At 31.9% G+C, this 60,948-nt stretch overlaps 3 protein-coding genes across 6 annotated transcripts in view; 2 read left to right on the forward strand and 1 right to left on the reverse strand.

Annotated features, from left to right (window-relative positions):
- LOC108910507 (inosine-5'-monophosphate dehydrogenase) overlaps nucleotides 1–4,345 on the forward strand; it is a 12,497-nt gene extending 8,152 nt beyond the window's left edge. For both annotated transcript variants that reach the window (XM_023455763.1, XM_018715126.2), the window contains 4 exons: nucleotides 736–975; nucleotides 1,031–1,187; nucleotides 1,244–1,387; nucleotides 3,635–4,345. In XM_023455763.1, coding sequence (XP_023311531.1) covers nucleotides 736–975; nucleotides 1,031–1,187; nucleotides 1,244–1,387; nucleotides 3,635–3,740 — 647 coding nt within the window. In that variant the 3' untranslated portion in view covers nucleotides 3,741–4,345. The remainder of the gene's footprint in view (nucleotides 1–735; nucleotides 976–1,030; nucleotides 1,188–1,243; nucleotides 1,388–3,634) is intronic.
- Nucleotides 4,346–22,568: 18,223 nt separating this feature from the next.
- On the forward strand, nucleotides 22,569–37,808 carry LOC108910508 (proclotting enzyme-like). Of its 2 annotated transcripts, none has more exons than XM_018715127.1 (7): nucleotides 22,569–22,701; nucleotides 24,727–25,013; nucleotides 25,313–25,833; nucleotides 32,163–32,298; nucleotides 32,361–32,499; nucleotides 33,461–33,606; nucleotides 37,508–37,808. In XM_018715127.1, the coding sequence occupies exons 1-7, from the start codon at nucleotides 22,599–22,601 to the stop codon at nucleotides 37,658–37,660; spliced, it is 1,485 nt and encodes a 494-aa protein (XP_018570643.1). In that variant the 5' UTR covers nucleotides 22,569–22,598; the 3' UTR covers nucleotides 37,661–37,808. The 2 variants fall into 2 exon arrangements, with proteins under 2 accessions (XP_018570643.1, XP_018570644.1); XM_018715128.1 differs by having other exon boundaries at nucleotides 24,730–25,013.
- A 1,759-nt stretch (nucleotides 37,809–39,567) lies between these two features.
- Nucleotides 39,568–59,648, reverse strand: LOC108910513 (heart- and neural crest derivatives-expressed protein 2-like). 2 transcript variants are annotated; one of them, XM_018715134.1, is made up of 6 exons: nucleotides 59,472–59,648; nucleotides 52,448–52,615; nucleotides 52,193–52,383; nucleotides 49,315–49,491; nucleotides 40,779–40,902; nucleotides 39,568–39,708 (listed from the first exon to the last, which is right to left on the reverse strand). In XM_018715134.1, the coding sequence occupies exons 1-5, from the start codon at nucleotides 59,554–59,556 to the stop codon at nucleotides 40,810–40,812; spliced, it is 714 nt and encodes a 237-aa protein (XP_018570650.1). In that variant the 5' UTR covers nucleotides 59,557–59,648; the 3' UTR covers nucleotides 39,568–39,708; nucleotides 40,779–40,809. The 2 variants fall into 2 exon arrangements, with proteins under 2 accessions (XP_018570650.1, XP_018570649.1); XM_018715133.1 differs by having other exon boundaries at nucleotides 39,568–40,902.
- Nucleotides 59,649–60,948: the final 1,300 nt, after the last annotated feature.

Below are 60,948 nucleotides of genomic sequence, written 5' to 3' on the forward strand. Positions count from 1 at the left end.
AGTACTGTAACAAAATCATTAGAATAACATGTCACTTATAATATTAATACATTTAAACATAATCTATAATCACTAGTATAGTCACCCCTATAACCGTTTTATATAGTTTAATGTTTAAAAAATCCTTATCAACCATATATTAAAAATTTTAAATTGCATTAAAATAAAATTGTTATAATAATGCACCACTTCCAAATGCATCACTTCCAATATTAATTAGAGCATTTAAAATAGTCAAGAAAGGGACACATTTCAAAAACAAATCCCTTTTTTTATGACGCACTTCAACAGGAAGTGGTCATACTTATTAGAATTTAGAGATATCCTATATCTTTTCTTTAATTTGATCCAAATTACAATTTAATCACTTGTATTTCATCAAAATTTAACCAAAATACAAATTTTTACTAATCACCATTTGTACTTGTGCATTTTTATATACATAACGGAATCACAAAAAACGTAATTAAATACACTAACTCCAAAATTGACTTTTTTAACGTAAACAGCAAGTATTTAGAATTAATTTCAAACCGAAGCAAAATAGATTGCTTATGAAATTTTATCTCCAATATAACGTTACTGACGTTAATTTGAAATACTTACTTTAACTTTAAAATAGTAACTATGGTTTGGGCTTGGGTTTGGGTTATCCGGTGTAATGTAGATTATGCAAATAAAATATATTTATTTTTAAATATGTCTAAATTGCAAATGTTTTCTATTTTGTTGCAGTTGTGACTAAGAAACAAGCGAAGAATCTCATTGACGCGGGTGCAGATGCCTTAAGGGTAGGGATGGGTAGTGGAAGCATTTGTATCACCCAAGAAGTAATGGCTGTAGGCCGTCCACAGGCTACAGCTGTATACAAAGTTAGTGAATATGCTAAGGATTATGGTATACCTGTTATCGCGGATGGCGGTATTCAGTCAATCGGACACATCATCAAAGCCCTCTCTCTAGGAGCTTCAACGGGTAAGTAAAATTTGTTGGTAAATTGGTGGTATTTTAATAGTTTTTTTTTTCTAAGTTATGATGGGATCCCTGTTAGCCGGTACTTCTGAAGCACCTGGAGAGTATTTCTTTTCAGACGGTGTGAGACTTAAGAAATACCGCGGAATGGGTAGCATAGAAGCCATGGACCGTAAAGATGCCATGGGTTCTGCTATGAATAGATATTTCCATAAGTATGTCAAATTAGCATTGGGTTTGTCTGATAATAATTTTTTTCTATTTCTTTCAGCGAGGTTGATAAATTAAAAGTAGCTCAAGGCGTCAGTGGCAGTATTGTTGATAAGGGTTCAGTATTGAGGTTCGTTCCATATTTACAGTGTGGTATTAGACATGGTTGCCAAGATATTGGCACCAAATCGTTGAATGAGTTGAGGTAAGCACTGAAATATACAAATAGTGTAACAAAAATTGAATCGGTTCCAAAAATTATCATAATTTAGGTTTATTTACATTTCAATTACATTTTCGGCAAATTACAAATTTCTTTACAACAAAAAGTAACATGAATTTCAAATAAACTCCATTTTTATAGAAAATCTGTGTTAGAATGGAGGAAAGTCTGTTATTTGTGCATTGATTCATATTGAGACAAACTGTGTAATAAAATCTATAAAAATGTATTGCTGGTTGCCTATTCCAAAAATTTTCCTAATTTCAATTCTCATCAAATGAGTTTATACTCTTTGACACCAAATGTTATAGTGTGATATGGCACGATAAAGAGAACTCCATAGACAAGCTAGTCATTAATAATTGTTTGAAATGTTTAAGGGGTTATATCACTTTGGAGCCTGAGAAAAGGCTTTTTTCAAGAATTTGTTTTGAGCATTATTTTATAATAATCATGAACAACCAATACACCAATCGATAAATTTATTGCAAAATGGTGGCTATAGAGCGCATGAACAACACTAAAATTTTTCAAAGGTCCTCTGCAGCGAACAGTAGCAGAAGTCCCTTGGTCCCTTGGATCACCGTCTGGAAGCATAAAAAATTGTTGTCATAAACTACATGAGTTTAGTTAGTGAAGTACACACGATCATAATTTTAGGGATTTTTTTCGCAACCTGGTGAGATCTTGAATAAAAAATTTGAATTTTTGACAAAAAAATCGACTGATTGTTTATAAAAAAAAACTGTTGACCAATTGTAAAAATCGTGTGTACTTCAGTAGATAATCATATGATGAAGTGTTACAGTTCAATTTTCAAGTCGATCGGATAAAAACTCTTCGAGTTCTGCTGCTGCCGATTTCAAAAACATGGTTTCAGGAAAAACGCGTTTGAAGTTTGAAAATGCTGTAACTTTTGCAAATCATAATAATATGGTGCATAATTTTTTTTTTATCACTGCTATCCGGGCATCATATAATTGCCCTTCCATGGCTATATTTTGCTCTTCCTGCTCTTTTCATGGTCATGAAATCAATGAAATGATACCCAAAAGACACATTTACTTTTCTTTCACACTTATCATCATCAAGTTTTAAGTTTCTTTGCCGACGCGCTCACAAACTCCGGATCGCACTCGAATGAATGATGGTTAGGCAGACGTCTACTTCCAATTTTACTTCGTTTACGGGGTGTACTTCGATTTATACTGCCTTTACGGCCTGCATACAACTTATCACCCATATTTCATAACTGCACACAAATCAACAAAGTCAAATAATAACACAAACACAATAATAGCACAACTCGAACTACAGCGTACAGCTGATTGACGACGCACGTGTTCTAACCATCGTAAAAATCTTATATTCAGTATACCCGGCTGGAAAATCCACATGGTCCATCTGTTTTTACATGAGAGCAACAAAGAAATTCCTGCGATAAACAAGGATGTCTATAGTGAAGACGTTTCATAATCTGAAGTCACCGCCCATTTTGGGTTAGAAGTGGGAGTGACTATTCAGATTATGAAACGTCTTCAATATAACCATCCTTGTCTATCGCACGGATTTCTTTACTTTACTTTGTCGCTCTCATATAAAGGCAGATGAACCATGTGGATTTTCCAGCCCTGGAGCCCTGTATAACAGCGATCGGCAACTGGCGGACCGTGGCGCGGTTCAGGTCCGGACTGGATTAATTTTACGGATATTTCTGAGTTTTCTTCATGCAAAAAAGTTTTTTATTATGAATCTAGGAATGTTTTAGTGTACTTTAAGCTGAAAAAAATTATTGGAAAAAAAATTATTTCAAAGCGATATAACCCCTTAAAGTATAGTATAATTAGTAAAGTTTAGTACTACTGAAAGAAAGTCACCTGCCTGACATATTTAAATCATTAGTATTACAAACCTTCAATGAACACTTTGAACAAAGACGGTGTGAAACTCAACCATGATATTAATTAATACATGTACCTACTTCTGCGTTTTATATATTAGAAACAAGGATAGTAGCTAATTTCTTTGAAGATTTATAATATGATTTCAAAATATTTAATGTTTTTTTTTTTAATTAGTATCGTTTGTACCGATCATTTTTTATATTGTTCAAAGTTATTTATTTATGGCATAGTTTTAGTTTTCTATATCATAAGACGATTTAAAGAAAATACTGAATTATTTTGATTCATACATTTGCATTTAGACATACTGTTTTTTTTTTTGCAGAGAAATGATGTATGATGGGGAACTCCGCTTTGAGTTGAGATCCCACTCGGCTCAATTGGAGGGTAACGTCCACAGCTTATTTTCATATGAGAAGAGATTGTTTTAATGTCCATTCCTTTTCGTTCGATGAATTCTCATCACGTAGAATTGTTGTGTGTTCCTGTTAACTTTTAAGATAAGTTAATGTTTTACTATTGCATTTTAAGTAACTTATGGCTTTCGTAGTAGTAAATAATTATTGAATGTGATCCTCTGAAGACTAAAAATTTTAATTGAAATTGGAATAGCCAAGATTTTCTTTTAGATCCGATATTTTATTAACCAGACCCCCGTTGCAATCTCTTGATTTATATAATTTTATTTCTAGACTAGGATTATAGTGTCATGGTTAGGATGTTGAATAAAATTAGTATATAATTAGGGCAGAATACCTGAGAGATTCCCAAAACTGACCAAGCCAATATAAATTTATGACAGATGTTACTATTTTATAAAATTTTAGATGTTTATATTGTGCTGTTATAAGTCCTACCCTATTGGTATTATTTGTATACATAACCCCTGATTTGTTGGTTTTGAACAAAATCTTACAAAGTGATACAAAGGTATAGGGATATTGATGTTGTGCCACATTTGTTAGTTTCCAAATATTTTTTATAATTGGTTTATTACCTGTATTTGCATATCATTAATATATGCATTTGAAACAAAGTTTTTTTTTTAAAGACCATTAAGATATACCATTATACAGAGCCTTCATGTTGACAATAAGATTTTAGTAAAATAAAAATTATTAAAACAGTAAGATCAAGAGTGCATTAAAAAACAACATTCTGTTTCACACGCTGGTGATTGGTGTAATTTTTGAGATACTATTCAACCAATCAAAGAGCATTATTTCGAGCGTAGACGTAACGGTTTGTCATTGTTCATTGTAAATGAATAAACATTAATATTGGTGATGCTAAAATTTAAGGATTTTCCGTTGACAGTAGCTTTGTTTGCACAGCAGTCGGAAACTGTCGGCAACTGTACCACACATGCGTGATAGGTCAAAAGCATTCGCACAGCGATAATCCGTGACTCCTGACTTTTTTTGTGTCTCTTGTGAAAATATGTTAGTTTATCATGTTTTAAGAGCCCCCTCAAAAAATCAGCTCAAAAAAAATTTTTTTAGAGATCGCTCTAGATTTTTAAAAATTTCCAAAATCGTCAAAACTTGAATTTTTTTTAAAATTTTTTTGCTTGTTATTTTATCATTTTCTAGGTTGGAAAAAATCTCGAACTGAAAATTTCAAATCGATATTTTAATTTCTAAAGGTCACTCATAATTATTTTAAATTTAAAAGTAGTGTACCTAAAATGTTTTCGAGCGACCCACAGTGGGAAATATTGGAAAAAATTCTCACCACTCGCCAATTTTCATTATCTCGTGATTTTTTTTTTTAATAATCTAATCTGAATTTTCATATTCCAGTGAGGTTTTTTCGAAAAACCCTTTTTTTATTTTTTAATGCTTAGGGAGCGCCCCAACCTCAATGTCGAAGAAAACATTTTTAAATACTCGATGTTCAGTTGTAGAAAAAAATTTTTAAAAAGTATCTGCTATTAATAAAAATTGATTATTATGACCCTTGATGATATATTTGGAGTTAGGTTTTTGAAGAAAAAACATCAGATATATCATCAAGGGTCATAATAAGGGGCGCTCCCTAAGCATTAAAAAAAGGGTTTTTCGAAAAACCTCACCGGAATATGAAAATTCAGATTACGAGATTATTAAAAAAAAAAATCATGAGACGATGAAAATTGGCGAGTTGCGAGAATTTTTTCCAATATTTCCCACTGTGCTAAAAAAAATATGAATGAACTAATAAATGTTTTTTATTGAATTTGATGAACAAAAAAATAGAAATAAATCACGAGACACTTAAAAACTTTTGAGGCAAAATTTACTACCGCACTGTGAGTATCAAATATTTATAATTTTTTAAAATTTAAGTGTCATGATTTATTTCTATTCTTTTGTTCATCAAATTCAATAAAAAAAAATTATTGGTTCATTGATATTTATTTTTAGAGGTCGCTCGAAAACATAGATACACTACTTTGACAAACAAACAGACCATGAATGTGTTAAAAGTAGGTCATAAACATAAATTTGAAATAAATAAATATTTATAGGTCATTCCGTCACGATTCACTCCAGCATTTTTAATCTGTTCACCGAGCACAAAATTTGAAATCGGTTGGAAATCAGTTTGATACCGCACATGCGCAGTGACAATCGGTTGCAAATTGCGTTCTGCGAAGAAAGCTAGTATTAGTTCTGCAATGCTGGTTGACTAAGTTCGGTGGTCATATGGCTTGTAAACATTTATGGAGACTCTGTATCAGACAGAAACAGTAATATAAATTTATTACTGGCCTCCATTTTACGCAGCACCGCAAGTTTTTTGAAGATCGTAGTAATTCGAAAGCTAAATACTGTCATTAACAAACAGAGTGTATTTATTAAAGTGAATTGGATTGCCAATGTCTAACAGTAATTTTGTTTACTCCTGGGAAGTTACTGTACTGTGCTAAAATTGGATATGTTATTTTTTGTCCAATCATATGAATGTGTTTATGACAGTGAATGGGGTGTTTGCAAATTTTCAACATCACGGAAAGAGAATAAGTTAAAAAATATGAGACCCATATTATTTCTGTTTTATGAAAATACAATATGCATTCTGAAGTCTTTTAAAATGTTTTAATCTACTGCAGTGAAAAATCGTCAAATTTGTGAGATATCGCACAATCCCACTATGACGGTTTCCTTGCATGTCCTTCAATTAACTAAGAGATCATCATGAGTAGTGTATACATACAAGTAAAATAAAATTTCTCGAGATAAAATAAGATAAAAATTACTGATATAAATTAACTAATTCCTGCACTAAAAATATGTAAGTACCTTCAAGAAATGGACATTTCCATTTTCTTTTTAGTTGAAGGAAACTACCTCCTTTATAACACTGTGTATTTTTTGATATTTTGTTTGCATAAAATTTCCTTTCACATGATATCTGTGCTATTCGTGCAAAAAAAAATTGTAATTTTTTTTGTATACCATAGATATATCGATGAAACAGCATAGCACAGCAGACTGAATTAGATTATAAAACAGTTGAATTCAGAACATTTACATTAAACCAGAAGTTATAGAAAAATATACCGTACATCACTGAATTCCACTCAATAATTGGACCAAAAAACGACTACTAAATTAATTTTTTTTATAATTAATGGATAATATCATTGCTTAAATTATTATTATCATTATTTTCAGAAATAAACTCATGGTAACGTTTAGATTATCTTTACTGGTCATGAAATTTTATCTTTTCTTGATAACGGTAAATTCTAGTGACCTGCTGCAAGAGCCTATTTTTGTAGTCTTTACACGCTAAATTCGAATAAAGTTCTTCATCCTTTCTTATAATTTAAACAAATATAAATTTTGTCTAGATTTCCTCCACCTCGTATTTAAAAAATGAAGCCTTTTCAGACACATATTCAGATGAATTTCTTTTTTTATTGATTTTTGACTTAGAACTTGCCATTAAAGTTTGGTAGTATTTTAGTACCCTATATAGTGTTTTGAAAAAAAGTGCTATAAATTCAAGAGCTAATACAAACAGACAAGAGACAAAGAGCCTATCATATTCAGTTTTTGAGATATAGTGCGTCATATAGGATTTGTTTAAATCAAATTTTAGCCATATCTGTTCCGGAAAACAATGTAATGCAATAAAATTTGATATATGTATATATATTTTTGAGGCTAAATACTTCAGTATTATAGTTGTTACGATCTAAGTTGGAACCGCATAAAAATAATTAACTCATAAATTCTACGGTATCCATAGATGTCCAGAAAAATTTAGCCCTGTCTCGTCTAGATATACTATATTCCGAGATTACCATATAATTACCATACGATTGTAAAGTTTTTTATGTTTAAAATTGCATTGTAATAAAGCATGTTGTAAAATATGTAAAGATTTATAATTATAATCAGAATAATCACTTAATTTATCTCGAATCATGTTTAAAGTAGGAACTTTATTTTCTTTATACATATCATAAATTGTGCGCCGCATTACATCCGGTAAAATCGTCAATTTTCTTAAATTTTGTATTTTTCCGTTTCCTCTTTGTACCGTGATCAATCCTTTAATTACGCGATAAATTGTCGTTTTTGATATCTTAGTTAATTCGTTAATACGTTTCCTAACTTTTTTATCACATTGTTCACTATTTTCAATTTTCAAACATTCATATACAGGGTGATTAATTAACAATGGGAAAGTCGAAGGCTGAAGATACTACACGTGAAATGGTGACCATTGGCGCAAACATGCCTTATCCGAAAGTTGATAGTTTCGGAAATACACGGTGTTGAAAGTTAAAATTTTAAATAGTTTTTTTGCGATTTTTCTTTAAATGTGGAGGTTAGGAACTTGAAAATTTGTGAAACTATATTTTTTTGGACAACGAATAAGATGCGCGTTTTAAATTCAGCGTTGCTCATAGAGGGCGCCAGTTACGACCAATTTTACCGAAAATTTAGTTAATAACTTTTTACCCTGTATGTCTAACATGAAACTTGATTCACAACCTGAAAGAGCAATCATTTTTCCATTAATTGTGTATTCTTGTTTCATTTCGGTATCTCGATCCGTTTTCGAGAAAAATCGATTTAACGAACACTATGTTTTGATAATACGAGAAATTAAAAACGAAACAAACCAAGTGTTTCTTCGCGTTATTACAACAATTAACAATAAAACAAATGAAATTCGTAATAATGATTTAAAGTCAGTGTTCGAAGAATCCACCGTTGACATTTACACACTTTACACAACGTTTTCTGAGAGATCTTCGAGTTTGAAACAACATATTGGGATTGCGTCTGACTTCGTTGGCAGCGATTTGTATTCTTTGCCACAACTCTTCACACGAGCCAATAGATTCTTTGTAAACTATATCTTTCATTCGAGACCAAATAGAAAAATCAAGAGGATTGAAGTCCGGACTTCTGGATGGCCAAGCAAAAATGCTTACATGGCCAATCCAGCGATTTGGAAAAACTGCATCTAAATATGCACGCACTGGCCAAGAAAAATGCGGTGGAGCTCCGTCGTGCATGAACCACATGTCTCTTCTTAAATAAAGTGGAACTTCTTCAAGCCGTGGAAGCATTTTTACTTGGCCACCCAGAAGTCCGGACTTCAATCCTCTTCATTTTTCTATTTGGAAGAATCTATTGGTTCGTGTGAAGAGTTGTGGCAAAGAATACAAATCGCTGCCAACGAAGTCAAACGCAATCCCAATATGTTGTTTCAAACTCGAAGATCTCTCAGAAAACGTTGTGTAAAGTGTGTAAATGTCAACGGTGGATTCTTCGAACACTGACTTTAAATCATTATTACGAATTTCATTTGTTTTATTGTTAATTGTTGTAATAACACGAAGAAACACTTGGTTTGTTTCGCTTTTAATTTCTCGTATTATCAAAACATAGTGTTCGTTAAATCGATTTTTCTCGAAAACGGATCGAGATACCGAAATGAAACGAGAGTACATAATTAATGGAAAAATGATAGCTCTTTCAGGTTTTGAATCAAGTTTCATGTTAAATATACAGGGTAAAAAGTTATTAACTAAATTTTCGGTAAAATTGGTCGTAAGTGGCGCCCTCTATTAGCAATGCTGAAATTACAACACGCATCTTATTCGTCACCTAAAAAAATATAGTTTCACAAATTTTCAAGTTCCTAACCTACATATTTTCAGAATAATCGCAAAAAAACGATTTAAAATTTTATCTTTCAACACCCTGCATTTCCGAAACTATCAACTTTCGGATAAAGCATGTTTGCGCCAATGGTCACCATTTCACCTGTAGTATCTTCAGCTTTCGACTTTCCCATTGTTAATTAATCACCCTGTATATTTAATATAATACGTTGACTTTTACGTGTAAATCTGTTTTTAAACTATGAGTTTGTTTCAATACTTTCGACCGCTTCCACTATTTGGGGATTTTCCCGAGTTATTTCGTTATCCTCCGCTTCAAAGAGTCTCCAGAGAGCCACGGTAAATTACTAGATAATTACATGTAACATTTATTTTAATAACTATTACCCTTTACTGGTTATGATATGAACCAATAATAATATCAACTAATAAATAATAATACGTATTATACCAACAACATACCCCGCCAAGCCATGCTCTGCACTGCAACTGGCAAAGCTAAGTGAACCCGTGTACCATATAACAAAATTATTTACTACTTAGTGGACCAATACAGATTTGCTTTGATGACCAACGCGCCGCCGTCATTTCTACATCAGGCGGACTAGTTTACCAATACCGGACTCGCCGAATTGCTGTTCGAGTATAAATTACGAGATACATCATGGTCAAAGCATAGGAAGAAATTTCAGAAGTGCATATGGTCCTGTGCTTTAAGATATACAGGTTCCAACCGACATCGTAACAACTTATACCTATTATGTTATTACCATCTGCTAGAGATCGCTATAGCTATGATCTTACCAAGTGACATGTATGATATAGCTTCTTTAAGGTTAAGTTTTTATTATGTATTAAAATTTCATTTTATATAAAAAAAAGGTGCTCTTGCTGAAATCGCACCGTTTTTGAGAAAAACTCTATAGGCCAATCATTATAGCTTTTTTTCGGGAAAAAAATACTATTAGAAGTTTTTCTGCGGAATATTGTTCAGAAACGTGTTATAAACAAAATATCAAAAAATCAACTCGAGACTAGTTGGGAAACTTTGTTAAAACAATGGTCAAAATTATGAAAAAGTAGTTTTTCGACTGGCGAAAAAAAACTGTTATTCATAGAGAAAAAAAGGTTTATACAAAAAAGGTAGGTATTAAATAAATCTGTAAAATAAGACAAGTCCGATTAAATTCCGATAATTTGTTTATGCGCAAGAGCTCAAAAATGGTCGAAATTGTCCGCTTTTTTCAATCGCTAATAATTAATGCAATTTTCATCGCAGACACTTGTAATTCAGGATTTTTTAGGCTTTTTACATCCTTAATAAGTGGTAAAAATTTCAGCTCGAAAGCTTCATTGGTTTGGCGTTGGCGGAATTTGTTATCTAAGAAGATGCTATTTTCAATTCATTTTTCCCAAGCTCACAGGCGTTGTAGGGTTTCGATCATTAGTTGTTTTTGTACCTAAATAGTTGTATTGATTTATGCATTTACTGATAATTTAATTTTTCAAATTTAATTTGTTTGAAAATGACTGAAAAAATGTTAATATTTATTACATCCATGCTAAGCCTCGCCTTCCCCACTCGTTCGCTAGACCAAGTAATAGAACGCATCGCCGCTATCTTCTTTTTCGAAATTAAATAGTTGAATTCACCTTAATGTTAATGTAGGACATGAAAATATAGCTCTTAATGTATATTCTCTCCAAATTTCGGCTCTTAATATTAATAATTAAGGTCACTGCGATTAAATAAATAAAAAAAATTATCTCAGCTTCTAATCAACTTACAACAACGAAAACTAAAGTAAAGAGGTCTGATATTTAGAAATAAGAAGGTATTTATAAATTACGGCCAAGAAAACTTTATTTTTTGATATGTAGTGTTATGATTATTGTACATAAAGTAGATTAATAATTTTGTTTGATTTCTAAGATCGTGCGTTGTCTTTTGATCATCAGTTAATGTACACTGGATAAATTTATAGAATTCTTAAAATCTTAATTTTATTTAAAATAAGTTTATAGACATATTAATCCAAGCCAAAACAGATACAAAGAAGGTATTTGCCATGTTATAGCCATTTTGCTCACCTCGTTTAAGAAATTTTTGCAGAGTACAAACATTTTAGCAAGTACAGCATTATATCTAATTGAAAACGCCGTAATTATGTTGGAAATTAGCAAACAATAAATAATGTTTATTTACTAATTTCTTTTCTTAGAAGGAAGTTAAGGTAGGTATCTTATATATCAGGGGTCGGCAAGTAACTTTATATGGGGTCCGGATACTTTTGAAAATTTTTAACGAGGTCTAGAAAAAAATTCATATTGCTAATTTTTTATTTTAATTTGCACTCAAATCAGTCAAACGTAACAAAATATATTTTTACAGTCCAGTATTTTACTTTCCGCGGTCCGGACCTGAACCGCGCCACGGTCCGCCAGTTGCCGATCGCTGTTATACAGGGCTCCAGGGCTGGAAAATCCACATGGTCCATCTGCCTTTATATGAGAGCGACAAAGTAAAGTAAAGAAATCCGTGCGATAGACGAGGATGACTATAGTGGAGACGTTTCATAATCTGAATAGTCACCGCCCGTTTCGGGTTAGAAGTGGTAGTGACTATTCAGATTATGAAACGTCTTCAATGTAACCATCCTTATCTATCGCACGGATTTCTATGACTTACTTTATCGCTCTCACATAACGGCCGATGTACCATGGGGACTTTCCGAACCTGTATATTGTTCACTTTGCGCTTTAATCCTTATGTTCTTCATTTACACCAACAGGCATTTCAAATATAAAGAGAAGTATATTTGCATTTTCTGTAAAATACAGCGTGTATCCGTTTTATGCGAAAAAAGTATATAACTAGAACACTGTAGGGACTATATACTAATTAATTTGAAAATTCTTTATGGATATAAAAAATATATACCTATCATCGGTGTTATTAAAAATTTCGGCGATTTTTTTAATAAAAAATGTACCCCGCTTATTTTCTTAAACTTCGTAATTTTGAATAACCCATTCAATTTCCCGCAAAAAGTCTCCATTACGAAAGTTTGTTAAACTGTTTTTACCAGGTAGGTACCTAATTCTGAGTTTGTAAGAAACCGTATAAGATTTTAAACAGTTAAGAATAAGTACTCGATTAACAGTATTTATCTTTAATTTAGGTGATTTTGGCAGTCTTATGATAACAATATATAAAATAATTTGTTGATTTTTACACCTTTCGTATATTTTGCATACATTGATCAACAAAGTTGCTCTAGAGACTTTAGTCCCGAGATATACGTTTGTTTGTTTTGCTCTATGCTAAAATAACTGAAATGTATACAGGGTGAGTCATTAATAATGGCACACAGTTTTGTGGCTGATTGTTAACGTCAAAATATAGTGATTGAGTCAAACATGCCTTCATCAATTGTTGCTTTTTTGTTCCACAAGGTGTTAAAATTGGAAAAAAAATCGATTTTTATCTATATTTTAAGTATGTATGGACTGATTGCTTTGAAAATTTGTAGTTTTACATTTTTCGATGAGGCAAATACAAATATGCAAACAGTGCTGGGGTCACGTCTAGAGGGCGCTAGTTATACTCTCCTGTCAGTGTAAAAATTTATCTAACTTTTTGTATTTTACAATTTTGAATTTTTTAACTACAAATTATTGAACTGCGTTCAATTCTAAATAAAAAAGGTATACTAGTTACAAATCGATATACTAAACTGTTTTCGAAATACAGACGTTTTAAGTTTTTGAGATTCGGCGGGAATTAAATTAGAAAATTAGCAGGTCTTAAGATACCAAGTCTGAATTAAGAATTAAGACAAACATTACAGCGACTGAAAATTTTATTATGCATATCTTAACAAATTATTAACCACCAGCGAGTTCAATGCACTTTCTTAGCCTTTTATTTAAATTTGTCTGACGTTAAATAAAGTTCTATGTTGTTTGAGAATATGAACTGATTATTGAATATTTGTCCACGGTTGTTCATGGCCATTAATAATGTTTTTGTAAACTAAAGATTTAAGAAATCCACAAAAGTAAAAATCCAGCGGATTTAAAACAGGGTTACGTGCAGGCCGAGGTACTTCGCTACCGCGTCCAATCCGGTGCGATCCAGGAAATTTCTATTAAGAATTCTCTTCTCTAAAAAATAACTACAAGGAAAAACTACTTCCTTATCAAATTGAGTAGAATTGGCAGAAACAATATGGTATTGTAGTGACAGATGTCAATGCCTACTATTTTGGAAAAAATAATTTTCTAATTTAATTCCCGTCGAATCTCAAAAACCTAAAACGTCTGTATCTCGAAAACAGTTGAGTTTATCGATTTGTAACGAGTATACCTTTTTTATTTAGAATTGAACATAGTTCAATAAATTTTAGTTAAAAAATTCAAAATTGTAAAATATAAAAGTTAGACATATTTTTCCATTAACAGGACAGTACAACTAGCGCCCCCTAGACGTGACCCCAACACTATTTGCATATTCGTATTTGACACCTCAAAAAACGTAAAACTACAAATTTTTAAAACAATCGATCCATAAATACTTAAAATATAACAAAAAATCGAAAATATTTTTTCAGTTTTAACACCCTGTAGAACGAAAAGGAGCAACAATTGATGATGCACGTTTAACTCAATTGCTATATTTTGACGTTCAATCTGTCATTGAGCTGTGTACCATTATTAATGACTCACCCTGTATATGTCAAAATCAACTATTTTCATTTTAATAATATCCCAAGATAAATTTTATTTTACATTACAAATTTGTTTGTTGCTCCCTCGCTTCTTTGTTTTTCTCGTTCCCTGCTCATCGCCTACGTCGCGTCGATGTAGGACAATGAAATTGACAATCCTACAAAAGTTGCCATAAATATGCTTTAAATTATTTTATCGGTTATATTTACGAAGGGCCCAAACTCAGCCTAACTGCTTTAAGTAGGTGTGAGAATGAGTATGTATATAACCGCAGATTCGGGTCCCATTCGATTATAAACTGATTCGTTTTTTACTTATTGGTATTTTGATTATAATCGAACAGGTTCAAGTTCAACAAACTTTCCATAGGCGCCACTTGATTTACCAATCACATACGAATTAAAATGTAATGAATGTAACTTTAAATTTTAATATTTTACTGACTTACGCAGCCACTTATTAAAATGTATAGGTACTTAAATATTATACTTATAAATAAATAGTAAATATATAATATTTTAAAATTGAAGTAAAGTTAAGTGATTATTCTTTGAGATCACATGCATATAGTCATAAAATTTAAGAAATATTATGACAAGATGCTCCTAATGGATACATTTTTAGTCTTCTTTGAGTCTGATCCTAATAAATGGGACACTGTAATATATATTTCACGGGAACTACGCCACTGGCATTTTTATAAGCATTTTGCATGTATGATAACTTATGGTGTTCCACAATGAAAGCTCTTGTGGCATATATAACTATGGATTTGCATTTTCAAATAGTTATATTTTAATTATGACAAATCGTAGTAATCTTCTTCACGTCTAGACATTCATAAATTTAGGAGATCGGTATTTTTTAACTTAAAACTCATTCACCACTCATTTATAACCACTTTTTTCTAACTTTAATTGTAGTTTTATATATAAACGCTTACCTTTGCTATCGAATATAAAATAACTTTCAGGTCTATGTGTAGACTTTTGATATAAACCATTAGGCTTATCTCATTGTAGTATGTTCGCATATTTATTTCATACGTATGTAGAAGACCTTGTAAGTATATCAGTGTGAAATACCAGGTAGAGGTATTAAATTAAAATGTACAGAAACACCCAAATGTCCATAGGCGTCGTTTATAAAGGTGCTTTATAGAAAACATCCAGATCATTGTAGTAAAGTCTAATGGTTAGTTGGAAAAATGGTTGGAAAAATAATTGCATGTTCTGTTTTAGAGATACGCGTGATGTTTTTTAAGTTAAAGCTTTCCTTTGATCACTACATAGATCTAAAAAGAATATGTATATATTTCAAATTTCGCAAATTCAAAAATAACAAGCAAGTAAACAAACCTTTCTAAAGAAACCATTCGAAGTCTTCATTTACACAAGCTATCGCTCGAAGAATCCAAGTCATGCTGTTACTATTTCATCGATCACTTTCCCTGAATTTATTTATTAAAATCGCATAGATTACAATCTGGCCGCATTGGATACCATGTTATTGACAAATTAAATCCACTGCTGAGAAATTTATTTTGCAAAAAATAGGTTTAATCCAGTAATCGGTTTGGTTGTACAAATTTCTGTTGGAAATTTATTTGGCGCATAACTTGGGGGATTTTCCATAGCTCGTACATGTCCGTTTCGGAAATTATTTATTTCATTGTGAGTAAAAGTTGCCAACCGTTACGAGAACGGATTTATTGAAATTTGCATAGCGCGCGTTTTGCTGTAAAAGCCATTCACAAAACTGTACTCTTTTAGGATGGTCTTGAGACGTGATTTTAATGCAAAGTAGTCCACACTTTAGTAGAGACGCTGTGCAATATACTATCTCGTACTAGTTCGATCTTCTTCACCGCTATCTAAATCATCTTCGACCTAGAGGATTCTAATTGGCGTAGGTCTTTCAGCATTGTTCACCACGATTTTCCTATAAATGCCTTGTTTCTCGAACCCTTTGATCAACATAAATAAACCTATGAGCTGCGGATGAAACCGCAAAGGAAAAAACCTTGGCATGCTATAGCGATGCTATGGCAGCATTTTGACGACACTCCCTGTACATTATCATATCAATTTACTCATTATTACTGTAAGTACGGGCTATTTTAAAATAATAAGAGAAATATAATCAGAAGACTATGTGTAATGTTTAACAAACTTGTTGATTATTATTAACTACTACTATATATCTCCTATTATTAGAGACAAACACATCAAATATGTCAACGTAAACTTAAAGAATTGTTCCAGTAATGCACAAATGTATAGGGCTTTTTATTTGAAAAAACACAAAATTTGGTATATACATTATGTCTACTATAAGAGGGCCACTGCTATGTACCTCGCTTAACACACGATGCACGTCAAAAATCTTTGTATGTTTTTTGTTGCATTTTTTGAGGTCTTGGTGCTTATAAAAACAAATTTGAGATCCATGGCCAACTTTATGGGAAATCATATAAAAAACCGGAAAAGTAACGAAAGTTTAGGGCCGCTTAACTTTTTTATTTTAAGAGATAGAGAAAACTTATTTTAATAAAATTTCATGGCAAAATTTGTATCTTTCATCTGGTGTAAACAAATTTTTGAAGTATCGTATGTAATTTGCTGTGCCCTGCACTACATGTTGCCTTTACCTTTTATATTTATTACATTTTTATAATTTTAGTATCAAAAATGTTGATTAATGTATAGAAATTGTTTTAAATAGGCCAACTACAAACAATTTTATGAATATAATGTACTTTTTTGAAGCTATGAATCCATCAGTTTACCATCATAGAAGTAAGGACCTATGATTTTGGTATCAAGAACTCTAACCCAAACGTTTACTGAACACCTCTGTTGAAATCAGCGTTGCCAGATTTTTTTTCGGGCAAAGCGGGGAATTGTAGTTCACTTCAATCTCTCACTGTTTTTCTCATTTTTCCTATTTACTATTTACATAATTTAAAATTCTGTTAATATTACCTATTTTATTAACAACAACTGATTTTATTAGCGAAGGTTTTCTACATCCTGCAAGTGCTTGAATAGAATTGAAATTGCATTGATAGTACAATACAAACATATTACACTTCTCAATATGTGAAAATATCATTATTATTCAAAATTTTAGTTTTTCAAATCACAGTTAACTGTAACAATTTCCAAACCAACAGTTATGTATAAACTATACAATAAACAATTTGTTAACTGATGACATTACTGGGATAACACATTTGTTTTCATAGCGTGCTACATGGTAAAAGCTCACTTTTTTCTAAAGCAAAAAATCAATATTATAATAATGTGTGTATTTTGTTTAAAATAAGTACCTTATATTTATTTAATTTTTTGTAGTTGACACGTGTCTGTAACAATTTCTACGTTAACATGAAAATATTTACATTTTTTATACCAAAATTATAAAAAATATAATAAATATAAAAGGCAGGCAGTATATTGCATGAAAGAGAAAAAAACAAGCAATTTTTTGTAGCCACAGCCTGCTTCGATGACAATTTTTTTTGCCCGCGTAGAGGGCGCAGCAAATTACATACGCTATTTTAAAAATCTGTTAGGTTAGGCCTGTCTAGGTGAAAGATATTAATTTTGTCATAAAATTTTATTAAAATAAGTTTTCTCTATCTCTTAAAATAAAAAAGTTAGACGACACTAAACTTTCGGTACTTTTCCGATTTTTTTGATACTCACAAAGTTGGCCATGGATCACAAAGAGTGACCGCAAAATTCGCTTGTTTTTGTGACTTTGACAGAGGCGGCAGGAAAAATCCTAAAAATATTCTAAAAATATCCAAAAACTCGTCATGAAAAATGAAAATGAGCATCACTTTCAGTTTTTCGAAAATTTTCGAAAATCCCCCTTATTTAGGGGTTAAAAAGACAAAAACAACAACAAATTAAGAACAAATTAAGAATCATCAACAGTTGTAAAACTCCAAATATTTCTATGTTGTTATAAAAATAATATTATAAACGTGAAAATATCTAATTTCGTATTTGATACGGTCTTGTCCAGATTGAAAATCAACCTTTAGTATCCCTAAAGGTGTGAAATCATCCCCTAAACGCCTAAAAATGCAAAAAATATATTAAGAGTTGCAATTTTTTTCTTTTTCATTTATACGTGATAATTGAACCGTTAATAACCCACAATCACTAGATCCGAAGGAAAATACTTCTAAATGAGGGTAAAACTACCCCTAAGTTCAACCATCGGCTGCAAAGTGCATAAAATAACACACACACAAGTGGTTTACCCTACTTTGGGGGTGTTTTCCATCTGATGTGACAATTAGAAGTTATTCTCGTATCAAACATCAAGTATAATAAAAAAATATATGTTTTATTTTTTTCACATTATTTAAAATTTTTGCATATTTGGGGGATGATTTTACCCCTTGAGAGGGATGATTATTTTTGAAAATGATTGATAATGTTGAGTATGGGAGTACTTGTGTATAAATTATTCTAATGAATGTATTTCGAAACATTATTTTTTTCATGCATTATAATTATTTTATGTACTTTGATAGTTGAACTTAGGGGTGGCTTTACCCTCATTTAGGGGTATTTTCCTTCGGATCTAGTGATTGTGGGTTATTAACGGTTCAATTATCACGTATAAAATAAAAAGAAAAAAAATTGTAACTTTTAATATATTTTTTGCATTTTTAGGCGTTTAGGGGATGATTTCACCCCTTTAGGGATATTATGGGTTGATTTTCAATCCGAACAAGACCGTATCAAATACGAAATTAGATATTTTCACGTTCATAATATTATTTTGATAACAACATAGAAATATTTGGGTTTTTACAACTGTTGATGAGTCTTAATTTGTTCACTTGTTTTGTCTTTTCAACCCCTAATAAGGGTGATTTTCGAAAATTTTCGAAAAACTGAAAGTGATGCTCATTTTCATTTTTCATGACGAGTATTTGGATGTTTTTAGAATAGAATTTTCCCTGTCGCCTCTGTCAAAGTCTCAAAAACAGGCGGAAAAATGCAATAAAAAACATATAAAATTTTTTTACGTACGTTGTATATTAAGCGAGATTCGTAGGAGTGGCCCTCTTATAGTAGACAATACAAAGGGATATCCTAGAAATCTTTACGAAATATTTTCTCTTCACTTTCGAAAAATGTTGCGAGCTTACACAACCAGATGTGTGAAGAATAGAGACTGTTTTATATAGAATGCGGGTTTTTATTTTTACCTTTGGTTGTTTAAAAGCGACTACGCCCATGTTAAATAGTAGGGAAAATTAAAAATAAACCCGCTCTTTTCGCGAAGTCCCAAACGGCTCATAACCAAAACATCGGGTAATAAATGTATTTTCGTCCGTCTTACCTTTATCGCCATCCATCAAAACAAGCAACATCAATTTACAGTCAAATCACCTCTTGTAAAAACCAAAACCGAATAAGATTTTTGCATTATCTAATTAGGGCCATTAATAATACTTGATTATTTTGTATAATTTATGCGGACTTCATTCTCTCATGTTGATAAATCATTAATTAAATTAGGACGAAAAACGTAGATGTTTTATCCCACGCAAAATCTGATGCTAATCTTATTATTTACATACAAATATCTGCACAGGGTCGCACTGGACATCATATACTTTATATTTATTATCAAACAAATTCCTCAAAACTATACCTGTATACCAGACAGAATATAATAATATACAATAGATTAAAGCACAGTTAGGATATCATGATCTTATATTTGTCTCTATAAATATTTTGGATAAGGTATTATTTTCATTTTACCAGTCTATTTAATATATTAAATTTAATTTTAGAGAAACGATACTTTGCTGTTAAGTCCGACCCTGTAATAATCCAATATAATTTAGCTATTTGGATCAAGTTTTTGAAGTAACAACTAAACCACGAGAAGTTCAATAATCTTAACAATATATTCCTTCACTTCTAGTTTTGGCAATGTCAAGGAGAGCGGAAACAGTTAAACCATATATTAAATTCACATGGGTTGTAATTGATTCTATTCAGTAAAAGGTATATATTGATGACTAAAATTAAAATAATCTGCTTAAAAACTGGATTTTTAATTGAGAGATTAAAATGAAACCGTAAATATTAAATTTGCAGCATTATAATGAATTATAAGCGTCTGTAAAAAATTCTTGGTTGGTTTGGGACATAAAAAATAGAATTTCCATGGAAATACCAATACACTACTCGGCCAATATCAGAAAATTGCTTTAAGTTGGTTCAACAAGTTTATGTCAAGAGAAACATAATTTTAAACTGTTTATTATCACGTTTTTGTTTGTTCTGTCTAGTGAAAAACATTTTAAACGCATATTGGAAATATTTACTGTACAATTTAGTTGGCAAAAATAAACTGAATCCACCTCGTTTTTAGGTACACACAGGGTGATAAAATATTATTAAGTATTATTTTTTAGTTTTATCATTCATTTTATGTGTTTTTCAAGATTATTCATTTATATTAAGTTACTTTTCTTTGGAACCATAAATTCTCTAGATCTTTTTCGATGTTGTAACAGAGGTTTTACATTTTGATCTTGTACCTACTATTTTTTGTATGTGAAAAGGAAATAGAATACATATTTCTTACAGTATTTTTGTTCTTTTATTGTTAAAATATAGGGAGATATAGATAGATAGCAATGTATAAAATTTTCTCGCTTCGTGTTTGTATCTACGCATATTTTAAAGTTAGTTGAAAAAAGTAGAGAGAAAATAGTAACAATTCGGTAGTGTTGAAATTGCAGAATATACATGGTGAAATACACAAAGCAAAAATGAGCAAAATTTCGTATTTTTCTCGCACATTCGATTTAATTGCATAATAAAACTGCACTTTCTTTATGTTTTGCAGTTTTTCAAAGGAATTTTATACACAAATAAAAGTCTAAGCAAGATTGATATGCATAGTAGAAAAATAATAACATTTTGAACATAAAAGTAAGTAAACGATGTTTAGCATTCTTACATTACAGTACAAATAAATAATCAAATAACAGGAAATTTTGAATGCATAAGTTGCGAGTAAAAATACAAAAGTTTTTCGATAAGAAAATATGTTGTTGGAAAGAAAAATTGACGGTTTTAATTACAATCTGATGGCGAGCGCTTCAAAAATTTTCTGTTACTATTATTCTTTTCATAAAATATATACTATAATGTTAAACTATATTTAAAAATTGTTCTATGTTATACAGAGTGTTTATTAAGTATGTACAATAAATTCAACAGACGATTATTTGAGTGATTTTAAGACAAAAAGTTCATATAAACATTGGTCCGCAGATGCTTCGTTTTTGAAGATACAGGGTGTTAAACTTTTGTAAAAAAATTGTTATTTCGTAAATAAAAATCTTAAATACCTTGATTAGATTTATTAATTCCAGTGGCGTCCCGAGCGGTACCTCAACGAATATTTTTAACAAAAAAAATGTACTGACTCTTTTGTAATTTTCATATATTTTTCGAATTAAGCAACTAAAAATACAATTTTTTTGTCTCTTGAATGTTTTTTCGTATCTTGATTAATTTTTGTAGAAAAAAATAAAATCCACTTAATTGCATATCCCTAGACCACACAAGAAACATGGGGAAAAGTTTCTTTTGGAAATTATAATTTTTTATAATTTTGTATTAATAACACGTAACATCTAAATAACATAAAGTACAAATAACACTGCCAAATTACAACAAAATTTGGTAAAAGATATTTAAGATATTTACAAAATAGCAATTTTTTATAAAAGTTTAACATGCTGTATCTTGAAAACGAAGCATCTGCGGGCCAATGTTTGTATGAACTTTTTGTCTTAAAATCACTCAAATAATCATGTGTTAAATTTATTGTACTTACTTAATTAACACCATGTATTTCTACCTTATTCAATTTTTAGGTACTAGGACGTAAAATTTAATACTTTCTTCACTGATGTGTGAAAGAGAATGTTTATAATTTAATTGATGTATGCAACTCGTGTACGAAGCACCTTTTTTCACTCATGGAGTAAAATTCTCACTCGTGAAAAAAGTGTTGCTTAACTAACAATTTTTTGCGTAGCACTTTGTTGCGTTAGCAGTCAGTGGGTCCTGTTATTGTTGTTTACCCATCAATTTCTTTATTTGCCCGTTTTAAATTCCTCGGCGAAGTACTGAAATGAACCCAGCAAGTCGACGTAATTACAAGAACAAACAAGCAAATTACACATATCTGGTTTATGATCCTCCGGAATAACATTCTTTGGTAACTTCTTGCAAATTGATTCCTGCGTATAGCTGGAGAGGGGGAAGATGCATGGTCCGAGTTTATAAGAGCAACTTTATAAAATACAGACATTGCGATACGGCTACCCGGAGTACTATTGTGTTTTGCGGGACGTTTAACCATGGGGTTAACGCTACATCTCAGTTTGTGTTTATTAGTGATCGCAACTACCCTTGCAGATGACCCTAGGGATGATGATCCTCAGTCCGTAACCATAGAAGCAGGTAAGACATATTCTCGCGCAAGATAAAGAGAAGCTTCAAGTGAGAACATTTTTTCGATTTAAATACTGATGATGTACCTAACGCATTTATATGTTTAAGACATGGTAAATTTGCCTTTTCGTGGCATGCCGTGATTTTTAATAAATCTATCGGTAACGGTAGTGGCAGTTGTGCCCACATTTCGTAGGTATTTTTGGGTGGGTATGGTTGCAATAATTTACGGCAAAAAAATAACAAACATTACACACTAAACCTCTTTTACTGGTGAAGTCCCTAATTAATATTCCGCCTATGCCCATTGTAAATAATAATATGATTCACGCGATTTTCAAGGGATATACTAGGTGTTCTGTCTCAACTTAGCACCTGTGAGGTGTTGAGTAGTCACTGCCAAGGTCGACTAGAACATTCACCTTTGCGAAGTGTATTGATGTACATTCGTCCTTATCATATGGAATGGTCGTGTTAAATTTTGAAAGGCGGAATGTCATTAAATTTATTACGAAATGAAGTTCAACAATCTAGTCTGCTGCGTAGGTGGCACTTGTCAACCATTGTCATAGAGTAGGTGATTTCTGAAAATTATTGCTTTTTTTATAAGCCGGGATGACGATGCTTGCTTCTAGAAGAAACTAAGACATGCAAAGATTCAATTCAGTTTTTTTGAATAATTTGAACTGAAGCGAAATATTTTATTATTTAAAATGTGTCTTCTTTTTAACAAATAACAGAGATGATATACCGAAAGAGAATTAATTGAATGTGGACTAAATTCTATAATCAGGTATAAAAAAATTTAGTAGGTACGTCTTTATTTTGTTTTTGAGATGTGAAAGAACTAAAGTTTTGACTCACAATTTTTAATAGATTTTTTTTCCTATTTCTCTTCTGTTCTTTTGCAATTTGCTAGAATTTATATTTGATTATAAAACAGGATTTTCAAACAAAACATAAATGCTGTCTCTTTCTGGATTGTATCCAATATTTAAGGTTCTGATAAAGTGTTATTTTTTATTTTGTCCTTTTATCACTATTTTTAACTATAAAATATTTGCTGCCGAGCTGAATCCGGTTCTGTATGAAGTCGTATGAAACCGGTTATTTTGATATGGTTCTATTACATGTTTACACTTCTCATTATCGTTATTCTAAATTGTAGATTGAAACGGTATTTTTGTTGATAACTGTAAAAACTATGTTTTAAAGATGAGACTATATAATATTTAAATCAGGTCGTTAAAATATTGTCTATCAATGTGAAATCTAAAAAAAAAAAAATCAGGCTGTGTCTAAAATTTACATTTTTATTGAATATTTTATTCAATCATTTAATAATTATATTACATCGTAAATAATTCATGATTAATCAAGGGAATATTTATAAAAATTATATTATCTTAAAAATCAAGGTATTCGAAAAAAAAAACCATTACACGAGTTGTTGCTCTTGCTACCGTTGTTGAATTAAATGCGTGTTTAAAATTTTGGCAATTATTTTTGGGACACCCTGTGGCCAGCAGAGTCTCTTGGTTTTGCTTAGTTGGATTTCTCCGAGATCTCAAATGTCGCGATATTAAGAAAATCCACTAAATGCTCATTTTCTAAATAACTCAACCGTACATTTTCGAAGATAAAGCTTCAAACAGAAGATGTCTAAAATAATGAGTGAATTAAGATTAGAAAATAAAAAATATAGATTACCATTTAAGAAAAAGTTGTCCTTCGAATTGTGGTTTTTATGAAAATAATATTCTTTCATCCCTAGTAAATGCGACAACTTGAAATATTTTTTTATATAACAAGTTCAGTGTATATTTATAACGTTTGGTTTTTTAATTGTTCTCTTCCAACAAAATTTAGGCACAATAAAATAATTTTTTATATTCTCATTGCATTCAGTTTTATTTTCACTAAAATTATTAGTAATTCCCTTGAACAAGGATACTGAGCTTACCATTCTGTAGAACGTTATTTATCATTTTTTTAATGTTTCACATCTACATAAGATTAATCGTGTTGTCTTAGAAGATCCGTCAGAAGATCACAACAGAGACGGCAGGCAATTCGTGGTAAGAAGCCCAACTCTGCCTGTTTACAATCCATTTCTCGTACCCCAAATATGGAACAATGTAAATGTCAACAACCGGCAAGCAACAACAGGTCCCTGCTTCACCAGCAAGGGTGTCTTGGGAAAATGTACCTCCTTCAGACAGTGCTACCCTTATTTCAAAATGCCGGAAGTGAGCAACTTCGACAATTGGGTTCTGGGAATGTACGATACTTGTAGCTACTTTACTTCTCAAGGGCGACAGGTCGGTATTCAAAATATTTATTTTTATTTTGTTTTAATGAAAATCAAATCGTATATAGGTATAAGGTGTACAGACACATAGTGGGTACTAGATCACAATTCGTGGATATATAAATAAAAATATTAGACGACTTTTAAAGTCTCTGTTCTAAAATTCCAGGACTCATCACAAATTTTGCACCAAGACATTTTTAAGTGGTCATTCTATACTCATCTAGATTTGCCCTGTCTGCTACTACACCATGTACAGTTCGTCATGAAACGCCATGTATTATGACTTATGAGTAACCCAATTTTTAGATGTTCGGGGTTTGTTGCGCAACATCTCCAAAGCCAACTAGTCCTGCTGACTCGGCCTCTACAGAGGAGCCAACAGTAGAGCAAGCAGAAGGCCAAAACGAGCTGTCGAAAAAACCTTATTACCCTAGCTGGCCCCCACCACTTCCAACCCACCCTCCAGACCACACAATACCCCCACTACCCACTCATCCACCTTCCCCAGGGTTCCCCACTCAATCACCCGGTGTTTGGCCACCAACCATTAAACCCATAACAACTAAACCTCCCAAAAAACCCGCAACTACCAAGCCCTCTTATAAACCGCCGAGTGCTAAACCGCCTACAGTCGCCATACCTGTAACTGGTGGTTCTTGTGGTGCCAAAAACGGATATCAGGACCAGGAAAGGATTGTTGGAGGTCATAACGCCGATGTTAACGAATGGCCTTGGATTGCTGCGTTGTTCAATGGAGGAAGGCAGTTTTGTGGAGGTTCTTTGATTGACAATATCCATATTTTGTCAGCTGCTCACTGCGTTGCTCAGTAAGTGCAATTAAATTATTATATGGCTTCGCCCAGTTAGTCCAAAAATGTATTTTATGTAGTCACGATTATTTCGTAAAATGCCGATTTATTTTTTTTTCAAATCGTTTAAAATTGCCGCCACTTCACCAATTAAAACAATGAACATTTCGTATTCCCTAAACATTGTTGTGTTGGCAGTTCAGAGAAAACCATTGGCTACAGAGGAGTAAAAATAACACATTTCTCATCATAGTACATAAAAAAAATACACATCCCTATGCAAAAACGTGTTAAAAATACAAATATTTTAGAGATGCCAAACCCTAAACTTGGTAATATGACAGCTGACGTTGACGAGATATGTAATGCAGCACTAGAATTTTATTACGTCTTTTGTTTCATTGGTTGTTCCAATCAAAACGAATAACTTTACGTCTTGAGTTTTTAAATTTTAGGAATTTTTGTAAATACCAAGTAAAAAAAGTGTGTAAGACATATGCCACTTTATTTATATTTTTTTAAGAATATGATACAATTATTTAAAATGTTTTACTTCACAACAATAAATTAATGATCCTTCTATATTTCTATTTGCCCATTTCTCATTTAATATTATAAAAATGTACTAGTTTTCATAGATATACAACAAAATTAGGCTATATTTCTTTAAAATGACCAAAGTGATTACAAATTTATATGTATTTAGGCCAGGAAAATAAGCTGGGAAATGACCATTTCGCGACTTTTTGTTTCGGCAAGCTGAATTTATCACTATAGATGTTAAATATTATGTACAATAACATATTAGTTTCCACAGTCATAAAAATGGGGGGAAGATTGTTTACAGGGTGGTTAGTTGTATAATTTTTACCTAAATTCACGTTTTTCGCTTATAACTTTCTTCCGTTCATATCCACGAGAAAACAGTAAAGTACTTTTTTTTTCGTCTTCAAAAGACCTACAAAACTATCCCCCGAGCGTCAAAAAATATTGATTAGATCAAAAGTTATAAACAGGAGAAGTTTATTTATGACTTTTGAATTAAACATTTACAAACTGCGTTATTATTACCAGAACGTTTTGGCATCGCATCCTCTTATTCCTTATCACTGTCTTATTAGACAGTGAGTTATTACTCACACGAAATCTGGAATCGGTAAGTTGAATAGTTTACAAGTTATGGCCTTATAAACAAATTAACTAATTATTAGTCTGGACGATCCCGAGGATCTTCCACAATCGCACTGATTTTTTTTCATGGTAGATTTCATAATAATACATTGAAATCTATAATTTTTTTTTAATTTCAAATTTGCAACCTGGAATTTTTTTTATTTTTTAGCCATAGTTACAAAATGAAATATACAACGTACGAGCGTGATATAGTTATATATTATTACATATTCGGAAAGCTTATGAAAAGAGCTTGAAGTTAAAAAAAAATTGTCAAGATTTGTTGAAAAACAACGGAGTTACAGACTGTCAAAGTAGACGGGCTATTGTTAAACAAATTAGGTTGGTAGGGGCAAAAAAAAATACTGTCATAACCGGCAACTGAAGTACTTTCCCAGACAAACATATTTTATTTGTGGAAGTATGTTAAGTGCACAAGAAATATTGTCAAAAGTCAGTGGGTCGCTTGATTTTCGGCAAGCCGTGGTGCGGCGGAAGGGTGGGGGAAGCGAACGACAGCGAGTCCGAAGAAAATGACGATAAAATTCTTAGTCCTGCCGTTAAATAAGCGAAATTCGCTTGAAAATAATATATTTGACAGTCTGTAACTCCGTTGTTTTCAACGAATCTTGACGATTTTTTTTAACTTAAGGCTCTTTTCATAAGCTTTCCGAATATGTAATAATATATAACTATATCTCGTTCGTATATTTCAGTTTGCAACTAATGCTAAAAAAATTTTAAAAAATCCAGGTTGCAAATTTGAAATTAAAAAAAAAATGTTAGATTTCAATGTATTATTTTGCAAGCTACTATGAAAAAGTCAGTGCGATTGTGGAAGATCCTCGAGATCGTCCAGACTTATAATTAGTTAATTTGTTTATAAGGCCATAACTAGTAAAATATTCAACTTACTGATTCTAGATTTCGTGTGAGTTATTAGACAGTGATAAGGAATGAGAAGATGCGATGCCAAAACGTTCTGGTAATAAGATATGCAGGGTGTATCATTGAAAACTTTGCACTCGGGCTTATTTTGAACTACGTTCCAAAATATTAAAATTGCCATCACACGTCCATTTTGTTTTCGAGGGGGACACATTTTAGCGTTAAATAGAGACTTGCCAGAACAACCCCCTTCGCGGGGGCGCATTCAACTTAATCTTAAATGGCACTCCAGGTCGAGTAACACCTCATTCGAAAGTGTTTTTAATTCTGGTTGTCATCATGTAATTTTTTTTCAATTTTAGTTCATCTGTTGTTGAAAAAAAAATTTTACTTATGCTTAGAAATAAAAGACAATTTTGTATTAATCATTTAATTAATTGTTCAAAATGCCAAAGGGAAAACTATAAAAAGTTACAATTTATTTTCACTGTAAAACCTGTTTAAAAATTAAAGGTAAATAAAATTGGTCATAATCATTTAATTAATTGTTCAAAATGTTCGCCTCCCACTTCCATGCAATAATAAAACCGTTGTTCAACATTTCGACGAACACTGTTAAGAATTTCGGGGGTAATTAGGTAGCATTCTTCAATGATACGCCCGCTGCCTGAGTTCTTCTAGAGACTGCAGCTGAGTGGCATAAATTTTAGACTTTAAATGTCCCCATAAAAAGAAATCGAGTCGTGTCAGATCAGGTGATCTGGGTGGCCACTCAATAGGTCCGCGGCGACCTATCCATTGATTTGGAAACATTTCATTTAAAAACTGTCGAACTGCAACTGTAAAATGTGGAGGTGCGCCATCTTGTTGCAATCAAACATTGTCTTCTAAAATGTTGTCATTATTTTACATAGTTTCAACAATCATTGGATAAATGTAGTTATTCAAAAGCTCAAGGTACATATCCCCATTAAGATTTCCGGGCAGAAAATATGGTCCAATAATCTTATTTCCGAGAATTCCTGCCCACACATTAAGTTTTTCCGGATGTTGAGTGTGTTTCTCTCTAAATAATGTCGCATTGGTGTCACTCCAATAACGGCAGTTATGACGTTTCACCAAGCCATTCAGATAAAAAGTGCATTCGTCGGAAAAACATTGAACAATTAAAAAATTTTGATCGTTTGCCAATCGGTAAGTCATCTCTTCCGCAAACTGCAAACGACGGTCAGGATCGTCTTCATTCAGTGCTTGAACTAATTGTAGTTTATAAGGGTGGTATTTATAAGCTTTTAAAATGCGTTGACAACGTGTGCTAGAAACTCCCGAAATTTCAGGTAGCTTACGAATGCTCAAATTATGATCCGCTTCCACATGACCAAGAACGGCAATTTCGGTAGCCTCATTTCTAACAGGGTTTCGAAATTGTGTTTTTTTATTTTCCACTGGTCCTATTTCACAGAACTTTTGAACCAAACTGGCGACGTAAACATCGGAGGTGTGTTTATTTGGGTGACGCTGATTAAAAATTCTTGCCGTAAGCCGTGCATTCATTGTTTTTAAAATAGAGAGAAATTATTTCAATCCTTTCGTCTTCCGAATAAGTCATTTTTAGAATTAATAATTTTACTAAACACACTTCTACTAAACACTTTTCTTTGAGAACTAAATAGCGACTAAAAGATAAATAAATTGGTAAATTTGTTATCAGTACCAATTTTTTTTCATTATTCAAAATAGCTTTTATCTGTAAACTGTTTTTACAGTGAAAATAAATTGAAACTTTTTATAGTTTTCCCTTTGGCATTTTGAACAATTAATTAAATGATTAATACAAAATTGTCTTTTATTTCTTAACATAAGTAATTTTTTTTTTCAACAACAGATGAACTAAAATTGAAAAAAATTACATGATGACAACCAGAATTAAAAACACTTTCGAATGAGGTTTCACTCGACTTAGAGTGCCATTTAAGATTCTAAAGTTGAATGCGCCCCGCGAAGGGGGTTGTTCTGGCGAGTCTGTATTTAACGCTAAAATGTGTCCCCCTCGAAAACAAAATGGACGTTTCACGGCAATTTTAATATTTTGGAACGTAGTTCGAAATAAGCCGGGTGCAAAGTTTTCAGTGGTACACCCTGTATTCAAATTCAAAAGTCATAAATAAAATTCTTCTGTTTATAACTTTTGATTTAATCAATATTTTTTGACGGTCGGGGGCTAGTTTTGTAGGTCTTTTGAAGACGAAAAAAAAGTACTTTACTGTTTTCTCGTGGAAATGAACGGAAAAAAGTTATAAGCGAAAAACGTGAATTTACGTAAAAATTATACAATTGACCACCCTGTAAACAATCTTCCCCCACTGTGGAAACTAATATGTTATTGTACATAATATTTAGCATCTGTAGTGATAAATTCAGCTTTCCGAAACAAAAAGTCGCGTCCAACTCTATATTTCCTGGCCTATTAATAAATAATAAAAGCACTACCTTGCAAATTATATATTTTTGTTATAATCAAAATTCACTATTAAATTGAGAATTTATACTAAATTTCACATTTCACATCCCAGGGAAGACATGACAAAAAAATAGGAGGGAACTGTTCCTTTGACTTTCCCTTGTACACACATACCATTGTCCTTTGGAAGTATGTAATTTGCAATACGCTTAGCTTGTAATGATGGTTGCATAAAACCTACCATAGCTTTTAAACTATATTTATAAATATTTATGACGCCCTTAATCCGAAATATACAGGATACAAGATAGATGTTACTAAAATCGTTGGTTAAATTTTAATGACAACAAATAACAAATATCTACAGTGTGTTCTACTTTCAGGACTTTTTTATTTGCTGACCGAAACGATATTTTATGTTGTTAGATATACTTTATGAAAGCGCGTCCAGAAGTTGTTTAAAATCCAGGGCTAACTGCGACCAATAACGGCTTTTTAAGGAAAAAATTGCAATGTATTTCTATCTGAAACATATACAGGGTGTTCCTAAATAAGTGTCGCAACGGAAAACTGTAAATTCCTCTTGAAAAGAGAAACATTTTTTTCCTCTTCCATTTTTCTCTCCGGGCTTTCGTTTTCGAGATACACGGTGTCAAAACCTTTTTTCAGATTTTTGCCAATATCTTAGGAACCGTTTGAACTTCAGGACTGAGCTTTTGTACACACATTACCACTATTAATAGCTACTTATTGCAAATGTTGTTAAATTTAGTTAAAATTGTTATTTATTACTATCTATCTTTTGAATTACAAAAGATTTTCGAAACGTTAGCAAAATGTTTATTTTTGTTCATAAAAAGTAATTTTTCTTGAAAACGGTTGACTTTAGAGCAATGAACCAAGAGAATTCTTTTTGTGTAAAATTCATTGGCCCTTCAGAATTTGCTGTCAAATCAAATGTCAATTTTTCCAGTGGCATAAAAGTTAGGGGGGAAAAACCCTTACGATACCTTAAAATCTCCACCACTGGCATGTTTAATGAATTCGAGAAGGGTGCGAAAAAGTTGCTATAGTGGTTATGCGTGTACAAAAACTCAGTCCTGTAGTTCAAATGGTTCCTAAGAAATTGGCAAAAAATTAAAAAAAAAATGAAAGTTTTGACACCGTGTATCTTGAAAACAAAAGCCCGGAGAGAAAAATGTAAGAGGAAAAGAATGCTACTTTTTTCAAGAGGAATTTACAGTGTTCCGTTGCGACACTTATTTAGGAACACCCTGTATGTACCATTATTTGTAGTGCCAGTACAGTAATAAAATACTTGTAATACCGAAAAATGTCTGGAATAAAAGCTGCATCAAATCAATTTCTTCACTTTTTAAAAAATTTTTTGGAATATTTTCTTAAAAAACTGCTTCTCTAATTTTTGCATTATGGAGGAAGTCGTAGTTGGCCATGACTTTTAATTATAAAATGATTGGCACATGTTTCCGACGCACCATCACAATGTCTATCTAATAAAAAAAATGTTATAATCTGGCAATAAATAAAGAAGTTCTTATGCAGTGGAAAAATACGTACGTTCCAAAGTATTATTAATTTTGCTTTTGAAATTGAATATCTTGCCCCCTTAACATTTTTAAATTAGAAAATCGTATTTTTTAAAAATTAATTCTGTGTCTCAAAGATAAAGCGTTTTGTCAAAGGATTTAGTTACATCCTGTACATGCAAACTCGAAAATCGTGTATTAGAGGGTTGATTAAGCTTATGCTTCTCAGTCCATTTGAAAATTACCATTATCGTAATCGGAAATACATGTTTTTTTAGTATGAGCTCATGGGATGTCGCTAGACTGACTGTAAAGTTGGGAGACCACAACATCAGAACGAACTCTGAAATAAACCACGTTGAAAAAAGAGTGAAAAGAGTCGTTCGGCATAGAGGATTCGACTCAAGGACACTGGTAAACAAGTTGCTTTCATTTCCCAACCAGTTAAATTTTATTATGTTCCTTTGTTTTAACAGTACAACGACATCGCCATTCTGACATTGGATAGTCCTGTGGACTTCACACAACAAATTAGGCCTGTTTGTTTACCCAATGGCGGCAACGATCACTCTGGAAAGACAGCAACGGTGATTGGTTGGGGAAGTTTGAGAGAGAGTAAGCAATTAAAAATATGTATAGATTTAATAAATAAGACCGAGAGAGTTTGGGATTTATGTAAATAAAAAAGCCGTTCCTGGAGTCATCTAGAAAGTGAGATGGAACAAAAAATTTTCTACTCATAATTTCAGTGAAAGGACCAATTATACAGGGTGTCCCTAAAGGTGCGAAGCCTCCGATAACCTTTCAGCATTGGGTTTTATCAAAAAAAGTTTTAAAAAAAATTGACGACCTTGAGTTTAAATTTTAAGGTCAAGCCGAGGTCACCCTGAAAAAATTATTCTTATTTTTGTCCAACTATCATCAAATTTTAATTATTAACCTAATGTGTTAAATTTCAAAATTGTTAACACTGAGGAATTTTTTGCGACAAATAAATTTGACCTTCAAATTACCTACAAGGACATCCTTTTTCTTATCTCTTATTCTATTTGATATTAAGTTGACCCTAGTTTGACGATGCAACTTGTGGTGAAGGTCAAATCCAAGGTCAGCATTTAATTTGTCATTGAATTATTATTATTAGTTATTCAGATAAAAATGAGCTTGATTTCCAAATGACTTGCAGGGAGAGGAAATATTTTTTGACTCTAAATGGACGTAAAATTTTACTCTTTATGGATTGCTGGTATAAAAATAGGATGTTACATGTAATATTTTCAACTCGACCTTGGTTTGACCTTGAAACTTTGGTTCAAGGACAAATCCAAGGTCACCATGATATTGATTTCTTAATATTCTTCAACTTCGGGGTTCGGATCCTTTTAGGACAATTACAATAACAACTTCACATGTCAAGAAAGCCTTTTCTTAGGCTATTTAATTCTCTAGCGTTTTTTGGATGGATTATAGTTTGCTTAATAACCTGTACAAATTTGAAGGATGACCTCATCACAAGTTCCCATACATCGAGCAGAAACAACTATTCCTGATTCTTTTTAACTTACCTCATGTTTAGGTGGTCCTCAACCCGCTATTTTGCAAGAAGTCAACATACCTATTTGGAGCAACAGGGATTGCAAGCTGAAGTACGGACCTGCAGCTCCAGGGGGTATTGTGGAACATATGCTGTGTGCTGGACAAGCCAACAGAGACTCTTGTAGTGTAAGTATACAGTATCATTATATTACGTATCACTTGCATTGCTACCATTAAGATAAAAATATAGACAGTATTTGATTTGTGCTTAACCAGGACCGCAGCACGGATGCCCGTCATAGAAAAAAGTTGTCCAATAGCAGCATAAATTGATAGATAATAGTAATTTTTTTTATTAATATACAAATAATGAGTATTATAATTCCCGTATACAGGGCCGTATTAACTCGTTTTCGAGGTCATATTTTTTTGCTAATATCTCTGTTATGCGTATAGTCTGAAAAATATGAAATTTAGGTGTAGTGTTATTCTACAGGGTGTTTTAGAAACAAGTGCCATGAATTTAAAAGCTGCTAGAACATCAAATAATAATGATTCCTCGTAGGTCATGGGTCTATTATATTTTGTTTTTGAAGTACATCTACAGGGTGGGCCATTAGTGTGAGAAAGTAAAATAATAATAATCATAATAATAATAATAATAATAATAATAATATTGTCTTTATTAGCAGGATACATATTTATAACGAATATTTAGGCAACCTGGTGGCGCCTTTCGATTTTACTCGCTCTTCCATGTAACTACCAGAAAAATAAATAATTGGAAATACATAGTATAACAAAAAAATAACTAAAAACTAACGTAACTAAATAAAAACTAATACAACATCAGCTAATACAACTACATAGTTCTTTGTGATAAAATGAATTGTTTTAGACGTTTGCGGAAAGATGATACAGTGGGGGCATTTTTAATATTAATATCGATGCTATTATACAGCTTTGCGGCATTGTAGAAAAAAAGATTTTGAATACTCGGCATAACTAACTCCCTTGTTATTCATAATACAGAAAAAAAGTTTATACAGGGTGGTCCCGAGGTAATGGGCCAAAATTCATGGGTAGATTCCCGAAGCAAAAATATGGCGATTTAACCGAACTTACCTTAGTACAAAAGTTGATAGTTAAAGAGATACAGGGTGTTAAATGTCAAATATTATTTTAGTTTATTTCCATTTATTTCTTAATAAATGCAAATATCTACACAAAATTTTGGGGTTTGGGGTTCTTTGGATAGAGGAATTGAAATTTGTTCACATTTTGGTTATAGTTCATAGGGGGCGCCAGCTGCCGTAGATCGAAGGTGCTGGAAACGACATAACTTTTTTGTACTTTAAGGTATCTCATCTTTGGTATCAAATTCTTATTTTCCAACTTTTTTTACATAAAAAAGGTGAACTTTATGAAAGTAGCTGTCTCGCACCGTTTCCGAGATATTTGGCTTTGAAACTTCCAATGCTAATAGTTGAAATAATTAAAATAATTTAGAAATGTCAAAAACAAAGATTTATTTAGAATTAAAAATTATGAACAGTAAAATAGTAAACATTAGTAAAAAAATATGCCTTTTTGACAATAATTGCTCAAAATGTCCACCTCTAACTTCAATACATTTATCAACACGTTTATTAAAAGATTATCTTATTTTAAAGTATAAATCCTTAATGCGAAATGACTTTGCAGCATTTAAAACCTGTTACTAAAGTTCTTCTCAAGTGTTTATAGTTTCTCCACAAACAACTGATTTCATGTAACTCCAAAAACGAAGCATTCTATCTCACATTTAAGTATACGAGTATACAATTTAATGTGTAAACTAAGATACGAATAATACTTAATAGAAATTAGCATACAAATGACAGCAATAAAACAAGTGGAAGACGTCAATTATTTGATTTTCGTCCAAATCCTACTTAAGAAACTTTACCGCTAAATTAATAATACCTGTAGGTAGGTACTTAATTGTAATTTAATGCAACAGCATTGGAAGTTTCAAAGCCAAATATCTTGAAAACGGTGCGAGATAGCTACTTTAATAAAGTATACATTTTTTGTGTAAAAAAAGTTATGTCGTTTTTAACACATTCAATTAACTGCAGCTAGCGCCCTCTATGAACTTTAACCAAAATGTGAACAGATTTCAATTCCTCTACTCAAAGAACTCCAATCCTCAAAATATTGTGAGGATATTTGCATTTGTTAAGGAATAAATTAAAGAAAACTGAAATAATATTTTACATCTATTACCCTGTATCTCTTTAACTATCAACTTTTGGACTAAGGTAAGTTCGGCTAAATTACAATATTTTTACTTGGGGAATCTACCCATGAATTTTGGCCCATTACCTCGGGACCACTCTGTATAATATAAGTTTATATAAATTGTACAGAATCAAAAAACCTAAACGACAAAGTTAATTTGAAACATACAGGGCGATTAGAAAAAACGGGACACGCCAAAGATTACATTTTTTAAATTGTATATTTTTAAACATGAATTTCTGAGAAAATTCTATGAAGTTTTATTAACGTTCAACTACTAACACTTGGAGCAAAAATATTTGACAGAGTTATAGACAAAGACTCCTATATTAGCTAATATCGATATTTTATACAGTGCATTTTTATAATAATCATTTTTAGAAAGTTCAAACTTGATTTTCTAAAATTTTTCAAATGGAACACCCTGTATTTTATTGTTCTATTTTATTCACATATCAGTCCACTTCAACTTTNAGACTCCTATATTAGCTAATATCGATATTTTATACAGTGCATTTTTATTATAATAATCATTTTTAGAAAGTTCAAACTTGATTTTCTAAAATTTTTCAAATGGAACACCCTGTATTTTATTGTTCTATTTTATTCACATATCAGTCCACTTCAATTTTTATTAAGTAGGTGTGTTCTACACCTAAAGTTGTTAGTTTTTAGAATATAGTAACATTTCTGGAAAAACCTAATTTTTATTATTTTCGGTCGCACGAAATGGCTTTGGAAAAGACTGGCACATTGTGTCAACTTGTAAGTTCATAATTTATCATTCCATTTTTAGTTAATTTTATTATTTAATATTTATTTGTGGCATTCTATAAAATAATAAAAATTAAGTTCTTTCAGAAATGTTGCTATATCTTATAACTAAGAATTTTAGATATGGAACATGCTTAATAAAAGTTGAAGTGGATCGATATGTGAATAAAATAGAATAATAAAATACAGGATGTTCCATTTGAAAATTTTAGAAAATCAAGTCTAAACTTTCTAAAAATTATCGTATTATAAAAAAAGCCCTGTACAAAATATCGATATTAGCTAATATAGGAGCCTTTGTTTAACATTTGCCTATAACTCTGTCTAATTATTTTGTTCCAAGTGTTAGTAGCTGAAAGTTAATACTTCTTTGAGGTCATGGTTTTTCCAAAATTCGAAGAACTTTCTACCTTTCTACATAACTTGGCAACCCCGCACTAAAATGATAAACTGTTTATATTGCCATGTATAGATTTTTCTCTAAAATCCATATGTTTAAAAATATACAGGGTGTTCCATTTAAAAAATGTAATCTTTGGCGTGTCCCGTTTTTACTCATCGCCCTGTATGTTTCAAATCAATTTTGTAGTTTAGTTTTCTTGATTCGGTACAACTTTTATATAAACTTTTTTTCTGTATTATGAGTAGCAAGAGAGTTATTTTATTTTCTCACACTAATGGCCCACCCTGTATATCTGCTAAAAAGCAACTTATAAAATACAAGATTTTTTTATATTCACTATTAATATTTACATGGAAAATTTTTATTTTCCGGGCTATATGGAGACGTAAAAACTGAGGACAAATAATTTCCATACATTTTCCAGGGAAACATTCATTTAAATTTTTTATTTTTATAACTTATTTTAGAAATAATAAGAAAAGTCCAATTTCTCACAATCCTTTTATTAACAAAAAAATAAAAATAAAAATAAAAAGACTGAGAAATTGAATTTTTCTTCTTATTTCTAAAATAAGTTATAATGGAAAACTCACATTTATCAATTTTGAACTTATTATTTTTGTTTAGGGTGACAGTGGCGGTCCTCTGATGGTTAACAACGGCAAATGGACTCAAGTGGGTATTGTATCCTGGGGTATAGGTTGCGGCAAAGGACAGTATCCTGGAGTGTACACCAGGGTTGAAAAATTCCTACCCTGGATCTACAAGAATCTTAAATAATAGCCTTATCGAAGTTACTTTTAGGAACGTGCGGATATAAATTTGCCCTATGTGAAACATACTTCTGCCATACTAAATTGTAAACGATTTTAAGTAATTATTTATTATTCGGTACTGTAATTTAATAAATTATTTTTTATATTTCCAAGCCGCAGTTTTATTTAGCCCATTGTAAAAGTGAACAATAAAGTCGCTTCCCTTTATTTTTATATACAGGGTGTTACTTCTAATGGGGGTCACATTTATACGGAAGCTATATTTGACCTTCAGCAACACATATTTTAAGTTAGTTTTCTTGAATATCGTCGTGACAACTTTTTTAAATCTAGTTTTCGAAATATTTATACCCCGCCACTGGACAAGCTGGTGTAACTTCAAACAACCGCGCGCTAGCTGCGAGCGCATACAGCAAATGGTATTCATTGTTGTCAAATTTAGTCTTTCTTGATTTGTATACATACTTTTTCATAATGTTCAAACAGAAATTTAACAATGAAGACACACAAACACAGTAAACACTGAAATAAATAAGTTTATAATACTAGACAAAATTCACTATAAATATTAAATTTTTTCTTCAGGTAATTAATTTGCTAATATTAAATTGTATTCTCATTTATCTGGAACCAGACAGAGATGTAAGACGCTTCAGTTTTTTCGGGCTGTCCTTGTCCCAAAGCAATCAAATATGTCACATGTATAAAGTGGGTACTTGAGATCCAAATGAATACATATTTTTCCATGTTGACAATTTGTTACATCATGTTTAATGCACTTCCATAAAAAGGGCTATAAAACTTTTTTCTTTTAACAGATTGCGCTTTAAGAGCCGGTATCTTTGATATTTCAAGATTATCGGACATGCGTTTGTATAAATATGATTAATAATCCTGTGAAAATGAAATAGTGTCGACATTTGGCAAAAGACAATTAATCATAAAAATATTTAACAATTTACATCAGATTTATTTAAAAAAACTGTTTTCGATTCGCTTAAATTTTTTGTCCTATTTCTTTCCCACCTTGGCTGTAACACGTTTGTTTTAATCCAATATCTCCAAGCTTCATTTGTTTTCATGGCAATCTATCCCGAGCCAATTAAAAAGAAGGAATGATAATTGGTATAAATGAACTGTTGTATATATTTCTAAGTCAATCGGAACAGCGTGGTGAAATATGATCTACTACCGCGCAACACTATCAATGCTCCTTTATTTTGGTTTACTGTTAAGTCGTTGGTAGGCGTGCCCTATTCAAATTTCTCATCTAGTCATCATCATTGCTATATGACAACGTGTAGAATTGCTTTTCCTTGAATATTGTTTACATCGTTTGGGAATACCTAACGCCTTGAAAAAACGCAGATTCTAGGATTGGAAATAGAACTTATTTAATTGAGAAATTATCTCGTAAATGACGTTTTTTTTAGCAGCAAGTGCACAGCATACAGGAAAGCATTTTACTGATTTATTGTACCCTCTCAATTACAGCAGACTAGCATTTCTTAGTAATAAATATAGCAATAAAAAGCTTCTGTTTAGTGTTGTTTTTAAAAAATATTAGAAGACGTTATTGCAGCTGAAATCGGGGCAAAATATTTACTTTAAATTTAACATTTATGTATAGAGGATGTCCCAGAAACAAGTGGCAAAATTTTTACAAGGGACTTTACTGATTTTTTATGAACACATGAATTAACATGCTTGTCGACTGATACCTACTGTTCGAACTTTTGTAATTAAAGACTGGATTTGGTCGTTTTTGAGAGGGACAGGAGAAATGTAAATTTGTCATGATCTGTCAATAAAATCCGGCAAATATTTACAAACAAGTTTATTAAGTATTAAATAATTTAAAATCTGTCGATAAAACATCCATGTTTTATGGACATACAATAATATCGCTTCTTTCTATAAATACAAACTAAAAAACATAAACAGAATGGTAGTGTAAATATCTAATTATAAACCGACTATAATTATAATATATATAAAATTCTTAAGGTGTAGGTAAATGTATACACAAAGGGGCCATCTGGCGAGGCTTGACTAAAATAGATATATTATACACAGTTTAGAGGAAATTTCTACAAATGAAATAACGTTAAAAGAAACATACATACTCCCGTGCGGTGAGTAGCTGACTGTAGCGTACAAAATAAATTTCGAAATGGGCACAATTTTACAAAAATTGATATTTCTATACATAGTGCTCTACAGTCTTACAGCGTAAGTACAAAAATTTGCAGGAACGCTAATGCCGTTATCATAATTTTTTACTACAAATTCAGCTAAAATATGTCATTTTAATGTCACAATACTATTAATATTTTAACTATTTAATACCGTGGGAGAAAACTGATAGAACACTCCGTGTATCAAATATCTTATTCTGTTAATTTTATATAGGGTGTTCGTTTTTAAACGTACCAACTTTAACAGTTGATGGAGGACTTCAATTTGGACAAAAAAATTCATGTCAAAGTACGTTGTAAATCGCTTCTTAACCGAGATCCAGGATGTCAAATATAGGTATTTTTTTTTTTACTTTTTTCGCGATTTCTAAAAAATACTCAGTACTAACGAAACCAAGTTGGGTACGTCTGGTGGCAACATAATGTTCCTTAAAAAATGACATACAAACTATTCTTTACAACTATCACTGGCGTGGTAGACGGGTAGTGCCTCTTTATTAAAAAATTGCTACAAGCCTATGGGTTTTTTGAAATTTTGTGACATTTTTCAAAACGCTGTTCAATTATAAACGAAAAGCTGTTCTTGCAAAATGTCACGAAATTAAAAAAGCTCAGACGTAGAAATTCTATTTAAGAAAGGTCACTGACTACCCGTCTACCACGCCACTGGTGGTTGCAGTGAATCGTTTATAAATAATTTCTAAAGGACACATACCCAATTCGGTTTCGTTAATACTTAGAAAACAAATTAAATTCAACACCTTGTATCTCGGTTGGGAACCGATGTTGACATGAACTTTGTTGTTAAAAACACCCTGTATATACAATTGAATGCCCAAACCCTACAAGCGGCAGAAATTCTAAATGGGTGCCGTGTCAGTTGCAATGTTGATTTTAAAATCAGTTCATTTATTTTCTAGTTACCTCTGGAAAACGTCTGCGCTCCGCCGCTGTGCTAAATGGCCTGCTCCTGTTTCAGTTCCAAAGCCCACACGTGCTGAGGCCAACCTGTACGCCCTTTTGCTTTCCTTGAGGTGCCCAGGTCTTCCTGTTTACAGTGATTATATAAACAACTCTTCCGATATAAGGTGACAGTACTGGATCTGGTACTTCGGGATGATATTTAACTCAAAGTACCAGACGAAGTACCCTTAAGTATTCAAAGTACGGTTTCATCAATAAAGTATGCGTAATCGGTAATGTTTGAAAGTATTTATTTGTTGTAATTCTTAAACGGTTTTTCTTTTTAGGTATTTTTAATGTACAGTGTGGCAAAATATCCAGGCAATAAAACCGTTTTAATAATCGACTTTTGAAGAATTTGCTTTTTGCTAAAAAAATTATCCCAAACAGCCTACATATAAGCAGCCTCATGATTTTCTGTATCTGTCAAATTTGACAGATTCTTTACACAAGCTTGTGGTACCCTTCTATATGTCGCAATAAATTGGCCAATGCGTGGGTCGAATTTAAATTTACCACTTTTAGATTAAAAATTCAAAGTATTACAGAGGTCTAGCTGTATACCCCGTACAACTAAAAATATTTTTGGTGTCATCAAGCAAATCTATCTAAACCATTTTTTTTCTAGAAATAATTGCAACGGATCTTGAACGTATAAATGACGTTAAAATGTCAGCATATTTTCTTTTTGACTATACTGCTTGTAATTTATAGTTTTATGAGAGTACCTACTTAAAACTTAATGATGTTTTAAATGCCCTCATAATTTCAATCAATCGACAGATCTTTTTACAACTGTGCAGTGTAATTTATTGGGAAATCTACAGGGTGATTCAAAAAACCGCTGACAGACTTCTAGAGCAGGTAATACATGAAAAATTAAGACGAAAAGTCTCAATAAGCATAGGGTCGCAAATGCCTCCTTAACGAGATACAGGGCGTTAAAGTTTCTGTAAAATTAAACGTTGTCTGCAAGAGTTCCAAAATGTCTATTTCAAATTTGCGTAGTTAGCACCTTAAGGCCAATGTTTGATGTATTGCTCAAAATTTTATGAGCAGCAATGCGTAGAGACCGGTTCAACGTGACCCTTTTTTAAAAATATTTTCTTCGCCACCGCTAATTTTGTCAAACGGGCACTATTTTCGTGTAAAGTGTTCAATTGTATATCGAATTGGTCTCTTGCAAAATTTTGATTAAAGCAACCATTTTTAAGAAAAACACGTTTGTAGAAACTTTGTAAATCCAATTTTATTTTCATTCATTTTAGTTTCGCATAGTAGGCTTGCACTATTCAAAATAAAATTAAACATCGGCTGTCACTAATGTCACTAATAAGTGTACAAGTGAGTAGCTTATAAGCTTCTTTTTATAATTTTTACGGTTATTTAAATTACTTCAGCTACTACACTATTTTCAATAACAGTATGAATTACGAATATTCACTTGAAAATATGACAGATATGCATGGGCTAGCGAATTTTGTTTCCCGTGATGCAGTTAGGCGGTACAGAGAAATATTTCCTGCACGAAGAACACCAAATCGGCAAATGTTTGATAATATCGATAGAAGATTAAGAGAAACGGGTGAATTAAAAGCAACAAAAATGAATTCTGGACGACGGCGTTATGCTAGAACTCCGGAATCTGAGGAAATGGTCCTGACAGCAATAGAAAATAATATGTTAAATACCCGACAAATTTGTTGAAATTTGAACCTATCACAGTCATCTGTTTGCAGAACACTTCGCGGACAACAATTGCACCCTTATCACTTTCAACGTGTTCAACATTTACTACCTCAAGATTACCCACCAAGACTAGAGTGGTCACGATGGCTGCTTGGCAGGCTTGCAGAGAATCCTAATTTTTCCGCGAAAATCTTATTCACAGATGAAGCATCGTTTACGAGGCTAGGAATAATTTACTTTCACAATAATCATTTATGAAGCGACGAAAATCCTCACGTCATTCGAATAACAAATTTTCAGCACGAGTTTTCAATTAACGTTCATGCTGGCATTATTGGCGACACGCTCATTGGTCCTTTTAGGCTACCAAATAGACTAGATGGCCGGTTTTACCTTAATTTTTTAATGAATGATTTGAACAGCTTGTTAGATGAAGTACCACTGGATGTGAGGAGGAGCCTTTGGTTCCATTATTACGGCGCTCCGGCACATTTCGCTCGATAAGTAAGAGATTATTTAAATATGACATACCCTAGACCCTAGACGGTGGAATGGTCGTCCAGTGGCCCGCCCGTTCACCGGACTTAAATCCTCTGGATCCTTATTTAAGGTCATGTTAAGGAGCTGATTTACGTAACTCCAGTAAATTCGATTGATGAATTATGACAAAGAATTCAACAAGCCTTTCAAACAATTCGTAACACGCCCGGGATTTTTGAAAGAATAAGAAGATTCTTAGCTCGGAGGGTAGAAACGTGTGTCGAATCACAAGGTGGTCACTTCCAGCACCTACTCTGATATTTTACATTATTTCCAGTTATACAATTTTTATCATTATCATTCACCCTTAAATTTGTTGTTTATTGTTTACGTTATTTCATTCTGACAAAATTAGTTGAAACCTAAATTACTCAAAAACTGTAGCTTTAATCAAAATTTTGCGAGACCAATTCGATAGACAATTGAACACTTTACACGAAAATAGTGCCCGTTTGACAAAATTAGCAGTGGCGTAGAAAATATTTTTAAAAAAGGGTCACGTTGATCCCGTCTCTACTCTCTAGGACACTGCTGCTCATAAAATTTTGAGCAGTACTTCAAACATTGGTCTTAAGGTGCTAACGACGCATAGCAAATTTGAAATAGAAATGTTCAGGCATTTTGGAATTATTGCAGACAATGTTTAATTTTACAGAAACTTTGACGCCCTGTATCTCGTTAAGGAGGCATTTGCGACCCTATGTTTATTAAGACTTTTCGTCTTAATTCTGCATGTATTATCTTGTCTAGAAGTCTGTCTGCGGTTTTTTGAATCACCTTGTATATGGTGTGGCACTGAAGAACAAAAATCAAACTAAAAGAAAACAATTTATAAAGCGAGTCTTAAATTTAATTGTCTATATAGATATCTCTGTACATCCACCTAACTGACCAGATTTAGTGTTTAAGAATCTAAGAATCTCACAAATGTTATTTTCAAATAAATTTATCTCCAAAACACGAACGCCAGGCACAGCCTGTGCACGACCGTAATTGAATTACAAAAATTCAGGGAATCTCCTCTAATCAATTAGATGCAACGGCGCCCATTCGTTTAACCTTTTCAATTATCTTACTCTAGCGATAATGATGGTATCAGCGCCGCCCCCTAATATATTTGAGTAGTTTGCAGTGTCGGGACACTCGCCAGACCGCAGAGACATAAATGATAGAAAGGGAGGCCCAAAAATTCGACGCCGTTCACGCGTTAGAGGCTATTATTCTCGCGCGTAATTGGATTACCCCACTTTCCTCGATGTGCTGTGACTTGCGGGGTCTAATGTTTTGTAAATTATGAGTTATTAAGGAAATTATACGTCAGTTTCCAAATAGAACGGTTTTGGGAGCAAATTCAGGCCTTCACATACAAAAAAAAAAACTATGAGTTGTTTCCGTTACGAACATGTCTTTTTTGGTACCGTTGGATTGGTTTTCAAGATAAATCGTGCCTCAAAACTTGTGTTCCAATATCTCTTTTCTATCAGTCATTTTGTCGGCCTGCGTAATTGAAGGGAATGGAAAGAAACTAAGATGCGTCATTGCCAGATTAAGCGATTTGTCACAAATTAAACGATTTTCCGGTTGCAAGGCATACTTGTAAAAGGATTCTAAAATCCTAATAAAAACAATATTAGCTATTCGAAAATTTTGATCACGTCTGCCAAAATAACTTTTTTAATTTATAAACCAGCAATAACTAATATCAGGAATTTCTAATCATAATTTTTTGAGCTATTTTTAATTCGTAAATAAATATAATTTTATTATAATAGATTCTAGCTATTAGCCTTGTTTGTGTCTTGTCAGTTTAGTTGATAAATCTGGCAACATTGAAGTACATAATTGCTCATAAAAAATGAAAAAGCAACAGCAATAAACTAAAGTATTCTAAAAATTACTACATTTGGCGCTTAGTGACGCCACAACGAATTTTTCTATTTTTTTTTGGGGCTCAAATGAAGATTAAAGTGAAAAAAGAAAAAGTCCCATTTTGTGATATAGGTAGTTAAAAAGTTAAAGACTATTAGCATTCAATGGTGTAATTATTTTTCTTCTTGTCAAAAGTTTTTGACAGACTTGAACATATTGTGTGGACGTGACACTATTTTTTTTATTTTTTTTTTTTTTTGATTTACTGGTCTCTAATAGTAGTCCAAGAGAATTAAACTCAAAACATTCGAGATATGGCTGTTGCTTGACGTAGATTAGATATTAGTAAAAATCGGTCAAAAATAATATACAGGGTGTCTCATAATTAGCTGCCAACCCAGAACAGGCCGATTCTATGATCAAAACTAAGTAAAAAAGTTCATATGAACATGGGTCCGGAAATGCTTCCTAAGGGCACAGGGACCCATTGAAGAGGGAGGAATGGAAATCATTTTTTTGCAATATCTCTCAATCGCGTTGTGATAAATGAATGAAATTTGGTATACACAGCTAAATTTTGATGAGCAATTTGATGGACTAATCCATTTATTTCCACAAGGTCCATTGGGGTGGGTACGGGGGGGCCCTTGGTACTTTGCGTGTGTAACTTTTTCATCTTTGACTTTTTAACAAATTGGACAGCAAATTCCGTTTTCCCGAACTGTTTTACGTTAAAAAGGTACTCTTGTTTCAAATCGTTATCTTTAACGGTTTCTGAGAAAATCGCTCTTGAATTAATCCCACTTTGGTCAATTTCATAGTAATTTAAACAAAAAAAATTTTTTTGTTTAAATTTAATCTAATTTTAATAAAAAAATAATAATAAAAAATTAAATTAAATAAAAATTAATCCTTTAAATGGAAAAGAGAGGAAAGGAAAATTATTATTATTTTTTTTTGTTTAAATTACTATGAAATTGACCAAAGTGGGATTAATTCAAGAGCGATTTTCTCAGAAACCGTTAAAGATAACGATTTGAAACAAGAGTACCTTTTTAACGTAAAACAGTTCGGGAAAACGGAATTTGCTGTCCAATTTGTTAAAAAGTCAAAGATGAAAAAGTTACACACGCAAAGTACCAAGGGCCCCCCCGTACCCACCCCAATGGACCTTGTGGAAATAAATGGATTAGTCCATCAAATTGCTCATCAAAATTTAGCTGTGTATACCAAATTTCATTCATTTATCACAACGCGATTGAGAGATATTGCAAAAAAATGATTTCCATTCCTTCCTCTTCAATGGGTTCCTGTGCCCTTAGGAAGCATTTCCGGACCCATGTTCATATGAACTTTTTTACTTAGGTTTGATCATAAAATCGACCTGTACAAAGTTGGCAGCTAATTATGAGACACCCTGTATACAATGAAAATACAAGTTTGCGCCAAGAAAAAAAGTGTTATTTGCAGGAAAAATTAAAAACTGCAAAAACACTCAAAAATGACGAGTTTTTTCTCACATTCTCCAATATAACTTCATAAATATGCAGTTAACAGAAAAAACTATCACTGATAAAATTGTTTGTTATGAAATCTGCTACAAGATAGAATTGTTTTGATATGAAAACGAAATCCCAAAACCCGATTCAAATCCGTCTAATGGTTTTGGTATGAGACAATTTGTTACTAAATTTCAGCGCGAAATGTTATTTTTTTGCGTCAGTGCTGGGGTTAAAGTTAGGCATTTTAATTCACTGATTTTTTTACACATACTTAGACTCTTTAACAATCATATAGAATCGTTAATTATAATCAATTTTCTTTTTTTAATAATTTTTAGAGCGATTTTAAAAGTTCGAAAAATTTTGACTATAAACAAATACTTTCGTGAAGCGGTTCTGCGGTTTGAAGAATATACCAAAGTACTAAAAAACAGTTCTTGGAAAGGCGCTTAATTTGAAAAAAAGAACTTTCAAATCGGTCGTATCAGTTCCGATATATCGAGTGTCAAAGTCAAAAAGCGCTAGCTGCAAAACTATGCATAATGTAACAACAAAAATTGAATTTGGTAGGTTATTTAAGAACTTTTCGGATGTGCTTTCATAAATATTATCGCACGTGTGCTTTTTATATGAAAATTCAATGAATATCGCCAAGTCGACCATTTGAGCCGCAAAACCAGGGGGAGGGGATGAATTATAGAAATTGAAATCGCGCGTTCAAAAAGAGCGCGCTCTCTTCGGCGTTCAATATCTCGGCTTCTACTGCTCCGATTTTCTTTTTAAATCGATATAGCAAAATGAGATGAAGTCAATTATCAAGATTTCATTAAAATATTATAAAGCCTTATCGGCCTATTACGACTACTTAAAATTTCACACATTTCATTGTTATACTCAATATTCATGTAAATAATAATACCGATGGTAGGACATACATAATCCACTGTTAATAGGTACTAGTTTTAATAATTACGTGGTAATAATGTTTAAAATCTTGAAATTTTTATTAAAAACTTATGTAATTTTTTTTAAATATACAGATAATTATTTATTTATGTTTATAAAACGTGTTTATTATCGTAGTTTTTCACTTTTTTACAACATCGCTGCTGTTTTCACTTATAATATCAGCATTTGAATAAGTATCGTTTTCCATTATTTTCAAATCGGTATTTAACTAATTGTAAGTAGAAACCACTGTCAAATTAACAGCAAATGATGACTTATGATATATTGCTTAATTTGATTTGTTTGCTAGCAATTTCACAGCCATCCTCACAAGAAATAGGATCATTTTATTTATCACAAAAGCCGTCAAAAGCAGAAAAATTAAAATATAGGTATAGGGAGGTATAATATGGATAGACACAGAGTAAATTTCTACAACAGATTTTGATTAAATATACAGAAAAAAACAAGTTTTGACGTTTCGGTCAAGCAAATTCTACTATAAATATAAAATTGAAATAGGTTGAAGATCATTAGACCATTAGAGATAGATATAGGAAAGCTTTATAGAAGTCCTTTAAAAATACGCGTAGAATCCAAATATGCAAAAATATAAAGGATGTTCCATTTATAATAAGCAAGTATGGGGCGACTACCGGTATAACCGGAAGTGCTACAACAATAGCATTCTTTAATTTAAATGCTCCGAAACCACCAGGTCCCAAATTTTAAAAATTCAAATCGAAGTAGTCTTCGAAATATTCTAATGGGCCGTCACCGTATGACAGGTTACTAAGGGAAGAAATTTTTGAGAGCGAAAACAGCAACTATGCTGTAAAAAAGCGGAATACTTTAAAGTAATTATCTGCATTTTTTTCTATATTATATGCATACAATAAATAAATAACATATTAAATAAAAATTTCAAGATTAAACATTATTACCAAGTAATTATTAAAACTAATACCTATTAACAGTAGATTATGTATATGCTGCCATCGATTGAACGCTTCAAATCACCTCGATTTTCATCACTTCCTTACGTTGTCTTGACTATCTTGCAATTCTATTTTGTAGCAAATTTCATAACAAATAATTTCATCAATAATAGTTTTTTCTGTAAACTACATATTTAAGAAGTTATATTGGAAAATGTGAGAAAAAACACGTAATTTTTTAGTATTTTTGCAGTTTTTAACTTTTCCTGCAAATAGTACAACTTTTTTCCTGGCGCAAACTTATATTTTCATTGCATATATTATTTTCGACAGATTTTTACTAATATCTAAACTACGTCAAGCAACAGCCATGTCAATATGTAATTCTCCTGGACTATAGAATGTTATATGTTCAGTACCGAGGATTTAGGTCAATTGAAGTGTGTGCAACGTCAGGTGTTCTTCAAGGTTCAGACTTAGGGCCTCTCGTGTTTAATTATTTATAAATGACACCAGCCTGAATATTAACAGCGATACTTAGATGTACGCTTACTAACTCATGGAAAAAACTAACTATTTACCAATTAATATCAAAAAAAGAAATTTAAAAAAAGGAATTCGAATACAGTCTATTTACATGAAGGTGAAAAAATGCTACCAGGTAATTTTGAGGCCAAAATATATCTTAGTTCAAAGTTGCTGCATTTGTAAAATACAAGTTAAAAATAAAATATTTTTGTCCTTAATTGAGGAATCAATGAACCAATTATCTTCAAATTTGACAAGAGATACAGCAACATGTTATTATTATCGCAACATATCCAGTTTTTTTAATAGTACCGGTCAAAATTATGGTAAAGGAATTTACGGGTGTGTATAGAAAAGTGTTCCTAAAACATTTTTTTTAATCAGACAATTTTTGCACATAGGAAGTAAACTACATTAATCCTGTCTGTCATGCAGCGAAAGCTAATAAAAACAAATTAGCAGAGACGGAAAACAGGGGCTTACCGAATTGACACTTTTAGGCGACGATTGCCCAGGGCAGTCATTTACTTGTGCGGGGTTACTGGTCGATTTCCTGGAAATCGTCCCCAGTTCAGCTTTAAAACCTCCCGCTGTATCGTCCGTTTCCAGTGCCCTGGTTAAGTACGAGATGTAGGACGTAGCTAACCTCAGAGTTTTTATCTAAAACAAAAAGAAACACATATTTGAATGGGTGGTTCTGCCACATCGAAAATAAATAGAAATTTTAAATAAATAATCAATCTCACACTGAGAATATTAGTTTTCTATAAAAGGTGTCCAGTGAATGTCTACTCGAGAATTAATAATTTGACGTCAGCAATCTTTCCTTAAGGTGTGTAGTTAGTGATCACCCTGTACTATGGCTCATTTTGCGAAAACCTGTTAATAATAGTGATAGTTCCGGTTTTGCTAGGATCGTCCAAGAATACAATCCTGTCTTGGCATAATATGTGCAAATTTTTCGGAGTACATATGTAAGTCAAACGTAAACAATGCCGTATCGTGTCGATGGTGCGCATCGAAATACTCCTAAATGTGTTCACTAGACTTGCCCAAAAAATTCGACTATTTTTTATTAAAGATATATCGAGAATATCATTCAGAATGACGAAAAATAATATCGTGAGAGTTTGAGCCCTTTAAGAGGTCTATCATCGCTAGTTTCGATTTTCTATTCCTGATCCCATTTTTGCGTCAAAACTGCCAAACCATCGAGGAAAAAAGTATCTACATATATTTTTGAAGGAAATTGAATGCCCTACAAAAAATGTTTTTTCAATTTGACTTTTTAACTTTGGAATTTTGTAAGTAACGAATAAATTAATAACGAGCGTTCTAATAAAAACGTGGTTGAAGTTGGCTCTGACACATTGGACGTAGGGAGTAGCTTATAGCGACCAACTTAACCTCATTTCTCAACGAGCTGTATAGCAGCTGTCAGTTTCAATAACGTTAATGACTGTATAACTTTATTTTAAAGAATAATCGTGATAACAATAACAAACAATTAAAGGAGAACAAACGCAAATCTTTTTTTAACACTGTGTGACAGGTACCGACTGATACTCCCACCATTTGTGATGAAACACGTACAGAAGTTCTTGGCGCATTTTCCATTATTTGTTGGACATTTTCTTTTAATTCTTCAGTCCGCTTTTTAGGTCGGCCGCTTCCTTCTTTTCTTGTTACACTGCCCGTTTCACGAAAAACATTAACACAACGCTGAACTGCACTTTGAAAAATTTTGTACTCAACAACGCCGGGAAATTGATTTTGAAATTCTATGAAACATTCCTCAATAGAATACTTACTTCCATATTCCATCAATCTTGCGTCCATTTCTAAAGTAGGACTCTATGATAAACACTTTTTGTTCTTGAGAAAACACCATTTTAAACGCTTTTTAAAACGAAAATATTCAAATTGATAGCGGCGATATAGCGCTTTGACAGATGACGTTTAAGTTCATTTGCTATACGCTACGCCCTACGTCCAAATTTTCAGAACCAACTTGACCACGTTTTTATTTGAACGCTCGTTATCCGAAAAAGAACAATACAGATTTTCAAAGGAAATTTAATGCTCTACAAAAAAGGTCTCTTAACATTTTTACATAAATTTACTCCTTAAAAAGTTATTCACGATTGAAGTTGAAGTAAAAATTAAATTTTTGTTTTTTCGTTTTAGACCCAATTTTTTTCACTCAATGGAACAAATTGATATTATACATCATCGACAATTATTATTCAAATAAATTAATCACCAAAAATATCCAAAATTCATAATATATTCAAATAATTTTCAATAGTAAAACTACATAACTGTTATTTTTTAAATTATTATTAGACAGTAACGTTCTCGTAGAAAAAATTAAGTGAGAATAAATTTGAATATTTTATGAATTTTGGATATTTTTGGTGATTAATTAATAGAATAATAATTATCGATGATGTATAATATCAATTTGTTCCATTGAGTAAAAAAAATTGGGTCCAAAACGAAAAAAACAAAAATTTAATTTTTACTTCAACTTCAATCGTGAATAACTTTTGAAGGGGCAAATTTATGCAAAAATGTTAAGAGACCTTTTTTGTAAAGTATTAAATTTCCTTTGAAAATCTGTATTGTTCTTTTTCAGATATTAATTTGTTCATTATTTACAAAATTCCAAAGTTAAAAAGTCGAATTGAAAAAACATATCAATTTTCAAGGTTTGATTACATTTACCGAAAATTTCAATCAGACCTTTTTTGTAGCCCATTCAATTTCCCTTCAAAAATACATGTAGATAATTTTTTTTACCTCGATGGTTTGGCAGTTTTGATGCAAAAATGGGATCAGGAATAAAAAATCGAAACTAGCGATGATAGGCCTCTTAAAACGAATATTAACGACTCAAATTCTCACGATATTTTTTTCGTCATTCTGAATGATATTCTCGATATATATTTAAAAAAAAATAGTCGATTTTTTTGGCCCAGTCTAGTGTTCACTTGCCAAATATTAGTCAAAGCTATACAAACGGCATATCTTTTAGACTATTCAACAAGTGAATATTGTTCGGGATGTGATGGTAATTAAAAACACATCAAAGAAAACGAATCTGCCCGAATATACGACCACCACTATCAACACTAAGCTAGTACCATTATGACTTGGTGTTTACTTTCGTAGAACAAAATAATGTTGTAAATGTACACTAGGTGAATTAATTGATATGATATTAGTATACGGGGAGTGTCACCAAAATGCAGCCATGGCATCGCGATTATATGCCCAGCGCTTCTCTTGTTCAAGGAATAGGATACATACAGGAAAACCATGGTGGACATTCTAACAGTATTTTATAAGATCAACTAACCTTTGACAATTTTGTATCGGCGGGAACGTTTGGAATGCAGTCCCTTAAATCCGCGTACGCGTTGTTGATGGACTGTGTTCGTCTTCGCTCTTTCTTGTTCGCCGTCGATCTTCGCTTTACTACCCGTACGAATGGCCCCCCTGTGTGTATGTGTGTCGTTACATCCGAGTCTGCGTTTATCGAGGGATATGCTGAAAATCAATAGGAGTCAAATCAGGACAATATGTAAGTTAAAGAAGGGACGACTCTACTTACTTGATCTGTACGGTGTGTATCTGTTTGGTGTTGAACAGCCTACTTGTGTGTATATTTGGTAGGTGCCTCCTATGGAATTCGGTATGGTGTTTGGGGATGGGGAATCTGACCTGGAGGGGCTGTTCGACCAGAAGCTTGTGTCGTCGCCGCCTACCGTGCTGCCACCATCTGCAACAAATGGTTAGGAACTTTAAAAACCGATTTTTTTACAAAAATAATGTGATTCTTGAGTAATTTTAAGAGAAAAACAGGAATTTGCTTAAACAAATCTAACAGGTTACGGCAATGATAAAATTCAACACCCTGTGTCTCGACAGTCAGTGGCTTTAAATCCTTGGCTGTTAAGACTTTTTGAAATAAAACTAGCCACGATATAAACGTTTCCTTTTACTTTATTCTAAAAGTATTAAGCTAATTCAAATAAATTCAAATTTTTATTGAATTACGCCAAGCTAGTATAGTCTTTCCGAAGACAGTTGAACATGTAATGAAAACGCCTAGCAATAAAATTTAATGAGTTCCATAGGCACCACTAAAAATGTTTTCTGCTAAAGGTAAAAAATAATATTAATTTGTATACAGGGTATCCGGAAATGATGAACAAAAAATTTAGAGGATAATTCTAGACCGAAAATAAATCCTACCTCTTTCTATAACATTTTTTCCAAAACTGATTATTAACGGAGTTACAGGGTGTTAAAGTTAAATTTTATTTGCAGTTTTTTTGCAATACCTTTTGCCACACTTATAATATTTTGACGAAATTTCGTATATGGGGGTTTTTCGGGATAAGGATTATAAATTTGCCCACCGTTTTTACTCATTTTGTAGAGGGCTTTTGACTGAATATTTCTCCTAACCTTTTGACATAAAAAAGGTATACTTTATTTGTTTCGATAAATCTAACCGATTTCGAGAAAAACGCTAAAATAACAATGCTTGCATATGATGAATACGAAATCATTTTAATTTATTTTCTACATTAAACATAGCATGCTTTGGAAACAAGCGATTAGTTGCCTTGGAAACAAGTTTGTGGAGAATTAGTTTTGACAGATAGTAATTTTGTACAAGTTCTTTTGTAGTAATTGTTATCATAAAAATAATAATAAAAATGAACAACAATTACTCTAACGTGGAGTTGCGGGACATGCATTATTATTACGGTTTAGCTGCTGGCAATGCTCTTGCAGCACGACGTTTGTATCGCGAAGGATTTCCAAATAGAAACCTACCCCAATCGCGAATGTTCAGTACTATTCATCGAAGACTGGGAGAATTTGGATCGTTCAAAACCAAAATTTTTGATGTAGGTCGACAACGGAATACTAGAACAGCAGAAGCAAAAGCTCGTATTTTGAATTAGATAGAGAATAATCCCAATGTATAAGAAAAACTGCTATTTAGGAGGGCATTCCAAAGAGCTCCGTACATGAAACAATACGCGTACCACTACCAAAAGGTGCAAGCCTTATCTGCCGTAGATCCTGCTGCTCGTGTGAATTTCTGCAATACAATTAGAATACTTCATAATGGTAACCAAAATTTTGCTCGTAATATCCTTTTCACGGACGAAGCTGGATTTGGCCATGATGGCTTAATAAACCTCCACAATGAGCATTTTTGGTCTGATGAGAATCCTAATTTATCAATAGAGCGTGGTTATCAAAATAAGTTTTCCGTCAAGGTGTGGGCCGGTATTGTAGGGGACTACTTAATTGGGCCACATTTCTTTCCACAAAGACTCAATGGTGAAGTTTACTTGGATTTTTTAAGAAACCACTTACCTATTCTATTGGAAGATGTACCACTCGGAATAAGAAATGCAACGTGGCTGCTTCAAGATGGCGCGCCACCGCATTTTAATTTAGTGGCCAGATAATTCTTAAATGAAACTTTTCCTGAAAGGTGGATAGGACGCAGTGGTTTTGTACAGTGGGCCCCTAGATCCCCTGACTTAAACCCAATCGATTTCTTTTTTTGGGGTTATCTGAAGACGCTTGTATACAGGACACCTGTGAATAGCGTCGATGAACTGAGAGAAAGAATTGTTGATAATTGTGAGGTAATTAAGCAAAAGGAAGGAATATTCCATAGAGTTCGTCGGAATTTTTTAAGAAGAATTAATTTATGCATTGAAGAGGAAGGACGTCACTTTAAACCTTTGATTTGAATGTTTAATTTGTATTTGTATTGTTCTAGTAACTTATGTATTTTAACCTTATGATTTTGTTAGTAAACCATTCTTTATTTGTTGAGGACGTTATTTTTTATTATTTATCATTAACCACCATCATTTGTTGTTATCATTAACAAATTTTCACAAAAATTACTATCTGTCAAAACCAATTCTCCACAAACTTGTTTCCAAGGCAACTAAGCGCTTGTTTTCAAAGCATGCTATGTTTAATGTAGAAAATAAATTAAAATGATTTCGTATTTATCACATGCAAGCAATGTTATTTTAGCGTCTTTCTCGAAAACAGTTAGATTTATCGAAACAAAGCATACCTTTTTTATGTCAAAAGGTTAGGAAAACAAAAATATTCAGTCAAATTTCGCATAAAGTGTAGCACAAAAAAGTTGGAACCATTCAAATCAAAATAAAGGCTCGTATGTGGCGCCCTCTACAAAATGCGAAAAAACGGTGGGCAAATTTATAATCCTCATCCCAAAAAACCCCCATATGTGGCAAAAGGTATTGTAAAAAAACTGCAAATAAAATTTAACTTTAACACCCTGTAACTCCGGTAACAATCAGTTTTGGAAAAAATGTTATAGAAAGAGGTAGGATTTATTTTCGGTCTAGAATTGTCCCCTGAATTTTTTGCTCATCATTTCCGGACACCCTGTATAATGTGTAGAAAATTTCTATTATATGTTCATTTGGCTCAAACAATTTTATTATATTGATGGTAAATTTTAGTTATAACATATCAAAAAACATTTACATTTTCATTAAATTATATTATACTGCTAGCCAAGAACCAACGTGAAAGTATGACCATATCCAGGAAAGGATGAGAAAAGGTTGTTAGTTTAGATTAGAAAAGTTATTAAATAAAAATAATCAACAATAAAGTAATTCCGCACTGCTACACTGCTAGCCAATTTGCCAACAACTGAAATTTATGGCCCAATTGTCCAGTGCGGCTGTGTTTGTGCGGCGTTTGCGCGCGCAACTTGTCTATACATTTCTACCACCTCCACGTTTAGTTCGACCAGACCTGTATATGGGTACGGCTAAATAAATATGTGCACAAGTTTTTCAAATATTTCAATGCCGAGTGTATGTGTAGCGACCGAACCTGGTACATACTGCCTAGCTCTTTGGTCTTCAATTGAGATCGGAAAGACTGTACATACTCGTTAAACAATTAATAAACAAAATAATATAGTCGGAGCATATTTAAAAACATATACTTTCTGAAATTATGCCAAAGATTTAGAAAACGCATCGTATAAAACGATTTTTGATAAACTCGTTCTAAAAACGATAATTCTATCCGCGGATAATTGGGTTTTTGAATCGTTTCAGTCTCGATTTAATGAAGATACAGGTACACCTACCTATTGTAGGTTTATTTTCATTAACCGCTCCCGAAATAGCTTCTTACAAGATTTACTGGAGGAGTTCATAAAATATCATAAACAAACACACTCCGCGATAATAAAATCTTTAAGACAGTCTGGCTCGTAAAAATCCTTTCTTTATTTGCGATTGTGCGCATTGATGTACAGGAAGTAAGTTGCTCCCACTGGTTTTTACTTTTTGGGTAGGTTACAAATTCAACAAAATGATAATTTAATACTGAATAACGTTAGACTCCTTATTAGTCCATATTATAAAACAGTAAATCATAATTGTAGTTATAAAAATTTATTTTCGAAATTATGGCGGAGTTGCCGGTGATATAAAGTACTAAAATTTTTCATTATGCCCCAAATGAAGTGTGGAAACAGAAATATTCCTTTGTAGTAGCTTGTTTTTGCTTGATTAATCTTTGTCAAGGGTGTCAAGGGTAATAATGGAACAGCAAGAATCCGCGATATTTCTTTGAATGATTCTATGTTTTTTTGTAAAAATACTTGATAATTATTATGATTATTTATGTGTTAATATCGAACAATTTTAACAAACTTTTCTGTTAAATAGATTTCTTGAAAACATGTTGGAGACATCCTATTCACTTTATAATCCAAAACAACGTCAAATTGGGACCAACTTTTAATGCAAAAATAAGAGAAGTGCTATTAAGGATTTCTGGAGAAAATATTCTTCGATGGGGGAGAGAAAAATGTTGATTTTATTTTCTTTCACAAACAGATAAAACAGAAAAGTAACCACCCCTACAAATGTCTTGCGTATCTTTTTTTCTATCGCCAATACCGATACTTAAAACCTCTTATATGTTTTTCATAAATGTAATAATTTTTTAACAAAAAAATAAAATAAACCACAGTACCTACACACAGGATTTTGACAACTATTGGAAAATTTTTAATTACCTCACATGAATCAATAAGGCGTTTTTAAATTTTTTAATATCTTGCACAGGTGTCTTGTACACTTAAACATTTAAATGACCTCATAACAAAAATCTATAGAATTTAAATCGGGTGTTCTAGAAGGCCAAAATCGATTCCTGACATCAGGGAAACTGAGAGCCAATTAAGTGATTTCCAATTCCAATCCACACATTCAAAGAAAACTGTTATTGACGGTGAATTTCGCCTGAAGCATGTAGATTTTTCTCTACACATCTGTGGTTATTAGGGTAATCAATTCTCTTGAAAAATAGGCTTCGTCTGCAAACAAGATCTGTGCCAAAAAATTAGGATTTTGCCCAGTCCTTTCCTGGTAATCTCGGTAAAAGAATTTGAAGTAGAAAAAGTTTAGCCGTTTACTAACAAGAACATTAATGAAAAGTAGAATCAGAAATTAGTTAACAACTTACTAATTTCTGTGGGTCGTTGGCGGAGATAGTTGCTAAAATAAATAAAATTAGTCAGTGTAAAGCCTCTCAGTGCTATCGCATTACATATTTTCGTAAAACAAATACGAGATTGGGAGATACATGACATAGAAATAATAAAATGAACCAACCATTTATTTATTTATCTCGGTATGCGCATATCATAAAAACCGAGTCCCCTGGGCTTTCCCATGAAGATTAAAACCCGTATTTATTTATTAAACAATAATTAATATAATACTGAATCACTTTTCGACACTAGACACCCTTTTTGTGTGACAATCTGTCTATAATAAGACTACCAAGTTCAGTATACTGTTTAAATTTTATATACTTGACACATTTGTCGAGCAAATGTAAGCGACGCTTTATGAAATTATAACAAAAATAAACACACGGTGTATCTTATGAAATGTCACTCTTTGCTACATCCAGCATACATTATAATAAATGCTCGAGCAACCCATATTCAAACAAGGAATAACATAATAAAATACGTGATTGTAATAGAATGGCGAGGGAGAATATTTATTTTTCCAGACAGTTTTTTTCTTTAACGCACTATATAAAAATTTATATTGACATGGAGTAGACCATGAAAAGAGTTTTAAATATAAGGACATAGAAGTTTTGTTGATATACCTACAGGGCGTTTAAATCGGAAGTATCTTCATAGTTTTTCAGATATTTCGAAAAATGCGTGATTTTCAGATTTGGATTTTATCGTTTCTTGGGTTTCTTAGAAACTTTTTTAAGGCATTTCTGCAATTCTATTCGAAAATGGAATCAATACTTATTAACATTATAATGCAGCATAATATTATCTTGCTTTCATAAATCTGCAAAATATGAAATATCAATAATCTCGATTAAAATTTTTTGAATACTGCTTTTATATACAGTTTTTGCAATTACTATCTTTCAGAATCTTTCTTAAGTTATTAAAATAAAGAAATCCCAACGAAGCTAAAATTTATATTAGAACAGAAGCTACAAAACTTGAGGAAAAATGTAATTCCAGGTGTCAATTTTAAGAATGTTTTAAATCCTTAAAAATTTAAAATATTTATTGTTTCCAAAAATGTCTTTGAGTACATGCTTAGAGCAACAGCATATATGCACTTGTAGACTTTTAAACAGTGACATACGATAATTTAGTATTTTAAAATATGTATTTTCTGTTCTATGTTCATTTTATAGAATTATTTATTTTTTTTTAATTATTCGCCTTAGTGTTACTCATATCGTGAATTAATTAAATTTGTCTGGTTTATTAACAGTTATTTGTTCTATATTTAATATATTTTATTTCGGATATTTGAAATAACTAATTTGCTTGCCCAATATTGAGTAACATTTTAATAATACAAAATGATAATGGTTTTATTTATATTATTGAGGTAATTTAAAGTAATTTTAGCAAATTTCACATTCAGGCACATTAAATTTAATAAAATTGTTAACAGATAAGGTTAAATGTAAGCTTGTGCTGCTAGATATCAAATATCTAGGTATAGCGGAAAAATAACTCCATTTCCTCTAAAAGTTAGTTTTAAATATCGGATACGTATTCTTTCAATAGTATCTACTATTTTGACAGATTATTTCTTGATTTAAATAATTACTAATAATAAGTTTCTCTGTGTATTCGTTTCTAGATATACGCACATTTGAAGAGAATTTATGAAAATTTTTATAATCAAATTGAATAATTTTAAAAATAAATATGCAATAAGCGTTTTAAAAAAGTATAGTATCAATCAGCTATTTTTTGGGTTTTATTCAATTTATCATTTGGCTTTCAAAACACTAATATGAATGATGAACTACTGCGTATGTAAATTTTTACACTTGTTATCTTCTTCTGCCAATCCTAGCAGGATAACTAATATATTCCAGGAAATGGGACTTCTATTTTCGACAATAATTTAAGCGTTTTCATTTTTTTAAAATAAATAAGTGTCCCGGCACACTAATCACCACTTATTTATGCAAAAAATCGATGTTCCAAGATGTGCGATGATTTGGGAGGAAACGTGGAATCTTACCAGAAATATAGTGGTAACTGTGTCCAGGATAGCCGTATTGAAACACGTCCTGGTGATGATCCTGAGGAGAGTTATTATAGGACATTTTGGAAAAAAAAAAGAAAATCACACACTCCCGGCCCAACTTTCGATTCGAATTTGAAATGAACACCAACACCAATTAGGAAAGTAACCACTTTATAAACCCGTGGCATTAGAAGACTAAGCTTTTGACTTTTGCGGTTGAACTAATTTTGGATTAAAGGCGGAGCTTTCTGAGGGCATCCAGCATTGCTCGCTCGCAGGGATATGGGAGGAACCCTGTGGAGCCCCTCCTACGTTAATACATAAAATCAATATTTAGGCAGATCAATTCGACAGGGAAAAATAAGACATCCTGTTATAATTTTGACATACGTCAATTTTAAGAATATATATGACTGGAGCTCTTTTATAAACAATTTAAAAAACATAAATATGCAAAGTATAAATTTGTCGCTCATACTTTTTACATATTTAGGTACTAAATATTTTATTTCATTCGAAATGTTGTTTACTTGCTTAAACATTTTTGTCGAAATCTACTGTGTGGTTCAAGTCAGTAATATGTAATAATAGTTCTGGATAAGTAACTGTTACAGATTTTTTAATGTAAAGTATAATTTTTATTGTCCCCGGGTAGAATATTTATGCAAAAAGTGTCACTTTGTTCGCTAGTGAAAATTTTGTCTGATGAAGAATACAGTCCAAGAAACACATATCACGTTTATTAGCCGCTTAAAACTGTTTAAAATCGTATAATATTTGTCTAAATTTACTTGTGATAGTATGAAATCAGGTAGAAAATAGTAAACATCCCACAAACACAGATTATTTAGAACAAGTAAGTATATTATTATCTCAGGCAGACCTGGGAATATTTTGACAAAAATATACCAAATACTTAGTATTTTAAATATAAAATAGTATTTTGTATTTTGTAATTAAAGTATTTTGTTATAAACCCAAAAATATTTTATTATTTATTTCAAATGTTTAATAAACTAAGTAGGTATTTTGTATTTTAAAAAAGTATTTAAAATATTCTAAAAGTAATTTAAATACTCGAAGTATTTAAAATACCCAAAATACAACACGTGTTAAAAAAAATTATACACCTGCAAGCTTGGATTTAGCTCATGCTACTATGCATTCTGCAATGTGCGTTGTTGTATTCGTATTCTGTCTACTACCTTTTAGGTCACTATCATCACTAGTCAAGTCAGTAGTCAATCATCACAATTTCTATGAAAAATTATAATAAAAATATTATGAGTGAATTAAATATTGTGCATCTTATTAATCCAAATGAAAATGATTGTTTCCAGACTTATATCTAGTTTCTTTAAAATTTTGATGATTTTGAAATCGGGTTTGCCTTTCACATACGTTATACTTTTTAAGTCGCATCTTAAGAATTTCAGATTTATTATTTCACAAAAACATTTTAAATACTGTT

Source organism: Anoplophora glabripennis, unplaced genomic scaffold (assembly GCF_000390285.2).
Source record: "Anoplophora glabripennis isolate ALB-LARVAE unplaced genomic scaffold, Agla_2.0 scaffold370, whole genome shotgun sequence".
In the NCBI taxonomy this organism is placed as follows: Eukaryota; Metazoa; Arthropoda; class Insecta; order Coleoptera; family Cerambycidae; genus Anoplophora; species Anoplophora glabripennis.

Excerpts from the sequence above, each read along its gene's own strand:
- LOC108910508 (XM_018715127.1), top strand. The coding sequence starts at position 22,599 with ATGGGGTTAACGCTACATCTCAGTTTGTGTTTATTAGTGATCGCAACT. Across the intron at positions 25,834-32,162 it reads GCTGCTCACTGCGTTGCTCA|TATGAGCTCATGGGATGTCG; the intron begins GTAAGTGCAATT and ends ATGTTTTTTTAG. Across the intron at positions 32,299-32,360 it reads GATTCGACTCAAGGACACTG|TACAACGACATCGCCATTCT; the intron begins GTAAACAAGTTG and ends TTGTTTTAACAG.
- LOC108910513 (XM_018715134.1), bottom strand. The coding sequence starts at position 59,556 with ATGTCCTATAATAACTCTCCTCAGGATCATCACCAGGACGTGTTTCAA. Across the intron at positions 52,616-59,471 it reads CAGTTACCACTATATTTCTG|ATGGTGGCAGCACGGTAGGC; the intron begins GTAAGATTCCAC and ends CATTTGTTGCAG. Across the intron at positions 49,492-52,192 it reads CCGATACAAAATTGTCAAAG|ATAAAAACTCTGAGGTTAGC; the intron begins GTTAGTTGATCT and ends TTTTTGTTTTAG.